At 39.7% G+C, this 61,213-nt stretch overlaps 1 protein-coding gene across 1 annotated transcript; it reads right to left on the bottom strand.

The window, feature by feature from the left end:
- Nucleotides 1–515: 515 nt before the first annotated feature.
- Nucleotides 516–57,788, bottom strand: LOC108879298 (transmembrane protein 132C). Its single transcript, XM_018670537.2, has 7 exons — nucleotides 57,656–57,788; nucleotides 34,959–35,148; nucleotides 18,633–18,776; nucleotides 12,560–12,768; nucleotides 8,846–9,155; nucleotides 3,283–3,474; nucleotides 516–2,753 (listed from the first exon to the last, which is right to left on the bottom strand). Exons 2-7 carry the CDS (start codon nucleotides 35,088–35,090, stop codon nucleotides 1,671–1,673), a joined length of 2,070 nt encoding a protein of 689 aa, XP_018526053.2. The 5' UTR covers nucleotides 35,091–35,148; nucleotides 57,656–57,788; the 3' UTR covers nucleotides 516–1,670.
- Nucleotides 57,789–61,213: the final 3,425 nt, after the last annotated feature.

Here is a 61,213-nt window from a genome sequence, read left to right as displayed (position 1 = left end):
ATCTTGACCTATCTATCTAATTATAATCACAATGAAAAGTACAGCAACGTAATATTAATAATACCAATACCCATCATTATGGAAATAATAATGAAATTATGCTTTTCTACATGACCGTTGTCCCTAATGTAGATAAATCTCACACATTAGGTCAGAGAAACTACAGGAATATATCAGTGGTTTAGAGTGGTGGACTGATCGGTGCATGATAACTTATCTCTTGTGTTTCAGCTGGCAGCTGCACCCACTGTCAACAACAACAGGCACTTCATTTTGATATTTAATAAAGCCACTGTCTGTGTGCTCACATAAACCAGTCAGATGAGCAGAACTAGACCGACTGAAGGAAGAACACAACAGACAGATCAATGAATCACACAGTGGCATGATGGAGAAGAGTCACCTTCACTTTTAATTAGTCCAGCAGCCAATTTTAAAACAGAGATATAAAAGGATGGGCTTGACTAATACTGACATATGACAAAAGTAGTGAAGAGATATCAGATTGATTCATTTCAAAGTTTGTGATCATTCGTTGTGAGATCCAAAATGTCATATACAGTAGAAATGAGGTGTGTTTGCTGATCTCTACCTAATTCAGGCCATATTAGCTGTAAACTGGGCTGATTTTTATGGAATATTATAAATGAAGGGATTGAGTCATACATTATTTATGTGATTGTCTATTGATACTCTTGATGGTGATCAGTATTTTACTTTTAACTTGTTTTGATTTAATCATAATATCAGGACATTTGGATTTAAACATAAAAAGTCTAGTTTTTCAAGTATGCAACAGAATCAAAGGGGGTTGCATAAATAATAAAATTTACCTAAGAAGGGAAAATATCGGGCTAACAAATGTTTTCAAACCAATATCGAAACCAACTCAAAACTCAGCTCCACAATGCAGTAATACTAAACTGACATGTCTCCAGAGGTACTGATATTAGTTATCTACACACTTTCATTTCAGGTACCAGATCAGACACACATGCCTCCTCTTTAATAACATCATGCATGGATCTGGTTTCTGGAGACAAAAAAACAAACAAAACAGAACTAAAAACAAAACTAGAACATAACCCAACAGCACTTTTACAAAATGTTACTATACATATAATACCTCAAAATCAAACTCCACTTTTATATACAATACAGAATTTCATTTAACTCTTCTCTCCTAGAATCTATAATTGCTGACAGGTGGTACAGGGCATACAGCAACTCTAAAAATAAAAGCAACAAAGCGCAAAAAATACAACAAATACAACATTAAAACATGATGATTTTTAAAAAAGAAAATGTAAAACAAAGTACATGGCGCATAGAAAAGGAAACTGAAGACAAAGAACAAACATTTAATTTAAGCAACAACTATCAAGTTCACATTTCCCCCTTTTTATAACTATGCTATGGTGTCGTGGCAAATCATGTCATGTGGTAGTCCATTTCTTGACCCTTTCTGAGTACTGTCATAGTAACAACAGAGGCTGAACGCACTACCCTGTTGTTATGGTGAGGTACAGTTTTAACAGCAGCCCCAGTCTGTTTTCTGCACCCCTTATCCTTTTCCTCTTTCCTTTCCTCCCTCCAGCCCTCAATCCCTCCTTTTTCTGAAGGCATTCAGGTGAGTTTTTCTTTAGTTCACTGAAAACACTCAGTACCCCCTATGCAATGTTCTTAATTGCATTCTCATTCAGCTTTTCCATGTAGTTCCTAAGATCCTTTGAGTCTCCAAGCTCAATGTCCGGACATACCCATTTTATCTCACTGGTCTGCACTAGTGCTAATGGGCTGAGCACAGGACATCCATTACTGGACTTGACATTGGAAAAGGTGGTGAACTTCACTCTCTTTCTCTTGGTGGTGGGTGAGTTAAGCGACTCATTCCTGTGATCCCTCCCACCTGAGCTACATCCTCCCACACCAGCATTACCGCGCTGGATGCCTCCATTTAATAGTTGACTACCTTCCTCTAGGGTGCCGCCCAGCTCATCCTGCTGCTGTTGCTGCAGACATAGTCCCTCCTCTTGGCCCAGCCAAACCCAATCGTGGGCGTGGGGCATCGCCTCCGGGGCCTCCAGGGACAGCTGCTTGCTACGGTACTTGTATGCGTAAGAGATGCAGTTAATGAGAAAAACCAGGATGGCCAGGCAGAAGACTCCCAGCAGGGCATACATACCAATCTCCAGGTCAGTCAAGCCTCGGCGAGATGGCAGCAAGTCCTCATCAGTGCTGCGGCTCCGAGGCAGCTCAGCCTGGTCTGGATATTCAGAGAACACGCTTGGGACTCTCGCACCACTTTCTGCTGATAGACGGCCCCCATTAGGCCTCGCTGGAACATGGCCCCTTATGGTAGTGGCTCCACGGTTGATTAACCCAGTTTCCATGTCAGAGATAGATCCACCGTAATATGGAGGATCAGGCCGCGTTCGTCGATCTCCTGGTTGTCTGTATTGCTCCTCCGACTGACCAAACCTTACTTGTATGTTTGCCATTCCAGTGGCTAAAACAGTACGCCGTTTGCCCTTCTGGCACACTTCTGATGGACTCATTTCAACACGCACAAGCAAACCCTGTCCTTCACCCTGGGCAACAATGATGGGCCACTTCCATGCTGCACTGTGCTGCACTGCCACCACTTGTTCATCCAATGAGGTGGCTGCCAGAGTAAAATGGGCAGGGTTGTAGTTGTCTAGAGGAGTCATGGATCCATCACTGAATTGGAGCCAGGCACTGATGAGGGACTCCTTAAAAAAGAAAACAACAGGCACAGAGACAAATAGAACTTGTTACAACAGCAGTAAGCAAGTGTGCAAATAACCCTGAAAATAACTCAGAAAACAGTAATCTGCACAATTCCTATTAATGCATAAAGATGACTGGAAATAGAGGAACATGGTGAAAGTAAAAGTGAACTTTAATTACAGTAGAAAGGCTCATTGAAACAATTGGATAGAGTGGATTTGAAACTATTCTCCTGAAAGCCAAATATTCTTTCTCTCCAAGGGAAGAGACCGTAGCCTTCCTCCATTTGAAATTATAATTGCAGGAATAACAGAGCTGCTCAGTGGTTGGATATGCAAATCAAAGAGATGGCTTCACTATATCAAGAGTGAATTAATTATGAAAGAAAAATTACTGTGAATATCATAGACTCTTTAATAACCCTGATCCAACCCTGAACTTATAATCCAAATACAATGCACAATGCAGTGCCAGTACAGTAGAGACCAGACTTTCTCTGCTGCAAGATATTTTGACGTCTTGGACTCATACCTGTTTGAGCGATTCACTGACTTCCTGTGTGGTTGCAGTGGCGACGATGGCCCTGTTACTCCCTGGGCTGAGCTGCAGGGACAGCGAGAGCCCAGATACCATCTGGACCCCAAGCTCTGTCACACTCACTTTATCATCTAGTACCCTGATGCTCCTCTCAGCCAGGACCAATGACGTCAGAGGGGACAGCACCTGCAACACACACAAACACTTGCTACTGATGGTAGTATATTAAGATCCAAGATGACATTGTTACTGTGAATTAAGAGGAAGAGCCAATTTGCTTGTGGCCATTGTTGTTGACAATGGTGTCAGTGTAGATGATAAAATGTCTGCACTCTGTTTGTCAAGAAATGCCTTTTTGCTTCCTTCTCTGAATTTTATGATAGTACACACAAACATATTCTCAGAGTACACTGCCTCAATTCAAATATTGGCCTATATTGAGGTTTGGTTAGGTTTAGAGACCATTATTTAGGTTGAAATAAGTATTTCATTAAGATTTGAAAAACATTAACATAAGGCTTTAATAAGAATTAATACCTTGGTTGTACCAGGATCTTTGTCGTCGTGGTTACAATGATTACCCACATGGTCAAGGTCGGGAAAAGATTGTTGTCATAGTTAAAAGGAATGAAAGTTGATTCGTCCATCCACTTCGATCTGTTCTGTGGACCTGACTTCCTCCTTTGCTACCAATGACCTGTACTATTTAGGGTACTGGATCAATAAAATGTATATAAATGTACAGAAAAACTACTTTTTCTGTATTTTAAGTTCTTATAATTGGTAATTGAGCTTACATGCCAAGAACTGCAATAAAAAAGCACTGTGTGTGTATTATCTGAACAGGCATACTAATACATAAAGACGCTCTAAAACTGACATGCAAACATATAACCTCCACCCTACTAACACATTCTCCACCTCCCTGAGTTGCCAGAGGTGTAAGCATGTAAATTGTTGTGATATTGTTATGAGACGAGAATCCCTCCCATCCGCTCCAATTAAGGCTCCAGTCTCTCCTCCAGCCGCCCCCACATGGCTGCATTTACCAACCATAATGAACTGTCAGCAATGATCACTGCCTCATTTGTAGAGACCCTTTTCCCTGTTTTTTTCCCTTTGGTTTACCTCTTCTCATTTTCCCTTTTGGTTCCCCCCAACTGTAAAACTGATACCCTTGAATATTAAACAAAGCTAGATTCAGTATAGTCTCAAAAAATGGAAAGTGCGGTTTAACCTTATCTCTCAAAGGTTAAAAACAGGCTGTGATTGTGCAGCTGAGATTTTCATGCTAACAAGTAGGTATGCATACTTCTTTTTGCACAGATGAAAGGAAAGCAAAATATCAGTAGCACAAAATGTTGTTTATCTGAAAATTAGACATGCTCCATTGGCTACTGGCTTGATTTGAAAATGAAATATGGACAAACTGACTGGTTAAAATGTAATTATGTCCAGCTGCATAGCTTAAGTCAGCACTTTCACCTCAGGCAGAAAAAGATTATTCTAAAACCAGCATCATAACATAACTCCAGCTTTGGGTGTTTCAATTCATATAATTATAGGTGAATATTGTTAGGTGAGACTTAGGTGAGACATAGCTACATACTTTTCTTACTGGGAACCTTTACATTCTTATACTGAAATATAAGCAAGTAAAGGGATGGCTGAGTGCACAGTTGAAGAAGTAAAGTATCTCCTTCTCATAGCAGAAGCTGCCGAACTTCCAGCCATGAAAAGAATGTACTGTCTTTCACCTTTAAACCTGCCAGGAAGCACAATCTATAAACCCCTACAAAACTCTCCACAAGATGTCAGGAACATTTTTTGCATTCCTCAAATAGATCAGCACTCCCTTCAACCTAACCTCGACTACATACTAACAAATGTTCAGACTTCCTACTGTTCTTGTCTCAAAGATGTCAAGGCTCCTTTCTTTGATTCTGTGGAAGTAGTCAGGTCCCATCTCCTCCCCTTTATCAGAGTCCTTTGTCCAATTTTCACAAAGTCGTATCTCCCCTCCACCCCATTGGAGAGATTGCAGGTCCTGCCTTCGGCCCAAATACATACCTAGTTGTGAGATTCCCCCTCCGGACTTCCAGACATATCAAATCCCTTCCTCACACCAGTTCCAGAGTTTACAGGTTGCTTCATTCCACCCCCAGAGATCAATTACAGACCCCCTCCACGCTTTCCCTTTCCTAATCAAAGCTGTCAGAGTCTTGTCTTATATGATTTCTATCCAAATCTCCAAGGGGTTCCACTCCCTGACCCCACAAAATCCTATTTGCACCTGGATCTAGTCTTGTGCAACCAACTATATTACAGGAAATTTTGCCAGATTTGCCCAGACCACGTCTCTCGGACTCATCATACTGACACTTTTGCAAAGGTTAATAGCAAAATTTGTTTTGCATGCAAGTAGTCTATCCATAACATGTCAGATAGACGGCACTTAAAATGATCCATTCCTTTCTCCTGATACACCATTGGCCTTTTGAAATCCTTGACTTCCATTTAAATGTCAAATCCAAGTCCTTAATTGTAATTTGAGTTTAAGCTTTAAGAAATCTAAGCATATATTCGTTCTGTGTTTCTTGGATGTTTGACAGTGATTGAGGAGAAAAGACAGAGATGGGGAAGGAGAAGCCCTCAGATTCACATAATCATTTTCTTAATGTCCATATTTGCTTATTATGTGTCTTCTGGGTTTGGCTCTGACAGCACAGACCATGAAAGCAGTGCTGTTCGGCAGTCAGCTCTCATCTTAGACTGTGGAGCCCCTCAACCAGCATATGAACACACAATAGGTGAGCAGTAGACTGTTGAAATCGGTCTACACATTCAACTGTTCTACCATTCAACATTCAAAAAGATAAAATGGTATTTTTAACACTAGTGGTTTATCTAGAATGGTCCTAAATCAATGGGGACCACTGGTTGCTAGAAAGACAGGAAGATACTACATTCAACAGTCTACTCAATTGTAAAATATCTGTGTTTTAGAAGGCTAAAACATAGTAATACCAGCTTGGCCTTATAAAACCAGAAGAAATGTGGGAAAGAGTGTAGAGGAATGGTCTGGCCGGCCGGGAGTCAAACCAGGGACTCGCTGCTAAGGGCATTTAAACCCATGTGGTATGCGCTCTAATCTCTCAGCTATCAGGTCACCTCAGTTCTGTTTTTTGTCTTACATAATGTTTAGATAAAAAAAAAACTCTAGAAGTTTTTGTGTAAGACACAATATTAAAAAAATGTCAAACAAATGTTCTTCTTAGACATGATTTGTGCTTTGCTAATTATCATAGCAAGAACCTGCAAGGCCACTGTGTACCTGCATTGATGTTGCCATATTTTTAATAGAATGGCTGACATGCTTAGAAGGACGCAATCAAAGGAGGAATGTATCTTTTCTTCACATCAACTGTGAATTAAATACAAGGGAAATAAAGGTCACAGGAAATGGTGATATTGAAATGCACTGTGTTGTTTTTAGTAAAATTAGGAAAAGCCAAAACACATAACCCTAGTGGTCCATCTATTTCACTAAGTGTTTACTTGATTTCTCTGGATTAAGCCCAAAAGCTTTGTCCTAAACCAGGAGCATGTTTTCATTCAGAATGATTTAACCTTTCCACGGACTACCTGAGCAGCATACCAAAGGCTAGACTGAAAACATAACTGACGCTTTGAGTGCAAATTGTTGATTAAATATTAGAAACATTCAAGTTCAAATTAAGACTGCATTCAGTTTTGCAATTAACCTTTATGTCCAGTTACATAATTTGCATTTCAAGAGAGAGACACTCTCTTATTATAGGTAGCAGCAATTATAATTTGTTAAGTGAGATCTAGATCAAACTGTACTATACCAATAGATAGAAACCAAAAGCATATTTGAAATGATTTCTTAATAATATACCTTATTTCTCATGGGTTAAAATCCCATCTATTTTTATTGCAGTTGTTGTTAGTAACTGCAGTAATTATACTTGGATAACAGTGTCAACAATTGGAAACCACTTGTGTTTGAAATTGGACCTAAAATTGATCTCAATCAAACAAATGTCTCAGTCTCCTTAACACAATTGTCAGTACTCTTGAGTCTATTTAATTGATTATGTTTAAAATCACAGAGGTGGTGGAGAGAGCAAATGCAGGAATTCATTTAGAGGGTAAGATAAAGAGTGAAAAAGGTTTTTGCGGATTTCCCACAATATCTATCTATATATATCTATATCTATATCTATCTATCTATCTATCTATATATATATCTATATCTATATCTATATCTATCTATCTATCTGCACACATTTTCAGTTTCCCTTTTTTCCATTTCATCAATATCAAGCATACCACGAAGTGATCAAGCATATTTCTGTCACTTTTCCTTCCGTTTAAACCATGTCCTGATGAACAGGAGTCCAGGACTGTATTACACACATAATCACTCCTGCAGTGCACACAGCTTTTCAATTGATAAATAAAAAGTGAGAGATTATGATTCCAGTCCACTGCTTCAACAGTGTGCTGTTTTGTGTTGTACTATCTTGTAAATGCCAGATTGATGTTGATTTACTGTGTGAGCCGGCACTCGTGCCGTCTTGAACAAGGACCTGGGTGTTGTATTAGATAAATAGTATTATAAGTGTGTGTGTGAGAGGGAGAGAGAAAGAGAGAGACAGAGAGAGAGACCGACCGCAGAGGTGTGCAAGCTTTTATTAGACGTGCCATGAAGGCATGTTTCTCTGTCAGCTCATGATAGGCTTAAGTGTTTGTGCCATGCTAAAATCAGTGTCGTTTTTGTAACTCCTTCTTCCCCACTGTCAAACCTGTTCTCACCTTCTCCTCATTCTCTTTATACTTAGCTTCCTTCCAACATCTTTCTTTGTATTTCTCAAGTTTAACTGTCAAAACATGCAAACTACTGAAGCTGCATTAATTCTTTTGTCTGGCCACCTGGGAGAAAAAGAACTCACCAACAACCAGGAAACCACAGACTCTAACATATTATTGCTTTATGAAGTTGTTATGGCTTATGTGAAATGCCTTTTTTATGCATCCGGCAGACACAGAGCAACATTAGTGTTCATTAAGAGTGTATTCACTCTCCATTTATACATCTGTCTCCACAAAACCCTGTGAAAAATATTGTTTTTTTTAATGTCCATTATCTTTGTCTGTCTGCTGTTTAGTGCTGGACAGGTAGTGCACATGGGGATTTATCTGACTATTTTTTGCTGTAAACAGATGCTTGTTGCTACAGGAAACATGACTGATGAGCATGGAATTTGTGAGCTTTAAGACTTGACTTGACTCAAAAGATGCCAAAAACAAGCCAATCAGAGCTTTGTAGGCAGTTTTAAGTTGACTTACAGAAAGAATAACTTGTATAACAGCATATTTCTTTGATTAACATGATGAATGTTCAGGAATTATAATAGCTACTGCAGCTTTTGTGTTGGCTGAAAATTATGCCAACAGATAGTCACTTCTGATTGGTGAAATGAAATGAAATGAAATGAAATGGCATTGCAAAATACACACACTTAACAACCTGTAGTTTGGTTGTTCCAGCGCTCAGTCCTATCAGGACTTGGCCCTCCAGCAGCTGGGCAACCTTTGGGTCCTCCACCCTCAGAAAATCCTTGACCAGCTGTGTCACTTCCACCTGCCAGTCACTGCCCAGGAGGAAGTTCTGCTGGCCCAGCCCGTCCTCTTCTGTGGCCCCTCTGACTTCCCCGGTATCTGCAACAAAGTGTGTGAGGACTCGCAGGGTGGTGCTCTGATACTGGGCCACGCAAGCATTCTCTGTCCTCTCTTCTGCCGGCTCATCACCATCCTTGTCATCCGTGACCCTCTCATACCTAAAGGAGTAGGATGAGAGGGCCAGATGAGCAATGGGAATAAAGCACAGATCAGTTATTTAGAACAGTGAGGAGGTAGCACATCAGTTTGTCTCTAAGGTTAAAAAGTACTGAAAGCCCTTTGTGTTTAGAGAAGTGCTCATGAGAAAAAGATACTTTGAAGGTTAACACCAGTATAATTCTACTTTTTACCTATCACAATTCAATGTTTTCCTATCACTATTAATGCCAAAAAACTCCCTGATGTATTTACTGCAGTCAAAGCCTCTGCTGCCTGTTGTGCTGCAGGTTTGCCCGACCTCCTGAAAGTCATAGGCTCCCAGTGTTTTCAAAAATCCATTAAAACAGCTTGCAGAGACAAAGTGCTGCCTTGCTTGCTTTCTCATTTTCTTTAAAAGGGCAGCTGATATTTTGCTGTATGTCTGCCATTTATCTGGCCCACGGCAAACAGTTTGCAGATATAGCCATCTCTGAGGACACATTTTGTAGCAAATGAATGTTTGCAAACCCAGCAGTGGAATATTGTGTCACATTTGTCCTATTGTTTTCCTCCTATTTAAGTCCAGTTTATATAGCCCTTTATCACATTAACAGACCCACATTAGACTGGAGAAGGCAGGAAAGGAAGGATGGGGAAAACAATGTGAAAAATTAGAGGACTACAAGGACTACAGAGGAGGACTGATGGGTGACACTGCACATGGCATGACACTAACAGCGATATACAGTGCACAGTTAATATGATGATCAAGCACCTAGATGTTCGGTGCAAGTGTTACTGTACTTTAACAAGTTATAAACTTTGGATACCCTAGGTCTATTGATTCTCCTCTGCTCTACTGTATTGTATTTTCTAAGCAGTTTGTCAGTTTTGTTACTTCATGATTAACTGGAATTTACTACATCCCCCAAAAGTTGTAGGATCCAATTCTTTCAAAAAATACATTAAAACTGCTTGTAGACACAAACTGCGCCCTTGGCTACTATAATACATCATATTAAACAACAACATGTTGTACTTTTTGGTCTCTGGGCTGAGCTGTGGGAGCTACAATGATGGGTAAAATGTGGCCTTGGGACATAGATCTGCTCCAAAGACTCGACCATTTTGACGATAGAGAAACATTGCTAAGGCTGTTAGGCATGTACATTACTCTTATCCATCCACTCTTCATCGTCCATCACTCTTTATCACTGGTTGGGTCCATTTTGTTGTTCTGCGCGTTGTCATTGTCATTGTCATCTCTCACTCTCACACACACTGCATGTCAGGCTCTCTTTCTCTCTAGTTCTCACATCAATTTCCAATTTGACTTTCCTGCAATCTATTTTTCTACTTTCTCACTCAGCTTTTCTCTCTCTCTCTCTCTCTCTCTCTCTCTCTCTCACCTTTATTCTCTTACTCTTTCAAGTGCTGCCTGCATCTCTCTCTCTCTCTCTCTCTCTCTCTCTCTCTCTCTTTCTCTCTCTATACCAGTCAGGTGGCTGGGGGGGGGGGGGGGGGGGTATGACAGTGACAGTTTCCATTAGGTTTAATGAGGCATGGCCGGTCAGGCAGAAAAACGGGCTGACAGGTTAACATGCTGTGGCCCAATGGCTTGGCTTAGTTCCTAACCTCCCTTCACCATCCCCTCCCCTTCCCTTATTCCACATCAGTGAAGGGACAGCAGTCTGAACCAAGGTGACATTTGTGGCTGGCAACAGAGACACGAGGTCAGGTAATGTTTGTAGCAGTGAGTGACAGGTCATCCAAGGTGTCGGGGTATAATAATGAGGTGGCTTGTGTGCTTATGTGAATGAGCGCATGCATAGCTGGAGCATGCACACATTGATAAACCTGCCAAGAAAACATTGTCTGTTTAACTTTCTCTCTTTGCTTTTGTTTTCCTACAAATATGCAGATAAACATCACATATCATACATTCATCAGGCAGTGATGTGCTTGTCAGACATGACTAATGTAATCGGGCATGGATAGCAGGGGGTATTTGTGTTAGAGTGCCACCCTGTGGGTTATATGCCAATGGGAAATGACACTGCAGTGACTTTGTGGCAGGAAAGTAGTTTGACAAAATACTGGTAACACTTTACTTTAAGATGTAAATGTTAAATAAGAGGACTTAATGAATAGTTTAGAACACACTATAATGTAACTGAAGTTGCAGATGTTCTGTTGTTAATGTGTTTGTTTCTTTATAGTGTATAACATATTTAACAACAGGAAGATTAAATGCAAGTGAAGGGCCGGTGTGTTGGCGTTGTATATGTTGGCTGATAAAAAATGCAAAACAAGGTTTGAGGTCACATAGAGACAGTGTCACCATTACAGTGCTTGTCCACCAGACACCATTGAAAAGTTTAATTTTTAACTGTAAAATATCTTGCTTAATATTTATCTTGGTTACAATAAAAAAGAAAAAAAATCAGGTTCAAAAATGACTAGTGCTTATAAATAGCTTAAAAATCTTAAAATCTAATTTAGCAGCACAGAAGTATACCGTTATTTGAGTTCATATCGTGCCTTGATGCTCTCATTAATTCATCCAAACAAATTACAAACAACAAAGAGGACGTATACATCGACTGCCACATCATATAATCACTGTGCTCATTCCACAGAGTGTGATATCCTGGCTCTGATGAAGTGGGTACTGTCTGGGGCACAAATAACAATTTAATTCCTTTTTACACTACAAACACACTAGTGTTTCAGCGCTTCATGTCTTCACCATAGTTACTGTCCGTATGATCACAGCAAATAATAATGATTATTGAATGTAAATTAGTGAGTCTGCTTCACTGATCATCCATTTTAATTTGATTACAGTTGTTTCTGTTCTAATCAGTTGTATTCATATCAGAGGAAAAATCACTAATTTAAATATTTTTATTAGAACAGTCTTGTACACCTCAAGATGTGCTACACAGATGACTGTGTACAGTCTCACTTTTCAGCCTCAGGAATTCTGTCCATGCTCTGTAATGCTCAAAATTATTACTAATTTCTCATTCGGTATAAGTATCTTTTGGGAGACCAGTCCAATGAATTATTAGATGCTCATTATACCACCTCTGCAGCTGCCCTTGCATTTTGTGCCTCATATGTCTGCACCAACAAGCCAAACTATTGTAACCTCCATTTATTTTACCAAGACAAGACTGTGATTCAGATTCTCATGTGGGGATTGTTAAAAACCTCTCAGTTTAATGTCCTAAATTAAGAAATCTGGATTTGTCCTGGGACTATTTTAAAATAGCCAACTTGTGGTGTGATATATGGGTACACGGTGGGTGAGAAGCAAGGGTCGCGTATGTTTTGTCGGAAAGACTCTAACGGCTGCCTCAATGCTGCTGCAGTGTTTGCATTATTCAGAAGCAGGCGTCACGTTAACAACAGGTCCTACCTCCTGTTCCCCGTACTAACAGGGACTCTCCAGCCCTTAATCTGGCTGAGCTCGGGGTCGGCCACATCGATGAGCAAGGGCAGGCGGGGCATCCAGACGCTCATCTCCAGTTGGGCGCTTAGGAAACTGTAGGTAAAGTTGAGGAACACTCGACTTTTTCCTCTTGTCTCCTTTCCATTGACATACACGTAATCACATCGCTCTGATACCTGAAGAGAAAAGGGGAGAAATAAGAGAGATGACAGGATGAGAGACAGACCCAAAGACACAAAGGAGGAAGAAACAGAATCAGTTTCAAACTGAATACTTGGACTAAAGATGAGAAAGTTTTCAAATTCTGCTTGAGAAGTCCAATAAATGTAATGTTTTGAAAATGTATCATGGTTGTAGAAGTAAATTTTTGTCATTTTAACTGCTTTGGGGAAGATTATCCTCTCTTCCTTTGTCCAGCTGAAGTTTCTCAGTCAGCAGCTTCCTCTGAGATGCGGGGAGGGTGGAAAGATCTGGCATTGCTTCAATGAAACCTCAAGTCTCAGGTCTGCTCAGTTGCTTTATGTGTGTGTTTATGCAGATGCATCTTTAATGCGAGCGCATGCGGGATGATATGTGTCCAAGTGACGTGACTTTAGTCCAACTTAACAGATGGAGCCGGGAAAAGACACAAACCTGCTTCGTCCAAATAGGGAACAAAACACTCAATGCTCAAACTGAATTACGATTGGCTGGATAAGGTACAACCCCAATCAGTTGCCAAGGTTTCTCAGATGCATCTCCAACACACAGAAATGATATAGCAGGGACATCAGAAGTGTCTGTCATTATCTTCAAAGCACCGGAGTCTCCTCATCAAACGTTTTTTTCCCTCATGACGAATACATCTATTTAACAATCTGTCATCCAATTTTGTTTGTAATCACTCGCATTTCAATTCATTTCAATCTCAAATACCATCATAAGCTTGACTGGCACAACTGATAATTTCACCACATGTCATCAGTACTGACAATTGCTTCTTTATAACAAACCAGTCACAAGAAGACTGTCATCTGTCTCCACTTCTTTGCGTAAAGCTTGGCAGCTTTACTCTCGAATGATGTCAGACCAGCCCTCCTCGCTCTCTGAGACAAAACTGACAGCTTGGTGTCTGTCAGTTCTTTCCTCCTCCTCCTCCCTTTTCGTTTCTTCCACTTTCTCTTTCTCTCTGCCACTCTTTCATCCTCACCTCAATCTACTACAGTATTACTGTACCTCCTATGTTTTAACGTCTTCCCATAATGAGAACAGGGTCAGCTCAGCAAAGAGGATGAAAGTTTAATACTTTCACTGGATTTTCCCTCAGATGATCAGTGTCATAAATTAAATTAAGGTTCAGTTTGATTGGCTCAACAGTCACAAGTGAATATGGGAGTCCTATGGTGGCTTTTAATGAATATGTGGTTGCTATGAACATCATCAAATTAAGGTTTGCTTGGTTAAAAACTGCTAATATGAAAGTGTGCACAAGGTCACGATGGAAATCAGCTGAATAGTCAATTAGTTTACTATCAAAGAATAAATCATGATCATCATTTTGATAATTAGGTTATCACTGAAATGAAATTATAAGTCTTGTAAAGAAAAAAATCACATATTTCTGCTTCTCAAAATGTGAGGACTTGTTGCTTTTCTCTGTTTTATATCACTGAAAATTAAGCATCTTTGAGTTTTGGATGAATCATCTGACAAAACAAGACATCATCTTGAGCTTTGAGATTTGAGAAGTATTTTTTTCTATTTTCTAGCACTTTTTAGACAAAGCAAATCATTAATAATAAATAAAAAAAAATCAACAAGATAATGAGCAATGAAAATAATTGTCAGTTGCAGCCCTAGATGTAACATGTCTTCATATAAAACTGACCACGCACTAGAAGGGAGAGAAATAAAATAATACTCATGCCAGAATACTTTCAGTGCTTATAATAGCTTCTCTGAGCCAAAAATTCCTTGCAGTTATTAAGTTTTCAAAAGTGTGAAGCTGCCTAACTGGAGAGCGATCTATTTTTAAGTCTAGAGTGGAGTGCCTTTAGGGAAATCCAAACTGTGACTTCACTTATGTAACTTAGTAGTCTACTTACAGAATATTGACAGTCAGTGGACAGAGGAGCACTGCGCTGCTAGGTGTTCATGTGAACTTATTCAATTATAAGAACAGATTGTTGCTTCATTTGCAGAATTAGAGTTGTCTGCCCCTCGTTGATGCTGAACAGTTAACGTGTGTGGTGTGAGTTGATGATAATGGATTATGCACAGTATGTAAATGAGTCTATTTGTTAGGTGTGTGTGCACGCTGAAAAATGAACACACTCACATACACGACATGCACTAATGTGCAGGGTTTCTAAAGGCAACCATCCAGAAAGTGAGCTGAAAGAATCCACTTCACTCCTCATTGAGTCTCTTAAGCCTCACCTCTATTTTTGACCCTTTTTGCTGCGATCATTCTCCCTCCTCCTCCTCTCTCTCACCCCAATGCTGAAGTCAATTTATTTCAAACCATCTCCACCTTTCAATCTGTAGTTTTGTTCCACTTTGTTTCTACACTCCAGAGCCATCTTTATCTTTCCTTATGAAAGGTATTGGAGATGATAACCATAAAGATTTAACTGAGATCTCTGGAAGGTGACATCCTCTGCGCTGCATGAAAAATTTAGCACTTGACTGATCTCTGCAGCTTCCGTTATCACCATGAATTTGTCATGAAACCGCACACAAATCAATGTCACTTCACCATGGAAACAATCCATTGTGTTGCTAATCATGCACGCTTGGAATTTATCCAAAGTGACATGCACAAACACAGATAGGGACACCACAGAATCCAATTGTGGCACACATGGATGAGTTTATGATTGAAATGATAGCTGACTAAAACTGATTGAATGCCCAACTCCAGAGAGATTGTAGTGTTTGGCACTCACATTGTACTGGGCCATTTTCTAAAGGTTATTTAGGTTTAGGTTATTTTTTGTTTCACTTAAAAATATTTATTTTAATATCCAGCTGAAATTCAGGGCGGTGAGCATAAGTGATATTTTTTCTTACATTATTCTTACTTACAGCAACAAGTATGTGCAATTTCTATCATTCTACATTTGGCTCAATGGTTTATTGGAATACACCCTAGGGGGTCTACATCATGGAGATGAGAGGAATAACATCAAGTACAACTCATTTTAAAACAGGGGATCAAAACACTTGCCTGTTTTGATTCTGTTTATTGAGCTTCATGTTACTATTTCTCTCAATTTGTACAAAAATCAATGTGTCTCTTAGAAATAAAGATAATTGTAATCCCTAGCTTTCAATGTAGTTTTCAGATTTAATAGATATAATAACATTCCCCCGCTGTCCACTCTGTTCTTTTTTATTTTAATATTTGTTTTGCTCAGACATAAAACATAGATGTGAGTTGGAAGGCAGACAAAAGCAGCAAGGGTCGTCTGAGTTGTGCTAATTCCTGCCCCCACTTCTTGGGGTACCATATTGCTTATGACCCTGACATCAGGTAGAGTAGGTGACTTGCATTTAAAGTTAGAATACTAACAGTGGCTGCTTTAACCAAGCTTATTAGCATGGATCAGAGGAAAACACAGGTGTGTGTGGTGGACATGTTACAACAAACTGGGCAGTCTGTTTTGATTGGATCTGACTAATATTACAGATGTAAAGCATTTGCAATTGTTGTCTCTGTGTTTAAGGATGGTGGCCAAGTATCAGCCTTTTCATTAACGGATATGATCAAAGTCTTCGTCATTTCAGTTAATTTGCACCACATTTTGAGTGTTTGATCTTCCAATAGCATAGCTCTTGATTGCTCTTGGAAACCTTTATTTAACCAGGAAGTCTGAGATACATTATTGCTTTAGAGAGACCTGTAACCAGATTGTTTTCTCAGTTCATCAATTTATTTGTTTGGTGTTAATTTGTCAGGAAGCAGAGAATAGAGACAAGGATGTCTTTAAAATATTCAAATATTCTCATTCGAGAAGCTGGAACAAGTGAATGGTTGGAATTTTTACTGAACTGACTTGAATGATTAAGCCATGATCAAAATTGCTTGATTGGCTAATTAGTCAGCCAATTGTTTGAGCTCTGCAATCATAAAGACTTCTAGTAAGTTTTGATAATGGATTGTCGGTATACAGTCTGGCATGGAGCAAGGATACAGTAGTGCAAAAGAAGGATTTAACCCTCAAAGTTTCAGTGAAATAATGAGAAGAGATGGAGATATCGTCCCAATCAAACAATGTTTTATTTTGAGTTTCCTTTGAAAATAGGGTGGAGAGAGGAGGGGTACCGCTTACTGTTCCCAAACCAGACGGGTGGGCAGGGGAGTATGCTACCGAGGTCAGCGTCACAATGTGTGGTTACTACTTCAGTGGATAATTAAACCCTTGGAGAGATCTGCCTCTTCTCTCTGATGTGCATGTATGGTACACAGAAACCCACAAAACCAGCTCCTGAATATAACACAGGCACACTTGCAACACTGTTCTTTTTCTTCTCATACTCACAGTTAAGAACAAACAATTAATTTTTTTCTCATTTCTCTCACATTTTTTTTCTTGCCTCTCCTTTTGCATAATACGATGGGGACATGTTGAAGGACAGATATTAAATCTAATGTTTCCACGGTAAAAAGCTTGGTCTTCAGTATCACATACCATCTTTACTTACTGGATTATACTTTTATGTTTTGCTTTTTACCCCCCAAACCATTCACTAAGATTTTGGATTAATTACCTAAGCTTCCTGAAAGCCAATGAGAATCAACTTACAGAGATTTGAAACCTGCTTGAGATAGGAAATCAATAATGGTCAGCATTTTTTGTCAGCTTTATGGTTTGTCAAAGTTCTGATATTGGCAAGTGGTAATGAACTCGCACACAGCGGCTGAAGAGAAAACTCTTCTTGTTACAGTCATACAGTGGATACAGCGAAACGACAACATCTTTAATGAAAGAAATTCTGTATTTCATACTACATTCTTCATAACATACTGTGTAGTATATGCAATGCAGTGCCATTATTTAAAAATGAATCTGTAGGTGTGCACCAGTTTTCTACACCCTTACTTCTACACCAAGAAGTAAGAATGAACAGCAACTCTTCTGAGCTGCTGTCTTCTTGAATTTTGGCTCCTAATATCAGATGAAGAAATACTGATGTCAGGTTATAAGATGATTAAAAAAACAAGCACAGACTAGACGAGTTTTTCTTTTTCAGCTACTGTCCTAACATTTTCTTTATATTCTGCTCCCTCTCTCTGGAAATTCAGCTCATATTTTCAGTCATTCACACAGTAAATTAAAATCACAATTTATCTAGGTTGTAATATGTTCACCTGAGACGCCCTGAGATTTTTCTTTCTTTCTTTGACAAAACTGGCACTCACTGTCCAGCGGGCTTGCCAAATCAGCTGTTATTTAATCAAAATTAGAATCAGAAAAACTTGACTCATTAACACACATTAAGGGAATAAGAAGTGATAAGTAAAAGAGTTTACAAATGTGCAAAAATTAACATGCACCTAGTCACTGAAAATCATGACTTTTAGTCAGTGTAACAAGAAAGCTGTTTCTATTAATGTATTTTCATGTGCAAAAGTGCATATAAAGGTCTGGATAATAGGCCACAAGAGTACAACCACCTAAACAGTTTAAAGCACAAAAGCAGGGGAAAATATTCTCTTCCAGCTGTATGTTTAGTGAAGACAGCATTTCCCCAGATGACTACTAATTGTTGCTGATTTTTTTTAAGAGTTTCTGAAGTATTGATCTGTGACCTGAAGAAAACCTTTCAATTTATGGCATACTATTTACTCAAAAAAAGCCAATTGTGCTGGAGGAAATTCAGGTCCTGCATCCTAGACTAATATGCACAAACCACTTCTACATCACAACTACCCTTTGTTCACTCTGCTCACCCACCCACATACCACTACAAAGCTAACCATGAAGCAGAAGGCAGCAAAGATAAATTGGAAAAGGTAAAATAAAAAGCAGCTGCTCAAAACATATGCCCCACTAACCTTGATAACCTGTTCATCTGTTGACTTGCACTCGACTGACTCTGTCACATCAGAGACCGCTCCGTCTGTTCCTACGGTGACCACCTTAACTGGCACAGCGACCGTACGTCCGGTGAGGACAGCAGTGTTCAGGATCTCGGTGTCCTGCAAAGGGAAACAAAAAAAAAAAAAAAACACAGCTCAGTATTCATGTAACAATGACGTGACTGTTGGGACTAACAAATAGAGCCTAACTGATTCTGAAATTTTCAGGTCAATTATATTTCAGCCAATATTCTTTTTTTTTAAACATAACAACATTAGATACACAATCATTTCTGTTAAGGATCCCTTAAATTTGATCATTAAACGATTTTGACTAAGACACACACTGAGTGGAGCATTTTACATTTTACAAAATCACTTGTTGTTTCTGATGGACAAATTATGTTAAAAAGACGATCTCCAAATAACCTTAAACATATCTTATTTTTGTATTGTTGTTAATTGGCAATCATACTGAATTTGCCAGTACTGATAAATCTGCAGTAAGCCAAAACCCTGAATGATTTATTGGTATGCTTCTACTAAGAACTAACGGACAGGAGCATTTTCATTTTAATGAAAAGAATTAAAGTAATGCTCCAACTTGATGGGAAATATGCTTGTTTGCTGTCTTGGTAGGACTAAGATGAGGACATTAATATCAATTTCATGTTGGTACATTCAGATTTCTTTGGGATTTAGGAATTCTTGCTTAGTACAGTCAGTTCCTGGAACCAAGGGCAAACAGCTAGCCTTCACCAAAAAGGAAAACTGTGCAACAGCTCCAAAGGTCTCAGTCTCAGTAATTTTCAGTATCTGCAACATTTAAATTAGACAGCCGAGAGTTGATAGTACACAGCATTTAATGGAACTGTTTCACTCTGCTGTCTATCTCTGTGATAAAGTACACACATCCCCAGAGCTAACCCTGTTCTTAACACAGATTAAACTGATAATGATGTTTTCATCTAAAGAAAGCAAAAAAGCATATTGTTTTTAGATGTTTGACTTTATCTGAATGCTAATTAAAAAAAACCTGAACATCACCACACAACCAGTAAGTTAGAGTTAATTGCCATCAGCTGTTTCATTCAGGCCCCATCAGTGGCTCATTCATCAGCTGCTTGGCTATCAGCTGACTAGTAATATCCGGACCATATTCATACAGGTGTAGCCAGCAGCTTTCATAACACTTCTTGCTATAACACTAGTGATACTTTTATGCCAACTCCATTTGCTGCTGCCACTCTCTTTACCTTCTAGCGGCCTTATGTACTATATGACCTATGTCATAATGATCATGTATGTTTTTTTTTTTTTTTAGGGATGAGTTTAATTCCCCCAGATTAGTACGCACACCACAAGCCTTGTTGCTTGTCACATTATTTGACAGTTCACCCAGAGAGCAGCCCATTTTCACGTTATTTAACTATATAACATTTTCTTCATTTCCTTGGCATGCCTTAGAGAGATATTACATAGAGATATTAAGCATAATGATGAATTTAAAGTGCTAAGACACTTATATTTGTATGTGTTCTTCCAAACATGGGTAAAATAATTATTTACTTAAGGTGGCACTTCAAAGAGCTTTACGTAAACAAGAAAAAAGGACTATAATAAAAGAAACACAGATGGGCTGCGGGTACATTGCAAATGACCTGAATGAATCACTCAAAGTGCACTCTATTAGCAAATAAAACAAAACAACATAAACAGGGGTGGAGAGCAACAAATTAGAAAAAAAGAGGCCAATGTTTATACACAAGCTCTCAAAAGTTTTTCAAAGTAGCACTGACTCAGCTGAGGGGGAGGCTGTTTTATAATGTTAGACCTGAACAGTTACAGAACGATCCCCCATTTGTCTGCAGATCTGAGAAGTGTTGGTCCAGTATATGAAGTTTAATATAGAAAGAATACTGTATGTTTACACTATATATGTGTAGTAATCAATGTAAAAACACAGTCCTTTCCATGTTTGTTATTGGTCAGAAGCCTTGCTGCTGATATCTAGTCTAGATACTAGAAAAGTGGATCCAATCTTATTTCTCTCTCACATCCCCTGCAACTGATGACTATATTTGCCATCTGAGGCCCATCACATCATGTGTCCCTCTGAAACATGTTCAGGCAGCCCCAGCGTAAGGATGGGAAGCCATAAGCTGTAATATTTACTGCCGCTTGGATCACATAAAGCACATGGGTGTTTGTGTTTGTGTGCACTTACTTTAGAATGTCTCAATCTGACACTCTGCTAAGAGCCAAGGCTACAAATAATAATTATTTACATTTGTCAATATGTTGTTGTATTACTTTATTAAGCAGAAGAATTAGAAAAATGTCTGTCACAAGCTTATAGTTATTGGAAGTTTCTCACTTCATATTTAGCTGTAGGCTGTAATTTTCCTCTTGTCTAATATCTTGGTGATTGTCGACCCCTTGACCGCCTCGCATATTAGTCATGGACTGCTTTGCTTTACAAAGACGTGTTTAGCATCTAACGTCATGTAGCTTAATCCATTCCCTCTTTATTTCTGTCACAGTGTGGCTCTGCTCTGATCACATCATTGACATATATACTGTTAACATTCGGTTTTGTTGTGAATTCTTTTTTTTTTACTGTTGTATTACATTTTTATGAATGAAACTTTCCCACAGTTTATTTATTTTTTATTTTATCTTTTAGTTTTTGGGGGGTTTTTCACCTTTTTATTTAGACAGGATAGTGGAGATGAGACAGGAAACGGGAGAGAGAGCAGGGGAATGACACGCAGTAAGGGTCCGGCCGAACCAGAAGTCGATCCGGGGACCAGCTGCTTAGGGCACTTAAGCCCATGTGGTACGCGCCCCAACTTTCCCACAGTTTAAGTGGAACAGGTAATCTCATGTGGCAGTTTTGAGAGATGTTGCTTATGACAACTCACAAATCTCCTACGTTACCCACAATGCAGCCCCACCTTCAACAGTTTGGTGGGGACTTCAGGTGTGTTATGCTAGTAACAGCTAATATTAGCCTGGAGCCACAAGTCAGACCAAGACCTGTAAACAGACTTTGATGTGCTGTAGAGTGAGTGAATAGTTAACAGTGAAGTAGGATCACACTATAGTCATTTTAGTCTCTCTATAGCTACAAGTATTTCCCAGAACTCATTTGAAGTGAAGGGGAAGAAAAAAAAACCAAAAAAAAAAAAAAACCGCTGACAATAATACTTTATGTCCAATTGCAGGCGTTCAAGAGATATCACAAGATTCATTTGAGAGTGGAATGTCTTTAAGTGGAGAAGGAAGATAATGAGATCAATTAAGACAATGTCTGGTAATCCTTGAGCTCTCTCAGGGTTTTGGTTATACAGAGGATTTGTTATAACAGTTGATCCTGTTCATCACAGCGTGGTTTCAATAAAATATTACTAAGAGGCCTAAACCTTTGAAAGGCAAAGGAAAACTAGTCTCCAGATAGCTCTTTGTTCATCAAAACTGGTGCCACTGTTTGCTTTGTTTCTTCACCCTTGTATTACTTTTGAGAGAAATAAGAACTATCGCTAAAAGCTGAAATGCAGATAGAAGAATTCAAAGCCTATTAATAATAGGTATTCTCATCTCTTGTTTCTTTCTCCCTTGCACATCATGTTTTTCTTCTTTCTGATAGCTCTCTCTCGACATATGTGGGAATTTATTTCACTCAGATAGTCTACACTTAGATTCAGTTTGAAGAACAGGAAAAAAGAGGGTCGTTTTTTTTCCCTTTACCCCTCACTACTGAAGGTGGCAATTTTTAGTACAGAGCGCATTGCTGTCTCATTTTCTTCACAGAAAAACCCCACATCCAAAATAATGGCAACAGGCTGATGTTACTGTGAAACCCCGGATAAAATAAAAGCAATAGTGTTAAAGTTAAAGCTTTTCAACTATATGGGCAGGTGGGCCATGAGCTATCATTTACTTATTAAATACACCAAACTTTTTTAACCACCACCTTTTTAAATCATGAAAAGACTATGAAAAGAGTGAAATGGAATAGGACCTTCCCTCACATACTCAAAGCAAAACCTCAGAGAGAAGACTCAAAGAATCCAGGGAGTCATGCTCTAACACAGGCAGCGTTATTAACTGTCCACCATGGCTGTTATTATGGCATGTATTCAGCTTCTTTTAAAATAAACAATGCCACCCAATCTTAGCTTTTCACTAAGGTTTCCAGGGAAATGCTATTTCACCTTGAACATCTGCTTATTAAACTAGCTCGGTGAAATGCTTGCAGGTGATCCTGTGACAGGTGATACCTGTCGGTGTTTATCACGGATTTCTCTCGTAGCATCTGTGAATTTGTTTGGCATGCTGCAAAGTTAGGAGGAGGCAGGGGAGAAATGAGGTATACTTGTGCTCTGGCAAAAGTGAGCCATTTAGTGCTACTCTGCACATAGCTGAGGCAAAATCATCAGGCCCTAACAACATCTCTGGTTTCTTAATAATATTGTATGAGCTTGTGGGTGTATGCTTGATGTGTTTCAGTTAATGTGTATGTTGGGAAAATGGAAAAAAAAATCAAGGCAAATGCAAAGTAAATACTGTCTCTGCTTCTCTCAACTTGAATTTGAGAGTGACTCACATTTCTCACATACTATATTCAAACAATATTTATGCACATTACATTCCATAAAGCCAACACTCACCATCTGAGACCTTTACATTCTCTCATCCCCATTCTGTGGTGAACAATGAACACCTTAGCTCATAATTATAAGACAAAATGTACAGTCTCTGGTGACACAGATAAACACCTATAAAAAAGGTGTTCTGTGTATGTTCTGTATTTCTGCGTGTGATGGGAAGTGTCTGTTTTCACTTAATGAGCCATTAACTCTGGAACTACATTATGAAAGGAGAGGTCTTAATGAGCTCTGACAACATTTATTATTATTTATTATTTGTGCCACAAAGCATTGAATATTGTGTGAGCTCAGATATAATACGCACAATCACAAACACACAATCTCTCGGCTGAAATTAAGTGAAAATAAAGGAGAAGGCTGGAGTGACGCATGAGGTACAAAAGGCTGTATCTTTTTCCATGAAATCCCCCTACCTCTCACAAGGCATCGCCTGGTTGCCTAATGCCCTCCTGGGCTGATGAAGGGTGGAAATGCATATCTTGTTCATGGAACCAATTTGTACACCACACCAGATAAACACTTGTGCTTCCAAATAGTTGAATTATTATCCAATACAGACACACACACACTGCCTATACACCACCCCACACATATATGTACACATGCAGACATATTAACTTTGACACTGACACAAACACACCCTTGCTGCTCAAAGCTTCAAAAAAAAAAAAAAAGAAAGAAAAAAAAAGGCACGGCTACCTTCTCACGCAGCAGCTTATCTTAACAACCTCTCATTGCAGTGCAGAGAGCAGAGCAAGAAAAGAGAAGAAAGACGGCGAGAGAAAGAAGAATCGATAAAAGGCCATTACGCTTCTGTGCAGCCGGGATACAAGGGTGGAGTGTGTGGGGGCTGATATGGTTGTGGATGAATGATGTGTAAGGTAGCAGACAACCTACAGAAAACACTGCTGAAAGAATAGTTACTGTATGTGAGTGTCTGTAGCTCAAGGACAAAATCTGCTGTTGGTATACAACTCTGAGCAATATATATCCTGAGATCTGGTGACTGGGTGGCCATGGATGATGTTTGAAAGCACGTTTTGATTTGCATGGGGTGGCATTGTGAGCCTGAAAATAAACTTCCACCAGGCAGCTACCCATCCCATTCTGAATCCACTCTTTTATACTATTATGATGAAGCATGGTGGGTTGAAGGCGTCCTTGGCCTCGATTCATCCGTTTAAAAACACAAACAAAATGGCAACAATAATCGCAAGTGACTCATCTGGCAGGATCATTTTTTTTCAGTGTTGCTGTCAGCTAGTTTTAGTGTTAGTGCTAGTCCTCAAAGTTCCAATCATCACTTAACTGAAATAAATACATAAATAAATGTTGCTTCTATAGCATCTGTTTAATTTTGCAAAACCTATTTTCATACTGCTTTGTTCTGTACTTTAGGACTATAAACCTTCATTGAGCCTGTTATCCTCTGTAACTGTCTGTCTGGGACGCTTTATTCAGCTGTTACTCACCAATCAGTGTGGTAGACCATTTAACAATTTGATTCAATGAATTTCTGTTTTTTAGAGATAGACCTCCAAATCATGACACACACAAAGATTAAATCGATCCAATAAAAGCATGATAGAATAAGGTCATCATGGTTTTGTCAGTGTGGAAATAGGACAACGAAACAAACACTGGTGCCCCTTCTTGCACACAGCTTCACAATTTGCTGCTAAGTTCAGTTTTGAGTCAATAATTGTCCGAAGATATTTGTAAGATTGTTCCATAGATTGTTCCACTGTCTGACCCTCAATGGATGTGACTTCATGCATGAGGACATGTCTTCGAAAATCAATTATCATGTCTTCTGTCTCATCTCAGATATGGTTAATTGAGGGTAGGGTCTGACAAAGTCGTTGGAGAATGAGCCATGGCTGGTGTCATTATCCTAGAGTAACAGAGTCATCTGCATACTTAAAGATGATCCTATTTTCACACCTGCTTTGACACATATTTGTGCAGAGGCTTAATAACAGGGGCGAAAGCACACATCCTTATGGGGAGACAGTTGAGGAGCAAGGGTCAGAATTTCAACCCAAAAGATTGTTACTCAAGTCAAATTGTTCTAAAAGCCTTGCTGGTTAAACATGGGGTTGAATTGTGTTAAAAGAAGAGGAAAAATGAACAAATAGAGGCCAAGCATGAGATCCATTTCCCTCCAAGTGAGTGAAGGAAGGTGACTGTGGCATCCTGCTATGTTGGGCTTATAAGCAAACAGCATGGGATCAGCTAAGCTTTCTGACCTTACCAGTTTTCATTCAAATTGATGTGAGAGCAACCGGCCAAATGGCCAATCAAACTCTCGAAGAGTAATATGACTCAATTACTTTATCCCATTCATGTGTGCGAGAAGCCAACAGCGAGTCAGCTGGCTTGGTCAGTGGAAGTCTTGGATGCACATGCACTCAGTCGGTTCAATCAGAGAAGGACTCTAGCACACGTGCTCTGTGGGCCCAAAAGTATGGAAGCGCTAGGAAGCTTATGGAAACATGGCAAGCGCTTTTGGGATCGTGCGCCAAGTGAGCAGCTTTCATAGGGAAGAATGGGGTGTCATCTTTGAATACATCCTTAGTGTGGGGAGTGAAATCAGAGGTGTGTTGAGCTTGAGCCCACATATTTGTATATTAGAATTTCCCCTATAAAAAGTGAGTCAAATGTAGTGAATGCACAGTAATCCCCCCTGTTATATTACAGCACAAATGCCTTTGTATTGGTCTGTATGCCACTATTTATGATATATCAGGTTCAGTTGCAGTCTGACTCATAATCATTCATTTCCTCGTGAGCTCTTTTGACAGCAGAGAGGATGAGGTGTAGTAAAGTGCTGTATGACCTGCTGTCAATCAGCGGAATTGGATTTCCCCACGTGGGTGTATGTGTGTGTATATGTCATGATACAAAATGACATCACCAGAACTGTCTGATCGGTGAGCTACCTGTCAGTCCAAATGGCTTGTTAATAGGTTACAGCTCTTTTTACTTTAGTGGGGAATTAACACAATCCAGTGTGAACATGAGCTGCACACAACAAATAAAGGGCAGCCATGTAGCTTTTTTCCTGAACCAACAGAACTACACCTGGACAAGAGCCACACGAGAAGGCCCTAGCCGGCTGGTAGATTTAAACCCGTGCTACACTGCCAACCACTGCACCACCATGCCGCCCTCTTTTTGTCAACAATAGTCTACAAATGTGCTCTAGCATGCAGCCATCACCTTTAATTGTGGCAAAATGAAATGTGGTGTGTTAGAGGAGTGACAGTAAGGGAGACTAATGGCTGATGATATATACTTACTCAATGGGAAAGGAGGAAGGGGAGGAGACATCTGAGATATGTTTAGCTTAAATCAGGGCCCTCAATGCTGCTTAACACTGGCCAGCAATTTATTATTCATTGACTGAACAGATGCATCTGACCCACAGTGGACCGCAGCTCAACTATTCATAAAATTGTCCAGGACTGACGGTAAGCTCACAAGTCCTGTGCTGTGTTGGCCTGTAGCACTGAGAAGGATTTATATTGCCCTGCAGCACTCTCAGCTATTCAGTTCATATCAATTATCAATAAAAAAAAATCTATTCCCTCCAGCACCTATGCAGTCTCACCCTTCCACTCGCAAACATCCGAACATCTCACAGAGTATAGTGAGAGATAAAATGAAAGCAAGGGCAGGGGGAATCAACACCTTCAAGGATTTTATTTATTTATTTATTTATTTTTTTTTCCTCACTTTTTCGGAACTAGTGATACAACAGCAGGGGAGAGCGGTGTTCATAGAATGTAATCTTTTTATGGTTATGGCTCGGGAAAAAGGCACCTGAGCCGAGTTATTTTGCACTGCGATGTGCAAGTCAGAGAAAAGCCAGGACAAGGTGCTGATAACTACAATGACGTGTGGATGTGATAGAGGGGCCCAAAGATGGAAAATTACTTACTCCCCCACCCCCCACCCCCAACTGAGAAAGATGTCAGTCTTTTCAGGTGTAGCTGTTGAAACTTTTTTAATTACCAGCTCAGAGAGGAGGCTCTGAGAGGTGAGCAAAGATGAATCAGACTCACCAACAGACATAACTTATTTACAGACTACTTCACCAAGATCATTTTGTCCCACCTACATTCATACTCAATTTTAAAAGTGCTTGAGTGCTTGTTAGTTGCATCTGAAGTTTTTTTGTGAGGATGAAATAAGCCGAATAATCAACTCCTGTGTCTCTACTGATTTAACACAATTGGCAAAGCAGCCACAATTGCAGTTTTCTGCTATGACCAGGAGTAAGAAATACCACTATTGATTATTAAATCAGGACCTGCGGTGATTTATACTCTCCTCATTAATTGGATATTGATTTATTACATAACCTATTAGCCTGACAATCTGTTAGATTTTCCTATCCTGTACTGTGAGCTCTAAATACTTTTAGTGAGATTAAATATTAAGCCCCTGTTGTTTTTTGCTCCTCGTACTTTCTCACTCTTTAACATGAGGAGAGGAAATGCAGTGAAAGTCAGGAGAGGTAAACTGGCCATCCCTGATAAAATCCTGCTCGTGTTCTGAGGAGCCCTCTCCTGATTCTGGAGGCCATTTGATTAGAATAAGCCAAAAAGCTTCACTGTACTGGAACCTGGCCCTAGCTGGCCAATGTAAATATTCTCAAGCCAGACTGACAGAATGGGGGAAAGGGTGAGCGAAGGCAAGCCAGTGAGAAATAAACAAACACACAACAACAAATTACAGAATGGGCAGGCTTATTTCAAAGTAAAGCCTGACTGACACTCATAGAAGCTGCATCCTGGGTCCTGAGAGAGAGATGTTAGGTGGCAGGGGTGGCAATTTGTGTGTGTGTGTGTCTGCTAATCAGAGGACGCATGCAGTACGTGTGGTATTCATCCAGGGAGTGTTGCTCTTTCTCTGCAACACCGCCTCATACTCACATTTACAAATGTTCACGCCCGGGAGATGCCATGACTCCTACTCCGGCCACAGAGCAACTGCAGTGGAGCAAATGGCGGTTATCTAAATTGCTCGAAGGAAGCTTGGCCACAGTGTGTGAGCGGGAGGGGCAAGCTTCTCGCCACTAATGTATGCAGGCTAGAGTCCAACTGATACATTGGATTGTGGTTTTTCACAGATATATACACATTTTCTCTAACTGTGTAGACAATCACTGGACTTGTCTGCTGACATGTTCCTTACTTTGTGATGTACATATAACATTGTATGTTTAGATAATATAAGACATAGTCAACCAACCAAAGCAGGGCCTGAGCAGAGATTTCCTGGCTTCTGACACACATTAAAGCAGTTATAAGCTATATATTTTTTACAAATAGCAATGAATAAATGATTATATTTAATGTGAAAAGAGTCACTTGTAGTGATAAACTCACAAAGAACTATTACCTGACTCTGCACTTCCTCCCAGCACTAAGGAGCTTTATAGCTTCTTTCAGCTGTGTTAGCTTTTCGACCCACAAGTGGACTGTTTTTGGTTCACAGCCAAAATCAGCAACTATCTGGTGAACATTTAGCAGCAAAGGAGTCAGATATTTCTTTCAGAAGTTAACGGAGACCAAAAACAAAGCTAAAAGGAGATAGAATATAGGATTTGGCATTTAAGTAATAAGATTAATCAAGAAAATAATCGGCATTTAATCGGTAATGAAATATCATTCATTATAGCCCTAATATCAGTATCAATGGATGCATAAGTTGGTTGATAAGTAATAAGACATTGCAGTGCAGAAATGTCAAATATATGTTATTATGGAACTAATTAAGAAACTATTTAACATTATACAGTTTTTTCAATCAGCCCTTACCAAAACATTTTATTTGCCTATGCTAAACAAAGAGACCTCACAACTCCATCATCAGTCAGGCTGTGAGCAAAAAGTGTTGTTGGGTTGAACAGAATTTTTCTGCTCTCTCTGTCTGTCTCTCTGTCTCGCTCTCAGACTTGGAGAATACAATGATCAAGGCAGGGGGTTGAGAAACAAACCTGGTGCATAAGTCTGAATCCACCAGGGATAAGAAAGAAAAGGAGAGTTAATGTTGTCAAAATGCACAGGCGAAAGATAGAGCAGTGAATTAGAGGCCCATATATACACAGGAGGACTTAATTAAGCTATAAGGGTCATTATGGCTGCATGCAGATGGCTAATGCTGCCTTGAGGACACTTAGCATGCCAGTGGATAACCTCGCTGCACAGCCTGTTAGGGCTCTGCCTGGCCATTTCCAAATACAGTTTCTGACAGTGTGACAGTGTGACTGATGGCAGCCTGCTAGAATACCACTGACTGGTCTTGATGCTGCGATAGCGCTGCGTGTAAATTACAGATATGAGGGCTGCTTTCTTTTTATCTGTTTCTCTTGACTGCAGAGGACACAACTTCTTATTAATTCTGTTTGTCCTTGTTGCCTCAGTCTGTCACTATCTGTCCAAAGCTGGTGTGGAGTCAGTGTGGAGAGAGCAACATTTGGCCAAACCATAATTAATCTAGACAAAGGCGCTCACTCGTGACAAAACAAAAAAGAAGAAAAAAAAAAAAAGCTAATGTTGAGCTTCTTGGTAATGGCCCTGATTGTAATGTTGTGGGACTGTGAGCACAAAGCTAATGTCATTGAGTTTGAAATGCAGTGAGTTTCAGAGGCCATGAATAAAATGCTAATGATAGCATTTGGGATATACTGTAAAGAGCTATGGCAGCCCATACTGGCTGTCTTGTCTAATGAGTGAACAGAGAGCCACAGCGCGGCGAGAGAGAGATCAAAAATTCATGCGAGGATGCGGTAAAAGTAACACGCTCTCGGTTGGCATGTTCTCTGCATGTACTGTCTTTCAAGCTTGTTAATGAAACACTTTCACTGTCTTTCTTCCTGTCTACCTTGTTAGTTCAAGGTTGCACTTTGTATGATTCAGAATGGCAGATTTCTTTCTCTGCTTCTCCCCTTACAATTCGAATAAGCAATATCATGTTAGGCATGCAATGTATAGGGCTGTCTTTGTGACACTGGAGCTGGCAGTCACCACATGAGTTCAGTGAGTTCATAATATCTAGGTAAGTATCTTGTGCAGAAAGCAGAAAAGAAAGTAACGGAGGCAGTGCCTCTGCAAGAAAAGACATTCTTCATTCAACTTTCTCTTCTCTCTCTTCTCTCCTTCAGTTTCCACTTCAGATCATTGGAGGGTTTTCAGGCAATTTAATCAATTGATTTAAAACATTTAAACCAAGTATTTTTATAAACGGAGGCACAGAACCTCTGGGTGTAACAGTTTCTAAAAGATAGTACAAAACATCTGCAGACACCATTGAATCTGTCATTGAATCCTCAAAACATAATCTTCAAATCAAGTGAAAATTCAGCCTGTTTCCAATACAAATACTTGTAACAATACTTGTTCTTCAGAATTTTCCAATATAATATAAAGTGTAATTTCCTGATACTAGCGCAGCAACCTCTCTTACTCTGTGCTATTGAAAGATAATGATATATTAAATATTCCTGAAACAAGGGAAATTGCTTTGAGAACAAGTGTAATTATCTTATACCAATGCTGGTATTCTTCTCTCATTTTCAGAAAAATTAAAGTTTAAACTGAATGTTAAATTACTTGTTAAGATAAATGTTTTCTACAGCATATTGAGCACTCAGCCAGCATTTTAAAATATCCAGTCTGTCTGGTCACGAAAGACACAATATTGTGAATCGTTGATTGGACTACAATACAAATTGCTTGGTTTAATATTCTGGAAAAGGACCTGTTCTGAAATTATGAGCTCACTCCACGGCTGCAGGTTGAATATCCACTGCTGAGCTTTCTTGCTTTTATGCAGTGATTGCACTCGCTACAGGAACGTGGATGAGTGAGTTCTAAGATAACCCTGCACCCAGATAACCCTAACAACTTATTTGGCGGGTTGTTCTAAAACTGTCCAAACCAAACAAATTATCTGTCTGAAGCTATCTTCTTCCGGATTTGGTTTTGGTACTTCTTTAGACTTTTTAAGATCTTTTTGACCTCAGCCTTTCTCCATCGGTGCGGTTAACATGCAGTATTTGTCACAGTTTCAGTCAGTTATCCTTGAAGACACTTTACAGCAGCTGTCAAATCAAGATAGCCATTTAGAAAAAAAAACCCAAGTTCCTGTATTTCATGTTTGGCAGGCAGAGTGTGCACATGTGTGTCTTTCTCTGTAGCAGTGTAGGCCAGAAGTGATCACAGAGAGATGAGAGTTTCATTGAACAGCAGTGTCTGGCATTCCATACACAGACAGGCACTGCTGAGTGCCAGAAATGATTGGTGTCTACCTACAAGTTCTGCTGCAAAGGCAAAGATTAATGTCAACTTCTAAAATATAGTTTAATTAAACTATTTGTTGACTCTGACTTATTTTCCATTAAATTATTGCTTGACTCTGAAATTGCATTATGCACTGTCAGAGCATGTGTACTCTTCAGAGGTGCAGTGCACTTTATGAATAATAAAATAATATACTATAAATGTCAATGAACTGAATATGAAAACATGGAGGAACAGAGGAATGTACCACAACAAAGATGATCAGACATTTACTGTACTGTGGCATTTGTAAAAACCTTGCTGTTGATGTTTGCTGCAGTGAAAATGTCACTGACAGTCATTGACAGGTGACATGAATAGAAACATGCTATTTACTCAAGTTAGAAACCCTGTAAAATGTGGAGAGCATCTCCAACCACAGCAAATGCTTTCTTATCTTCCGCCAGACAAATGGATTCAATAACAATAGACATTTCTCATTCTTTACAATGCTATTTAATTGTCAGCTTGTACAAAGGGTAGAGTTTACCTTAGTTTTTACAATTTTCAGTTACTGTAACCTTACAAATTTTGCTTGGCCAAAAGTACCATGATATGTTAAGATTTCTTAACTTGCTCATGTTTATAGAGCAGAATCCTGCACACAAAACACTTATCCTGTAGCAGCTCCTTTTTCATTCTAGATAAAACTTCAATGTGTTTCATGTCGTGCTGCACCTTGTACACCTGCACAAAACTTTTCGTGTGTCTCAGCTGTCATATAGAAAAACTGCAGATGGAAAACATTTTTCTTAGTTGATGTCTTGACTTGGAACAGACCCTCTGTTGTAATTATTGAGCTGCACCCTATTTGTGTTTTTAAATCTAGTCTAAAGGCCTATTTATTTCCCCTATCATTTGGTCAGGTTTATTCACCATTAGAAAGGTGACTCAGTCCCCTCTCATATTAGGGGTTAATAAGCACCATTTCACAGCTGCTTGTCTGAGTGGGAGTAAGCAAATCTGTTTGTCTGCAGTGTGTTTTGGAACTTTCTTTGTAGCTTTTCTTTTTTCAGGGTTTATGTTCTTTTAAGTTCAGTATTAAATTTTTTGGCAAATTTTAGCATACTTAAAAGTTCAGACACTCACCTCAACAAAGGCCTGACTTTCAGCAGTTAAGTTGGTGATTAAATGTTCAAATCAATGTTCAAATTAGTGTCAGGCCAAAGAACATTGTTTCCTGTTGTCAAGGAATCTGGTCTCAAGACATATTTGATAGACTAGGTGATTGTTTTATCCACAACACTTAGTTTGTCCACTTCTGAAATAAAAATGTCATTTCCACAGAGACAAAGAGAGCTGTTCACTTTTAAAAAGACATTAAAAGTTGAGAAATGTAGTCAAAGTCTCAAGGCTCCTCTACCAGCCAGAAACCATAAATCAACACTGAACTGCTGCCTCACCAAATTGCCATAATAAAAGTTTATGAAGTGCTTGAAGGCATTTGATTTTTACGTGGCCATTATCAGCGAGGAAAATTAAAACTATTCTTATCTCTTTGCAGCATACTGAATGGTTTTCCTTTTATTTTGGAAAAACAATTATACAACAATTTATCATGTTTACATAGTAATTATTATAATACAATTAGCTATCTGAAGCCACTTGCCAATTCATCCATGTTTGGACTGTCTAAATCCAAACTCAATTAACTTCTCAGTCGGCAAGCTGAGGGCTGACTGAAAACTTAGAAGTGACAGATTACGGATGGTTTGAAAAGGATGAGCTTTGAGTTAAAAAATATTTGGGCCTGACTTTTTAAAGGACCCGCTGCATTGTAATAATCATAATCATATTGTCTTCTATCACCATTAGCGCAGAGGCTAAACGCTTTGATGTATTTTGCACAGTCCAATCCATGCCACACTCAATTTGTCTTACTGCATAGACAAAAACAAACCTTGGATGTACACAATAAAAATTGTCTCATAACAGAAGCGTTATACAGTATTTGCACTCCAACAAGTGGAAGAACAAATCATTCTAGCAAATATGATATAATGAGGTGGGTACCTAGCTTCTATTTTGTTGAGCTGTTCAGCTCATTCTGTCAAAATCTGAGGTTTACTTCATTTTACTTCATTTTTTCCAGTTAGGTGGTATGAGGACAGTGACACATTTATGTTGTGTTGGCTCTGTACTCCATTACACTGGATTTGAACTGAAACAATGACTCTCGCAGCTTTTATCCTAGGGTATTTATATCCACATCACTTGAACAGTGTAGGATTTATGGATTTTTTTATACATTGTTCCCCATTATTTGGGAGGTGGGGTGGGGGCAGTTTTACAAAGTGAGTTCTGGAGTCTATGATGGTTAGACATCAGAAGACATTCATATCTTCTCTCGTGAGGCTTTGTGTTTTTTTTTTTGCTATCAGTTTTGTTTTCAGCAAGTGAAAAAACATGCTCACTTGCATTTAGGTCAGCTGACTGACTCAGCCAGTTGAGAGCATTCTGCTGTCTGGATGTAAAAAAACACCATTGGCTGCCTTGTCTTTATGTTCAGGATCACTGTCCTAAAATTGGGGTATTTTGTATAAAAAGGGCTAAATGTGTCCTGCACTGTTCCCAAGTGAGGGTGGAACAGCCTCATCCTCTTGCACTCAAAAGCCATAGTAATGTTACATTCAACCAAGAATACAGAACACCAGACACTTTCTGGCTGCACTGTGTGATCTTTGATGTCTTAGCGGTTCCACTCATTTCCTAGTGACCAAGACACGACCCAAATTATGTTCAGTCTTATCGGCTTAGTGGGGGTCCCATTTTATGGCTGTGGGTCTCAACACAAGTGGGTCTGAGCAGACTCTCTATCTGCTCTGATCATGTGGTGTGTCGTTGTCATCACGGAAGAAAAACAAGATGGAGAGTGTGCACTGTGAAGTGCGGGAAAAATGACGTATTGTAATGTGACTCTTGGGTTTTTTCAGTGTTCGTTGACTCTCTGGGTCAGTTTAGATGGATTGGGTCAAGTTATCATTAGTTCTGCACTTGGGTGTCTTTCGAATCAGGTCCCTTTTTATAGTTTGTGAATACATGCACTGCTGCTACAGTTTATGTATTCTTCTGTACGTTAATCTAGAATATTAAGAATGTGGATGCTTTGTCAGACCTGTCTGATATTTTCAAAATAACACACACCCACAGGCGCATCAGAACCAAGCATTAAGACAGACTTAACAGGGCTACCACAAGCCACCACAACACTTCCAGACGCACAAATGTCCGCATGCACACACGCTTCCAATTCCACAGCTCAACCACCCACTCCTCACCATGGCCAGTGGCACGATGCCTCCCAAGTCCTGCGGCGCCAGGCGGATGAGGGTCTGCACCTCACTGGTCAGGGTGCGGGTGAGCGGATATTCCACCTGCCACGTCACCTCCCTCCCCCCCTGAGTCACCATCAGCCCGTTCACCTCCAGGTCTACCTGCAGCACTCGCTGATAGCCCGCCGCCTCCACCCTGCAAAGAGAGGGGGGAGAAAATGTGTGTCAGGAGTGGATTTAGATAAAAGAGAAGGGTATAGAGAATGATAGAGAGCAATCAGAAAGGCACAGGTGAGAGGATAACAAGAGGGAATAAGGTGGGAGTGCTAAGGGATGAGAAAGTAGCAGAGAAATAGATGAGGTAAAGGAAAGCAAAACTAAAAATGGAATAATATAGGAAAGGACAAAAATGGAAGAAGATGAAAACAGTGAGAGTATGAATGAAGGGTAAGAAACATGAGGAAGAGATGAAAAACGAAGAGAGAAGGTGGAAAGGGAATAGTAGGAACAGAGGAAGAATTGGGTTAAAGAAGGTGGAGAGAAGGAGATGGAGGGAAAACAGATGGAAAATTGGTCTTTACTGTCTATTAACAGGGGTGTTTGGTATTGGTGAGGAAAACGGACTGAAAAACAGACTGAGAAATTAATTGCATGTTTTAATCAGGTGTAAAGAAAACATGTAAGACAAAACCTAATAGGAAGTGAATGGTTTTGCAGTATTACATGCAGATGTTCTATAGGGATATGCTGTTTTTTGGTCAAATTTAAGCAACGCATCCCTCATCTCTGAATCTGATATGGAACTAATCGCAGCACTATTGAAATTCATTCTCACATCCATGCAGAACCACGATGTTGGCAAAAAAAGCAATTTATTTTTCCTCTTGCAATATGGAGCCTCTCTAGCAGAGATTGCCAGGGCCAAGCAAATAATTTTCTCTCAGCTGATGGAGATGCAAACAAAGCAGAAAAACAATGAATGCAAAATAAAATCCTCCAAACTTATTTGATTTGCTGAGTGCTAGGTTTGATCAAGCTGCTGCCTCTCATCTCAGGTATTCTTTGTCACAGTCAAAACTCAATGCAACACCTCTTTCCTCCCCCAACAACCAGACACACATATGCACGCTGTCTTGAAAAATGCAATTTGCACTTGGGGATCTAGAAATGCCTCACAGAGCTAAACATTAATATGGTGGGGAAAACACAAGTTAAAGGCAGTTTCAGAAAATAATCAAAGAGGCATTAGATGTATAGCATAAAGTTCTTTTTAAAGTATACCATCCTTTTTATAATTCCGTCTTGAGCGGTATGCTTGTTTGTTGTTGTCACACAATTAAAACAAGGCTGGAGAGAGCCCAAATTGAGCATGAGGAGGGGGTAGTTGGGTGGAAGATCCAAGGTTTTCCTTGAACATATTTTGGCCAAGCCTGTATTTAAAACTCCCCCATCTCCCTCTTATGTGTTCACACTTCAGACACCAGCCTCACTTCAAAGTGCAGATTTAAGGATCCACTCTGGTAGAAAAGTGTAAGAAAGAACAGTTTTGGAAGCTGAAGAGCAGTGTGGATGAAAACAGCTCAAATAGCAGCTCTGGGTCAGACAGAAAATCTTTTCAGTTTCAGCGGCTAATGTTCTGAATTATACTAAATATGTTTCCAAATTACCAGTGAGAAGCTTTGGCTCCGGATGAGTATTGGTGTAGATGTGGCCACACAGTGAGCGCTGCTGCATCTGATGCAATTGTGTTCTTGAAAACGGGAATTATACAGGTATGCTCAGGCGTAGTACAGCACAGCTGGTGGTGGTTCTTTGTGATATTGGGCACAATGTTCACATTGTGGAAAATATTCCAGTGACTTTCTCACAATTTTTACCCAAGACACATAAATCTTTCCCATCAACACCTGAAAACAGTACCCAACAAATGTATATAATGTTTGCCGAAAATTACAATGCCCAGCCATTTTAAGGTGTTTACTTATACCATAGCTGTGAAGACAGCTGCCCAAGCCCGATTGGCAGTTACCATAGCAACCAAGGTCCAGCACAGACCGTCAGCGATAGGGCAAGACACAGCCTCCGCTGAACATCCCATAACCATAACACACCCCTCAGGGTCATGAATTACATGCATCTTCTCTGAGACGGAGGTGGGCGTACACAGCGTGATGTAGGAAAACATGATTCTTTGTTTTAGGATTTGATGTCCAATAGATTCCTCACACACGTATGGATATGATGTGGTTCCTTGACAGGTAGGGGTAGCGTGACACTTGTGATGTGTCAAGCTTCAGTAAAAGCTTCTGCTTAAGTCATCTAAGATCTTCTGAAAACTTCCTCCACCAACTCACAGGCTCTGGTCCTTTGTGGGAAGGGATTTGAGGACAGTAAGGAACTCATGCCAACCTTGTAATGTAATATTTTTTGGCCAAAGTTTTTCAGTGTAAAATCCAGACATAACATCCATCTTGCTATAAAAGATGTGCTGGAGAATAGAAATAGACTTTTCTCCTACTCTGTCATTACCCTGTCTCTCAAAGTCCAAAACCTGCTAAAGGATTCATAAAAATACTCAAAAGCCTTGACAAATATTTCTACAAAATCAGTTATGATGAAACAACCAAGAAAACACAAAATAACTGTTAAATTAGAAGCAATTATGTAACTGTATGCTTTCATCGCAGGGTGCAGTTTAGCACTTTCTTGGCTAATTTTTGCTCTTTGAAATCTACTTCCTTTTAATCAAAGTTAAACATCAAAAGAAAAACAGAGGAGATAAACTGCTGAGAGCAAACATCTCACACAACCAGTACCATAGATTGCAGTTATATATGGTTACCCATATTAACTGATTTGTTGGAAATCCCTTACTTTTTGGGCTTGTGGGCTGTGGACTGTGAGTATCAGTCACTCGCTGGAGCTCAAGTCCATCCATCACTTTCGTTTCCTTTTCAGTTTCTTTCTCAGGCAGAGATTTGCAGGGCTGCAGAGGCACAGTGGGACATCCTCGACTGCCTAACACCATGCTGGGCTCAGGGGTAGTGACTGCAGTGATTATGTGGTTTACGCTTATGGTGTACAATTATAGCCAAATCAATTATCTGCAGCAGACAGTCCTGCTTTACAAAGAAGCTGCAAAAAATCTGGGCTTTAGTGCTGAACACTACAAAACAGTTCCCTGTCTCTGCAAATTCAATCTGTCTTTTTCTGTGTTGTCTTTATTGTTGTGTCTTTTTCTTGTCTTTGCACTTACTCCCTCCATTCCTCCCTGCACCTGCAGTGTTATGTTGCTTCCAATAGAGGGTGGTGCACTCTCTCTCACCCTCAGCCCCTTCATCAGGACTGTGTTTGGGATGATAAATGTCCACAGCCCCACCGGTTGGAGAGGTCAGCCCGCTTCCTCCATGTCTCATTAGAGGCATAACTGCACTGTGTGCCCTTTTCTCAGCACAATTACCATACAATTCAATACACTCACTGGCAACTATCACTTCTCTCACCCTGAGTCATGGATAGGGGATGAGAGCAAGAGGGTATACGTGGAGACCAAGACAAAAAAACAAAACAACCCCCACCCCCCCACCCCACCCCAAAAAAAGAAAGAACAACAGAGCGGAAACGGGGTTAGGAGGGCTACAATAAAAAGTAAAACGTCTATTGGGATCACAGAACTCACTGTGCCACTACAAAAGCAACACAGTGACAATGCCCCAGTATCATAGCAGGTTTGTTGTGGTGAAACGAGGTGGAAAATCGGTCATGTCATTTTGAGGAAGCTTTTGAGGTATCTCCATTTGTCAGCCCTATTGTTGGGTGTGAAAGGCACAAACAGAACAAGGTAAAAAAGAATACACTCAGAGGAAAATGCGTGCACGCTTTCAATTCTGTAAGATACATTTCAAACACACCCTTGTAGTAACAAAGGGGTTCTGAGTGGGAAGAAGAGGCATAACAGAAAGAAAAGAAAAAAAAATTGACAAGAATGAAATTTCTTTTATTCGAAAACAGGAAAATAAAAGTGGAGCTAAGGAACACAAAAGACTTGTTAAGCATGCAGCCATGTTTTCTTCTTTTCACTCTTAACACCTCTGTGGATATCTGCTCTGCTCTGAAAAAAAGTAGTGAGAAAAGTCTGCTGTCTCTTTCGGAGACCCGAGGGGGTTCCTTTCATGCACAGCAGTGATTTGGTTAGCACTGACAACAATGATACATCAAAGACCTGAATCTATTTCAACACAGTGAATCAACAGTGAGTCCAGCGATAGAAAGAGAGGGCCAGGGTGGGTGCTCTAAGATTAATACCTCAAACAGCTCCATTCAGGTAAAAGTTGATATATTTTTTTCTCCACTGTGGGAGCCAGAAGGCGATGGGATTTACTTCAAAATGTCCAACTTGTCTCAGCCAGTGTGAGGACATAAATAAACACGCTGGCCGTGGCTGCGCTTTTTGTGTGGTCAGAATATCTGTGTTGGATCTGCATGCTGGTGAGACTTTGTTTGTTTGATGTGCTGTGGATAAGATGTTTGTTTGTGGCCCTGCATGATTTTCTTTGTGTGTGTGTGTTGACTGTGGGTCAGAGAAAACACACTGAGGAGGACATCTGCGTGAAAGTGCATTCCAGGACGGATGTGTCAGGATGCATACAAGGGATTCCTGACTGAAGAAGTTTTTCATAGTTCATTGTTTATATAACTGGCACGTTGTTGCTGTTTATCTATCTGCTGCTGGAATCTTCGATGTAGTGTGTTTTATCTAAGGTCTTCTGCTGGCAAGCTTGATGCTTACAGAGTTGTTTCTGAGTGAAAAACAGAAAGATGCATGACTTTACAGCAAGATGGCTTTTTTCAGCTGAAACCAATGCCCATCACAGTTTGCTAGAGGCCAAGTGTAATGTCTTCAAATCTGTTGTTTTGTCCAAGAAGATTGAGATCTGTAGGTGTTTGGCATTTTGCCTTAAAAATGACTAATAGGATGCTCAGTTTTTTGTTGATCAATCGTTTCAGCACTACTTATTCTCCTTTATCAAGTAAAGTATTTGATGCATATCTGTTGGCAACAGGAAAATATTAACAGAAATTGTATAAGACGGTATGCACAGCTGCCTTGGCCATAATTGAATCCTGACATGTGGATCGGCAGTAATTCAGAAAAGTAGGTGTGACGATGGGCAGGATGAGCCTCTTGCTGGCCATCTGTTTTCACATAAAGATGTTAGGTAAATCTCCTTTGTCAGAAAGAAAGTGTAAAATCTTAATTAGCAATTATTTGCAGATTTAAATATGCAGAAGGAACCAGAGGTTGTGCACACTGTGGGTTACTTACTTTATTTAGCAACAATGCTTTGCTTGGTAGACTTGTATCTGGTAAAACTGCCAGAAATTTCAGGGAATTGCAGGAGATTAAGATCATACACACCTGCCATACAGACATGTTGGTGTGCAACAACCTCATTGAGGGCTCTACGATTTGGAATCTCAGGAAACTACTTGCTGTTTTCTGCTGGTTGTAGACTTTTATTCCAGACTTACTCAACAAAGGGCAACATTAAGGGAACTGTTTGACATTTTGGGAAATGGTTTTAATAGTGAGTCATCTTCTGGATTTCTTGGCAACCATCTAGGAGGGTGCAGCGACTTTTACGGGTTGCCTTGCAACTACACCATGACAAAATCAAGTCTCTTTACTCAGCTAAGTTAAATAATTCCTGGCTTTCGCTTCATATATACTGTCTTGAGAGTGGTGTTGATCCCCTAACCTCACTCTCAGCAAGAAAGCAAATAAGAATAACAACAATGTCGAACTATTCTATTGAATCTTTATTGTGCAGAGAAGCCGTGTGGATAAGATGTAATTACTGTTCTTTCTTGCTCTCTGAGTGTCCAGATGATTTGCTTCTGCAGCTGTTTTAATTATTTGTAGTTCACTTACTCTCCAGCTGTGTGGTAAAGTGTTTTTTGCATTTGTAGTCTCAGTGTCTCTCCAAACAGAAGTACATTTTGATTGTAATCGGCTCAAAGAACCCAAGGGAAATTGGATAATATCTCCAATGAATAAAACCTGGTGTCAACAGGATTTCCATCTGCTGCTTACTATGGTGGAGTTTCAAAGGTCACATTAAGAGTAGACTCTACTAGTTCAGCAGAAACTAACCTGAGTGTATGTGTAATGAGGTCATTTACCCTGGTGTAGTAGGGGGTCATTAGAATATTATGATTAATAAATTAGGATCTGGTGTAGCAGAAACCATATTCTGTGTGTGTGTGTGTGTGTGTGTGTGTGTGTGTGTGTGTGTGTGTGAGCATCTCGAGGGAGTCCCGGCTCCCCTCTAATGAGTTTCACTATCTCAGGTCTAATATCTGTCTCTTCTCTCCAATGATGCTAATGAGATCCTATTGAAACTAGCAGCCCCCAACACTTGTCCTCCTCTGCACCATCGAACGGCAGACCTGCAATGCAACAGAATGCGATACTCTGGAGAAGGTTGTTACACACAGATTATTCAGCCGGCAGACCCTGTGGGGGTTAGTAGGGCAGATGAACAAGAAAAGAGTGACAAAGAAAGAAAAGAGACAGGGCCACAGAATAAAACAAAGTACAAAAATAGCTCGGAATTATGTGAGCAATCACAATTTATTCATTGTGGAAATGACTAAAATTCTTCCCCAAAGACAGCTCACTGAGCCGCGTCACGTTTGTTAGTAATAAATGTACGGCTCGCATAAAACACTTGCACTATAATCCTAACCTTGTGCTGTCTGGGGGGTGGGGTGTGGGGTGGCTTTCCATCCAGTGATGCCTGTTTCATCTGTGTGGGATGGATGTGTTTATGGAGCGATAAACATTGACACATGACAGACAGATAATGAAAGAGATCATAAAATGAAACCATGTCAAGAGGGAGATGAAACGTAGAATAACCAATTTATGTATGCAGGAGATTTCCCCCAGGATCTATCAAACCCTCGACATCGGGCCTGTCCCTGTCTGTACAGATTAGTTTGCTTTCACAGTAGGCCTGCAGAGTGCAAAAGGGTTGGGGGGCAGAGGGTGAAAAAGCTGAAGGAGAAATATTGCTGTTCTCCCAAATTGCCTTTTTGGCCTGTCTCTTCTTCGATATTTTCTGAAATAACCCCCCTCTGTTTTGTTCTGTCGCTGTCTTCTCTTGCTCATTCCTCCCCTGACCTCTTGTTTTTTTTCCCCCTCCACTCCTCCTCTCCCTCTTCCCTGTCTCCTTCTGTCCCTCCTCTTCCTCTCCCCATCCCTCTCTCATTTCTTAACCCATCTTGCCCTTCTCAACTGCCTGCTGGTCTATTTCTTCCTTCTTTCTCTGTGGCATATTTTTTCCTATATTCCTCTCAAACGGTGTGTGAAATGAGAGGATTCGGGCTTCCTGCATGAAACAGATGTGGCTCCATGCATCAACCAATCAAAAGGCAGTGCGGGCCACTCTGTACCATATCGTAGCAAAAGCCAATCAGAGCCTTAAAAGCGGCCGAAGAAACACATCTCACATCTCCTGGAAAATTGGAGATATAAACATGGTGCAAAAACATCTTATACGAGTTGAGTCTAAGTCTGATCACGACCAGATAGGCGATGTCAAAGCAAACAAGATTAAAAAAAAAAAAAAAAAAAAAACATATGGCCAATGTCATCAGTTTGAATTTTATATCATTTAAATTCTGCTCTTCCACAACAGTTTTCTGAAAAATAAATGTGACAGTGGCAATTTTTTCCATCCACATTCTGCTTAGCACATAGCAGCAGGGTGCCTGAAAATGTATGTAAATTGATTTTACTGTCCAATCAAAATATAAAACTCAAACATGCAGACAACAACCTTACCTGTCAAACACTGACACATTAACACACAATCCTGTCTTGTAAAAATACATGACTAAATGTAACGCTGCCTGGAATTCTCTTTCTTTTCATAAACATAACTTTTTTTTATTGAATGTATATTGACAGTATATTCATATGTTTTTGCAATATCTGCCAGTGGTTCTGTGTCCTCAAAATGTATGAGGCATGGCAATATGGAAAGGTTTTATAGGAGACAGTTAATTTTTTACAGAATACATTGCTTTAAACTAATATATCCCTTCACTGATTTGCTGTTAAGGTATGCAAACATTTGAAAAAAAAAACCCACTATTATTATAAATTGCAAGTAGTGATTACCATGGCTAGTTTGTGTCAGAGAAAAATGCTTTTATCTTCTGAAACAGGAATAAATGCAGCCTTTTAAAACCCTTTGTAAAAAGTTTACCTCTGAGTCACCTCCACTATAGTAAGAGATTAAAGAACATGTGTGTGAAGTCTTGGCAAAATTAGATTTTAAGAAATGTTTTTCCTCCAGTCTATCTGGATATGTAATTTCTCAAATGAGTGAATTCCGTGACAGACGAGGTGGTCGGACACCACACAGTGTCCACTCACGAGCTGCCCTGTGCCACCCTGTGCTGCTATCACCTCTTAACTGTTGGAAACTAAACTGCTTTCAAGGATCAGCTGGCAGTTACAAGCTGCGCTTAAGACAGTGAATACAATACGACACAATCAGTCACTGTATAAACACCAATCTTCTATCCCCTTATTGATTTCTGGGAGCTGTAGGAGTGTTAGTAAAATTCTCCAGAGGGCTATGGTGCTCATCCTCTTATCCCGGACAATAAGATCAACTCAGTGTGACTGGCTAATCTCCCCTTGGAGTTTAAACTCTCCACCAGAAATGACACTTCTTCTTCTCCTTGTTACTCACACATATACACATAGATGACAAGGGATTAGATTAAGTTGTCCTTTCCATTATTTGCCTCTCAATTGCTGCCTGCTACTGTTAAATCTCATGATGTGCACGATTTTAGGCTTTGTGTGTTGTGGCCTGAGAAGTATCTATTTGATCACACTTGATGGGTTTTCTTTTATACTTCTATCTTTTCATCTCCCTCTTTTTGTTTTTTGCTTTTGGCTTGCCGCTCCCTTCCCCTCATTCAGCCCCTTCTCTTTTTTTGTCATTGTCTTTCTTGTTTTTAGTCAGTCTGTTTCTCAATGTGCCATAAGGCTGTAGGAACAGAAGAAATTTGCCATGTAATCACTGCTGCCCTCCCCATTTCACTTGCCTTTTCTCTTCAGCTCTTAAAGGAATGTCAGCAGATATACAGCATATTGTTGTTAGATCTATACAGTGAAGGCCAAACAGAGCATTTCAGTGACCGAAAATATCATTTTATCCCTGCTCATACCTCTGATGTTCTTGACTTTTAGCGAGACAATGCAGTGTACAGCACTAATCTATAGAATCTGAGCCGAACGCTTATTTTGAACAGGTGTACAACTCCAAGTATTTATAAGTTATCAGAATTTCTGGGTTTTGAAAGCATTTTGGATCATTTTAAATTTGAAACTACAGTATTTGCTTTCATAAAAGGGTCTTGCCACTTCACATTTATTCTGCATTAGCAATTCAGGATTTTTCCAAGAAATTCCTTAGGGGGGTGTAATGGTGAAAAAAAAATCACTGATTGAGGGGCAGGCCAAATGTGGCAAATACAGCCTGACACGTGGCAAAAACCATGGCTGAATATTAGAACCAATGAGATGCAGATCCTCTTGTGGCCTCTAGACGTGGGCGTCAAAGTGTGACCTTGACTATGTTAAAGTTCTAGTGAAATCTTGGCAGCAGTTTGGAAAATTATTGCTTAAACTTGTGCTTTTTTTGGGAGCCTGTTTGCATTCATTGATAGGTTTCTCAGCTTATTACACTCTGAGGTTTTGGTCTCAGCCCTAATAAGGTTCCAACCCAAATTATGAATTTCTGCCTTTAAACTGGCTGTGAAAAGTCAGATCCCAGAACATGCCTCCAGAAACACACACACTGTCCCCATATTTTCCTACAGTCTGTGTAGTATCAACATGTGTTCAAAGCAGGGAGGTGGGGGTTTAGAACAAAGCAGTATGACAGCACAATGATGAGTATTAATTGCTCATTCAGAATTATATAATCTAATAAGCCCTCTGGCTATCATGTAGATGAAGTGGCTGTGGGGACTTATGATCTGAGAAAGTATCAAAGCATACTTACTATGAAGTTTTATGATGCATGGATACAGGCTGATTTGTACTCACAGTAACCCTGCCTAATAAGAATCTGAGAAGAGGTTCATTTTAAAAAATGCCATTGAATTTCTTGATCTTTACTATTATTAATATAATTTTTTCATCTATTAATATATTTTTTTCATATTTCCCGTATCCTGAAAAAGAACATTTCTTCTCTGCTCATCTACCCTAGATTAAAGGGTAAAAACAAAAATCAATAATGCATTCATACGTTATTGCATTTAGCTTCACTGATGCAAATTAACCGCATAATCAACCTTTCCTTTTTTTCTATTTCTGTTGCCTGAAGCATATTCTTTTCTGTTGCTGTGCTGTCCTTGCCACAAGAAGTACCTTGTTCAATTTTGGACATACAAGGACAGAAAAAATTACATTTAGGTCTTTTTCTGTGAAAACTAGTAAAATCTGATCCTGAGACACCATAGGAGAGTTAAAGAGAGATCTTTGTATATGACAATTCAGTAAATGGTATTGAAGGATTAACTTGGTTTGCTATGTTCATATTACAAAGGGTAATGTCAAGTGTACTGTGTCCCTCCGATTTTTCAGCCGCTCTCTCCTGTTTGTCCACCTCTTCTTTGCCACTCAAGTTCTAATGAAAACTCTATTACTCTTTCATTCAGGTCATGGGCTGTCACTCGTGTTGTAGGTTACTTTATGATGCTAATGAGTCATCGTTACACTGTGTTTTTATCTCACACTGTTTTACTTATTTAACCATCACCAAAGTAAACCAATATGACAGCAGCTCTCATTTTCCTTAATGATCTTTTGTGTTTGTGATCCTTTGTGTTGTCCTTTGTTTTTTTTTTTTTTTTGCTGCCATTGTGTATAACCACAGTGGCTAACTAAACCCTTTAGTGCATTTTTTCTAGTTAGAATGTAAGAGAGTGGAAATCTTATTTCCAGGATTTTTTCATGCATCATCTATGCGATGCATGTTGTCTTATCCCTCACAGAATTATGTTACCTTGAACCAGTCTAGTTTCATCAGCGACACCTGCATGGTCTCTGTCCATGCATCTCCCTCTATAAAAAACAGGCAACAAATCCACATGCAAGTGCACGCCTAGCACAAACCTGAACAAACAAACAAACAAACAAACCGCTCCCTGGTCCAGTTTATTAAATTGGTGTAGCTGGACAGGGTTAATAAAAATGCCAAGCCTAGCGTGACCCCTTGCTGACCTGGACCCTTGCTTCTGCTCCCTTGTCTCATTAATCTGTCAAGTAAACAGAACCCTCTTCTCCTCACCCATGGGATGAGAGAAGGATTTGATGAGAGAGGGAGAGATACACAGGCCCTTATTTTGCCATCCCTTACTTTTCTCTCTATCTGGTGTTAAATACAACAGTTGAGCAAACAACTTTCTAAGATGCTAGCCTTGTGATTTGTCTCCACTTTTCACCCAGCACAGGCACACTTTCACACAGACACACATACACCCAGCAGTCCTACTGAATCCTAAATGATAATTTAGAGACTCTGGTGAATATATTTATACCAAATTCCATTTGCACCTGTTTGTTATATGAAAAATATGCACTAATTACTGCTTTTTGTTTCTTTTTCCCAGTTAAGTTAGGATCCAAAACCTCACTCTAACCTCACTCTATACAGTGTGTGTAAGTTGTTGATGCATGCCTGTGTGGAAATCCCTTAACATCAGTACCTCTTGCAGTGCCTGAAGTATAAAGTACACCTCAAAGAGCGCTCTAAAGCATTAACAGGGGCCAAGGATTCAGTGGATGATTTATTAGAAGATGAAGTGGATCAGAGGGTCTGAGCCCAGGGTCCCAAGGCCAATAGGCCTGCCTTATCAAACACCACCAGGCTCCATGGCCAATCTCCAGCTTGTCTGTGGGCAACTCCCCACCAGTGCTCGCTTTGGTTGCTGATAAAAGTCAGATTAACTACAGAGCTTTGTTAGGAGGAGAGGAGACTTTACTTTACTTTTAGTTCAAAAGTGATGATCTGCTCAAATCCTAATTAAATACTCAAAGAAACACGAAAAGCTCAAATTAAAAAAAACAAAAACAAAATAGTGTCTGAATCACACAGGGAGAGTTTGGACTGCCCCAACACACACAAATATGGCTGATTGTGGGTTTCTGTTTAAGTCATTACTTGACAACATCGGAAGATCACTTGTAAATGTGACCCCCAAACACAACAGGAAAAAAAAAAACAAAACAAAAAACAACAGGCTGACATAATAGATAACAGAGGAAATTAACCTCCTGTCAGTTTCCAGCTGATTTCATGCATCAGCGTCTTTGGCTGCATTACCTGGATTAGCCACAGAGCCAAGGCTAGATTCACCATCCCAGAGGGCTCAATCAATGATGTTTTACTTCACACAGGCAGATATACTAGTTCAGTGATAACACACAGGTCAAGGATATGATAGAATCCACAGTAAATATCTAATTCATGTCATGTTGTTAGGGGAGAAGGTTAGATGGAGGAAAATGCAAAGTGTATCTCTGAGTAAGAGGATATGGTATAAATCATCCCCCTGAGATTAAATTAATTATATTTCACTTGTAGCATCATGTCCATTTTGATCTCCATTAATGATGACAGGTTTGAGGGAATAAAAAAGGCTTGTTTTTTCATTTTTTGATCATGTTAGACTCCGGGGGTTGTTTCCTTTACAGAGCCTTTATGATTGAATAAAGCACAAGAGGGCTCAGCAACACATACAACTCATATGCCACTCATGCAAATTAAATTACCGAAGATCAATATTGCAGATCCATCTAACGATCACATAGTTGCCCATCTTGGACTAGCTGTAGAAATCTTTTTTAATATAAAGGAGGCAGTGAGAAGAGAGTGTTTCACCAATGCATTAGTGGCCCTATGGGTAAACACAGGAAAATAAGATGTCCAGATGATTGCTTAAAAGAATTACAGAATGTATTCAAATATTTTTCATACCAAATTGTATGCTACCTGTACCTGTGATAAGCCAACAGAAAACAGCAGTTCACAAACATACAAATTAGACCACCTGGGAGGGTAATTGCTTCATCTCCCCTATCCATCATCTGTAACATTGTACTTTCAAAAGACCATTTGCACATTCAAGGACAGTCAGGAAAATACACTCAACCCCCCCACCCCACCCCCCACCCACAAACACACACACCCCTACAAACATGACTGCGCCTTATCTCTTTCTTATACTGCATTTTTACATCTCTTTCTCCCACATACATCATCTAAATCTCTTCATTTTGCCTGCTATATAGTGCATTGTTTTGAACCAGAGTTAAATAAACTGGTTCCAGCATGAACTAATCAAAACTGCCACACTCCTCAAGGCCCAAACTGGTGGTAGGCTGTTCCGTAATTTCGCTCTTAATCAAATACACATAAATGGGTTCATATATGCTCACACACAGATAACCTCAACAGCCAGGTCATTAACATCCATGCATCTCACTGACTCATGGAGAGTTCTTACATTGGAATCAGATTGCACTGAAGGGACCTTTGATTTAACTCAGGTTGTAAATGCACTCCCCACTGGCCCTGCTTGGTCTGGCCATTGATTGTATGTGTTCACTCCCTGTGTGAGTGGAGCCCAGTGCAATCAGAGAGAGCAGCACATGGCCCTCTGACCTCTCTCTGTCAATTGAAGAGGACTGAATATCGAACTTCTTTCTCATTCAATTTTCACTCATCATTGTTCTGTCAATTATTCCAACTCCTAACGACTCTTGGGCATGGAGTAAAGCTGCCTTATAGACACATATTCACTAACCCAAACAATACACATTTACATGGACTCACAGCTTATGGTGTGCAGTTAAATGTCACCACTGAATGAACAAACCATCCTTTATGCAAATCAGCTTTTGTATATGTATTTATGCCCAAACAGTAGCTCTGCAGGCTAATTTTACATACACAAATTCTCAAATTACATGCCCAGCTAACATATGGAATCTAATCATTATATCCACAGCAAGATGACACCATTGCTCATAATAACAAATGCATATGTGAGTGACAAATTTCTACTATTTTCTAATGATGGGATTTCCATATGAGAAGCCACATAATAACTGTCTTGCATTTCATATGAAGGGTGGAGAAAGTGAGAGAACCTGTCACTGAGATGGAGCAAAGGAGTGATGAGAGCAGGAAAAGATTGCACCCCCTACAAGGCTTCAGGCTATTATTACCATATCACGAGAACAATCAATCAAATTGGGTTAAAATGTACATGCTGTTTCAGGGCCACTTAGACATATATAATAAGATCATGAAAGCAGCACAGCTTCCGTATAAGACCCAAAGTAGGCTGTTCGAACTCCTGGGGCCCCAGGTAACCTATGTGTGATTGAACACAGCATGCAATACAGGGACCAACATCTCTACATGTATTTGTTGTTCAGGTTCAAGCTGGCTGCAAACCTCCAGGTGGTTGAATAGATTGAAGAGGTTGCTCTTTAGTTTCCCTTTTAGCCTTACTCGAGGGTGTTATCGTTGAAATTATTATCACCACGTTAATACAAATCTTTTATGATATAAATATATATTTCAATATGGAAAATTATGCAAAATATGTATGAGTAGATAAGCAGCTGCAACAAGAGTGGCATTGTTTGTGTACTTGTCTTTATTTGTGTGAACATCAAGGATTGCAAAGTCTATCTGCTGGAGCCAGTGACTCCTTCAACCTGACCAATAGGTCGCTTGTCCCTACCCTCTAATATGGCCCATAGGAATGTCTCCTGAAAAAGCGCCCCATGGTGGCAGGTGGAACCTCTGTCAACATAATTACAATGGTGAACTACTAAGCTAGTGGAATGGTCACCGTTTGGATAGGGTCAGGCACAAAAACTTTTTGCTCAGGTTTAGGGAAAGTTCATGATTTGGGTTAAATTAAGGTTAAATGACCTTTGTCATCGTGGTTACAATTAAAAAAAAAACATATGTTAAGATTGTGGAATAGACATGGATAAAGGAAACATCAGAATGTATCAGGTATCTTTAAAGAAAACAGAACCTCAGTTGTAGGGTCAGAATACATACAATTACATAGCATTTCTATTTTTTCTTATACTACCCTTATTATAAAAAACATTTTATTTGCTTCATTATTTATTTAATCAATCCCAGCTTGCTAAGAATCATTGATTTGGACAGCAGAAATTAATATAATGGTAACACGATGAGATCCTATCATCACTATGTTTCAGCAGTTTAAAGTTGATAAACGATATATCCTTGAATTATAGCACAGCCCTAAGGAACACAGATATTTACACACCTCGGCAGGTAATCTCACATAACAATAAAAAAAGGATATATAGTGTAGTGGAAGGAAATCTTGCATGGCGATATAACAATGCTTAGTAGAGGCAATCTTATCTAGCTGAAATCTTTATGGACTATTTATATGGGAATTGTGGCTTTCTTCTTTCCCCAGCACACTGCAGAGTATGCTAATCATTTCAGTCTAAAACAAGCTCGGGGTTTCCATTCCCCTCATTGATGCTTGCTTCCTCTGTTTCACAGAAAGACCCTCAGAGGCTCATGTCACCTCCCTCAGCAGATGGCTGGGGCAAACACAGAATGACAAGCCTCGATTTCACTGATGCTTAAAACATGATTTCACCAACTGTTGGAAAACAATTTGAATCTTTAACCTATTTTCACACCGCGGCTTGCACGCTGAGCAGACTTTCCTCATCAAAGGCTCAGCAGAACTCTGAGACTCTTCATGCAATCTTCTTTTTTTCTTTCAAATTCTAACCCTTAAATAAATCTCACTACAGCCGCAATCAGTGGAAACATGATGAAACACGTAGTGGAAAGCATACATTGTTGGCTCAAATTTAATTCCATTTATCTTGTGTTGTCACTCAGATGAAACTCTGGTGTTGTTTTTAAATAGCAGCCCAAAGAACTTTGCTTTACAGGCTTGCATCATTGTGTAGGTGTTGTTAGTCTGTCTTGTCAGTCTTGTAGAGTAAGCCTGACTCCCACTCTGTCACAGCGGGAGTCCTCTCTACCAACAGCAGACAAATTGAATGTGGTGGCATGTTTCATGATCCCATAGACTTTGAAGGTGAAAAGATGCTGGAGGGTTCTATTTGTTCACTTGTTTGTTTGTTTGGGTGCGTGTGTGTGAGTTTGTCAGACAGCACACATGCTTATTGTGCACACACAGACGGGACTCGGCTAATATTTACAGTGAGAAAAACACATTTGAGTGTATAGCCTCTTTCAGATATGCATGTAATTATATAAATATGAAGGCAATTTTACATGTCACATCTGAATAAGCATGTGGGTCACTTTTTCTGTCAAAGTCAAAGCAATAGTAGGTTGGATTTAAAAACATGTTTGTTACACAACATGGCAGAAGTCTTAATTGAATGCTGTCATGTTAACGGAGAGGCTACCATAGCACAAGTCTTGTTTGGAATGAGAGTGTCATTTAAGAAAATAAAATAATTTTACTAAACCAAATTTAAGGTGCTGAGGAGATTTTTTTTATTTTTTTACCTTGTAGTGTGGGACCATCATCACACCATCAGTTTTCCCCTCACTAAACTTTCATCCATTCCAGCAGCTTACAGTCTGATTATACAGCAAAAATCCAGCATGCAATCCAAGGAGAATGTAAATGTGAGTCATAACTTAACGCCTTGTAATTATTTTTACTATGCTTGGCTGCGCTCATAATTCGGAATATAGAATTCTGCTCCCTATCTAATACATGATGAAATTGTTGAGAAAGTGGGGAATTCACCCGAGAAGCATGGGTAAGAGCTCCTTGCAGTCAAAAAGGTCATTAATTAAGACTTTATATTAGAGCTGAAACAATCATGTTTATAATAAAAGAAAAACACCCAAATCTCTTAGAGTTGTCCCGGAAATGAGATTTTTTTCTTACGGATGATAAAGTAAAGTGACTTAGGTTTTCGATCTGCAAATATGTGTTACAGCTTTATCAACAGACAGCCCCGTCATGACTGAATAGATCCAAAACCCACAAGATATAATTTTAAGAAACAGATAAAACCACTAATGCTCAAGACTGAAAAAAGGCTTATGATTGTCAAAAGCTTTACTGCTCTTGGAGTCAGCACGTCTCTCTATGCCTGTGTTAATTTGAGAGAGTGAGCAGATTGAGAAATGTTGGCCGTTAAATTCAGTTTACTTTAATTAGTTGTTAGACGCTGTGCCTCACCTCCTGCAATCACAAATCGAACTCCCATCGCAACTTGGACAAGCTACTGATTGACACTCCGAGCGCAGGGCCACAGAACTGCCACTGCAGTAACAAAACCTTCATTTGATTCCTTTTCTCAACTCTTCCCCTCAATCAAACAAGAACTCCAAATTGTGTTAGCTTTCATTAAAAAGAAATAAAGGAGCCAGAAGCAGCTTGAGTACCTTGCACGCATGGGTGATGACTGTCATCCTATAGGAACAACCTCATTTACATGGACGACCCATCCACTGCACTCACATCAACATGTGCAGACACAGAGTGAATGCGTATGTCATTCCCAAGTGTGTATGCATTCCCATGCTTAATTAAGCCAACAGCTGATGGGGATTTTGAGTTCAGTCACACTTGCAGCAAAAAGAATAAGCTTGATGTTAAGGTAATGCAATCTCTCTATCCATGGTAACTGTGAGCTGTGAGGACACCGAAACAGAGGGCTGGCTGGTGAAGGACAGCTCTTAGCATTCAAGTGTCCTAATACATCTTCATAACAGAGCAGGCAGTATTGTCTTGATGACCGTTGTGCCACTTTGATCTTGCATCAGTCAGCTTTATTACAGCCTGGAGACTTGCACAGCCATGTACATAGTAACCTATCTGTTGCTAAATCTGCTCTACATGGACTTGTGATAGGAGGGGCAAAAAACACCAACTAGATTATGTGTTGTCTTTTGTATGTTCAGTTGAGTGTGTTCAGTTTATTGTTCACAAGAGAAGACATGCCATCACTTGAGAGGGGCAGCGGTATGTCATGATAGCTTAGTTTTGCCAGATAGCCTTAATTTGGATGCACTTGAGTTATTTTCCGCATATCTATTTTAGAAAATGAGGGAAGAAGTGTGCAGCTGTATGAGCAGCTATGTTGTTGTGATATTTTAAGTACAGTCAAGTACACCTCGCTGTAGGCTTACCTTATCTCATTCACCCACTCTACATTCCTTGCTGTCTGAATTTGTCAGAAATATTGTACCTTCTGTGGTTTGCATAAAGAAACTGTTGTGTGGCCATAGAGCTATAGCTGCTTGAGAGGGAGAGAAAATGTTTAATTGACTGAACAGTATGATTTGTATGTATGTATTTGTTTTCAGTGACAAATTAGCTTTAAACATGTAAGAGTCAACCAATTTAGCCATACAGTTTCTCCAAATAGAGCGATGTAAAGAAAGAAATACAAGGTCATCAGAAAAAAAAGGCTCTTTAGTTTAGGGCAAAGGCTGCTTGTTGCAATGAACCTTCAACAATTTGGTATGAAAGCAAAATCGAACCATTAAGAGACTAGTTGCATAAAAAACAGCAATCTGCTGATGTACAGTGTTTGTTTTATTGTCTGGATAGAGGAAAATCAAAATTGAATGTAAATGCAAAAGAACACCACAGCCTTCTTCTAAAGCTGTGACAGCAGCATGCGCTTCTTGACTTTTTATATGAACTTTTCTTTTTATTTCAAACACTAATTATCTGCACCCCCAGCACGTATGAGTAGTTCACATACTGTCAAAAGGACAGTCAAATCAACTTTGTTATCATCTAAGAGTTGATTTAACCTTTTTTCCTCTTTGTACTCTTACCATTTGACTCTCTTTTCACACCTCAATTCTCCGCTACCTCAGTTTCTTCCAAGTACAGCAGATCAGAGTAGTGGCTGCTAAAGTGACTGAACAAGGATTGTGAGGCAGGCACCCACATTGTACTCACTTCTGGGACACGGCTACATGTTCTTTTGACTCCCACTAGGCGGTCAAAAAAGATGTAGCCATAATTCTGTGCTATTTTTGGATAGATTTTTGTGTGTGCAGTTTCGTCAAATCAATCACTATACCAAGATACTCCAGTCACTCTAAGTCTGCATGTTCATAGTGGATAACTCACCTCCCCTGATTGGCTGCTGGGAGTTTAGTCTTTAAACCTGTCTGAGTTCATCTCTCACCTGGTGGTTACACCACTGGCTGTAATGTCGCACTTCCTACCACAAGCCAGAGGAGACGCATCCTTCACCTGCTGTTTATCTCTCAGGTCCTGGCAGTAATGCTGTTTTAATGGATGGCACAGTGAGCTTCAGTTGGCATTAGGAGACATTTAAAGTTTTAGGGCACCTGTCTTTCCAAATTTCTTGGCTTCCATCTCCACATATTTCTATCACCCCCATTCAAATTCTGACTAATGAAGATCTTTTAGCACTTAACCTGACTGATGGGATATCAACCCACGGGATAGCAGTTAAATAAAATGACTCCCAGAGTATGGATCTAATACTGGTGAGTAGGAGAAAGTGTGTCAAAAAGGAAATCCTTGAAGGTACCAGGGAGATAAAAGATTAAAGTAATTTAGGAAATTACTTTCAAGGCCTTCAGATGAAATTCAACACATCTACCTCCATTGTAGCCTCATAGTAAGTGTAACTTACTTACTACTACATTATTCATTCTGTTGTACATAATCTGGAAAATATCTGCAATCCACAGAGCCCACCAGCTGAACCATTCAAAGAGCCATATACAATGTGCCTAGGTACCTCTCTCAACTCTATGTTTTGGTTTCATAAATGAAGCACCTGCAAAGGCTATTCCCGTCCTAAAAGTAATTCAAAAAACAATTTCACTGGGCAAGTAAGAGCCCAGAAAGTTCATCATGTTCCGGTTTGGAAATGAAAAGCAAAAAAACAGTCCAAGAATCCTAAAAGCACGGAGGTTCACAGTAGGTGTTGTATTATCATTTCAATACTCCAAGGTAGTCTTTTGTTGAACACCAAATTGCAGAACATAATACCAGATTCGACATGTATGACCTTGATGTGAGTGGTCCTGTATAATTCAAAGTCTTCTCTCCTCAGCGGGGCTGTGAAAGAGAAGCATGTAAATGATAGATGACATTGTCATTCATCACTGTCGTCACCTTGACACCCAGGAGGAAATAACAGCCCAGCCAAGGCGTGTCACTTCCTGTGTGTAACTACTTTGTCTTTGCCTGAAACCGTTTAGCTGCTGAGCTGAATGTCAAATACTGTACATTCACACACACACACACACACACACACACAGTTATTATTTATTAGTGGACATACTGTCACATCAGCAGCAATCACCCACACATGAGCCTCTGATTATCTGATTATTATTATTATAATCAAATTATACATAATGACTTTAAGAGCATTTCTCTTCCCTAAGTTGTGCTTATAGGATCACTCAATGGATTTGACATATTTTAGTGCTGACGGAATCTATGATGTTCATGTAATCAATACTTGCTCTGCTTTGTGTTCAATAAAATATATTACTTATAGTTAGATAGGAATGGTAAAATACTTAATCATAAGTTTACACAGAGCGGTGGAGAAGAGAAAAGATCATCCTGACCTGCAGATTTCTAAAGCAAATTTGTTATCTTTCAAGGTTGGCTAGTGAGAGAATAGAGACAAGTACACTGTTGTACCATTGTGCAGGCAGAAGTTTTCTCAGGATACAGACGAGCAGCTCAGATAATTAGGTGTTTTTATAGCAATAGCTATAGTGGTGATTCGGCCATATTTTAGAATTTGACCAATCAGACAAATGTGTGAGTAACTGTTGATCAGTCAGTAATGCTGCAACCCTCTAGGAGGAGCATGGAGTGGCCGAATTGTTAGGGTGCTTACCATATGGGTCCCTTTGCTTCCCCTGCATTTAGCCTTCATTTCCTGTCTCTCTTTACTCTCTCTATCCAGTAAAGGCTGAAAAAAGCCCCCAAAAATAATTTGAAAAAAGAACATGTCAGAGAAGAGATTCACCCTTTGTATGTCAGATTTGTACTCCCTGTTATTCAAAGAATAATTCAGTGAGAATGATTCCATATTAAATTTCCTGTCCTCTTGTATCTTTGATTTAATTCCTATGAACCCAGAAGTGAAAGTTCAAAAATCTGTCAAAGAAGCACAAAAGAAAGAAGAAAATCCACAACATTAGCCTATAAACTACTATACATGTTAGGTATACTCTGTGACTCACATTACCGCCAACCATTTTAAAAGCATACTGCACCACAGATGAAATGGTTTTCCTGCCTTTCAAGCTTTCAAATTCATTTCTGGTTTGAAAAACAACTTACTTGAGATATTTAATGTTATATAGTAATCAACTTTTGCATGCATTAGTGGAGTTACAGGATACAATTCTTTTCAGAATCCTGTTGGCATATTCAAAGACTGAGTGTCAACACAGTTTTGAGTGTCAGCTATTGAACAGCTCCCTCTTTGCTGTAACAGAACAATCGGATTCATTCAACGCATCACCAGTTTTGGGGAAAAAGGTTCCGAACTGCATTTCCACATGATGATAAAACCCCTTCGGGATATAAACTGTGATGGATCACCCATCTCAGGGAAGTGTCAAGTCTCTAGTGGTTGATTTTCCTAGTGCACTGAAATTAAGTGAAATTAATGGTTGTGTAGAAGGTGGGGAATCACTCTTAAAAAACCTGTAGTTGATTGGATGAAACATGCATAGCCACCAGTAAGGAAATTTACTGAGACCTGAAAGCTTGCCATGTGGGAGAACACATATTGACTGGCTGCTCCTCTCCTAAAATAAACAGTGCTGATATTTTAGGCTCTTCTTCAGGCTTTTGTTGATCAACTGCCTGGTTGGTAGGTAACTGAAAAGTACTCTAATGAGTTAATTTTAATGAAGAGCGACTTATAATGATTGGAAAGTGATTACAGTTTGGAAAAGTCACTTTGATTCCATCTTATTTCACATTAAAACTACAACAGCTGGGCATTGTGTGGGCATTGTAGTTTCTTATTCAAATGAATGAACAGTGCATTTGTTGAGGACTCTCTTCAGAAGTGCGTTTGCCCTACTGAGTGTTTCCAGCAGCAGGAAGGTGTATGTGGCGTAAGCTCATGTTCAGTGTAATGAAACACCAGGTCATTTAGAGCACCAGTGTGACTCCATGATGTGTTTTAGGACAGTGGAGGTCTACAGCACAGAGAAATAAGCTATATCAGGCTTTGTTGACAGTAAGAAATAAATTGAATATTACCAGACTTCTCTTTTTTTAGTTCAAGCAAAAAGGCAACACTGTTCCATGAACAATATATTTTGTTGACTATAGTTGGGACTAGCTGAAGACCTACATGCATGGCAGTGCCAAGGAGTGAATGGGTCAGGTGCTGAGTCATGTCCTCTTTCATCCTTACTCTTTGCAATCACACTCTACCGACAGCTGTCCAAGAAATGAACAAGTGCGTCGTCGCTTTCTGGTTGTTCAGCAGGGCATCTGGCTCATATTTCATTCACATTTTGAGTCGTTCAGCAGAAGGAGGGAGTCAGACGTACCTTTGACTAAAACTGTTCTCCTTCCTCCGACAGTGGAGGGTGACAACTCTGTGACCCTCACTTCTGACATCCTGGCTCACTGTCCACGCCACCGGGTTACTGGCTCTGGCTCCAAGGAATGCCACGCCGTCTTTCAGTTTGACCCTGAAATACACACAGACACAGAAGCACAAGTTGTAAGAAAAACATGAAATTAGATAAGCCTGGAACTTTTACCAGAACAGCTCGCAAATTTAGTTTTACAGTTTCTCTGACACACACGCACATGTTAAAGGAGAGAAATGAAGTGAGGCACTGCTTTAATTGTGCCTCATCACAGGCACAAAACAAACACCTCACATTCACACATGCATTCATAGAGAAAAATGAGATTGGACGATAGCAACAGACTAGATTAAAAACATGCTTTACTGGTATAAAAGTACTAAACTGAAGCAAAAAGGAGGAAAAAAGCATGCAGTTGGCTGCCAAGACTTGAAAATCTGGTTGACAAATGAATTGTTTTCTACTGGATCCATTTTGGATGGCAGATATATAATGATTAAGAAGAAGATGAAAATGTTTTTAAACCTTGTTTCCATGTTTTGCTTGGAGTGATTATTGCTCCAGGAAAGTGAATCTGGCGGGCACAAGCCAAATTATTTCATGAGGAGTGATGAAACCTAGTGTCAGGACAACAGATGGCATGTTTGGTGAACTGAAATAATCACAAGTCAGGGGGCGTGAGTTCAAATTAACCCCTGCGAAGGTTTATCACTATGAAGTAGAGTAGTAGTAGTAGTAGTAGTAGAGTAGCCTTACATAGCAAGTCTTGTTGTACATTCTATAATATCCCAACAGTGAGAGCAACAGAAAAGTCAGCAAGTGCAATTTCAGACACTTTTTGGTCATGTTCCACCGCACCTGGGGTTTTAATCTCTGCTGCCTCCGTGCCACCTCTGCCCTAACCCCACCCTTTTTTGTCCCTCTATCACTTCCATTACTCATGGTCACAGTCTGTGGGAGGCTATACAGGTGCCGAAGAACCATGACCTCCCTCCTCTTCCAGTAAACTGGCACACTGTGGCTGTCCTCCTTTTCTGTCAGATGAAATTACCATGAAGTGCATGAGCTGCTTCCAGTGCTTCCTTTGCCAACATGACAAATTGCTCTTGTTCAAACCACTGGTATGAATGAGGCAGAGTATTTTATGCGGAAACAAAACGGAAGGGAGATGGCAAGATCTAAAGTAAAACACCGACAGTGCAAAAAGAAAAAAAAAAAGGTGAGGAGAAACATCTCTGTTCAGTAAAACATGAACGTTGGGTAATTTCTCCCCACATCAAAATAATTGAAGACTGTCCTCGTTCTGGAACTGCAAAAGACTTGTAAGGGATGAAGGAAAAAAAAAAAGCATTAACAGGGTGATAATGACATGACAAACCATGCAGCAGTCCTTAGAAGACCACAGTCATTACAACTTCCGTGTTCAACTGGGTTTTTCTTTGATCTTATCCAGGCCGCAGGGGCGGTAATAACTGGCCTCATGTTGGTCGCTGCTCCTGACGAGCGAAGATAAAGGCTGCTGGTGTGGAAGACACAGACAATAACTAGGAGGAGACGCCTGATTGCCGTCTGCCCTCCTGTTTCCCTGTCGTCACCTCAGCCACGGCACAGTAATTACTACATACTCGCAAGCAGATTCAGCACTGACAGTGGACTATGGGGGGAGGGTGGGGACACGATAATCAACCAATATGGAATAAACTCGGGTAATGTGCTGTATCAATCAAACATCAAATTCAAGTTTGAGAGTAGTAAGGTAGTAAATACTTTGAGACCCATGATGAAGATGCATTAGTTTTCACTTTAATCACCAGCTGATTGCTTCAGTCATTTTACAAGTCAAAATAACTGATACTTTTTAACCATTGAGAAGATTTTGTTGCTTATTCTGTTTCTATTTTTTGCAAACCGTTCTTTTTTCTTTCTTTCTTTCCAATCTAACTACGCTCTCCTGTTTTACATTTGTCTAATCCTTCTCTCTCTCCCTGTTCCTTCCTCCTGCATCAAACTCACTCAATTTCTCTCACACTCCTGGGCAACTTGACGTACAAACTCCAGCACGTGCTACTGTATAACCGACGAACAAATTAACAAATGGCATGTTGTAAATGAGATTGGTTTGGCTAATATCCATTTCTGGCGAGGGAGGACGAGTGGGGGAGGGGAGCAATAAAGGAAAGCAATTTGAAGGGACCCCCCCTCACCCTACCCGCCCGCCTTTCACATGCATCAGCACATGAAGCTGCCTCATTAATTCCATGAAACCCTGCATCAGTGGGATGAGTATTTACAGATGAGACGAGGCTCTCCCTGATTGATGCTCAGAAATGACACGCCAGGATGGCCATTGCCCAAATAACATGTCAACACACCTTGCACTCTGGCATGCCTCTGAAATAGCAGAGCGCATTAATATTAATGCACTTTACACAGCAGGAAATGAAATGGACTGCAAACAATTCTGAATAACTTTAAGACTGTGTGAGACTGGGTAGTTCGTGCAAATAACAACATTGTAGATGCTTTATTGCGTAGACTTAACTACCAGTCTATCAAGATAACAATAATAAAGTAACATTACATTACCATTAAAATAAAACCTAAATTCTACGCAATTAAAATATTGTGTCTTGAAATGAGATTTAAACAATACAAAGGGTCTACAGCCTTGCTAGCAAATATAGGTTTAGAGTTGTTTTTAATGATAAAAATGACCCAAACTTTGGTTATTTATTGAGAAATAAGTATTGTATTCTAGCAGTTTAATGCACCCAGACAAACACAAAATTGGCACAGGAGAGATTTATACTGTACTTGAAAACAAATGAGAAAAACAGCATGTTATAGGCAAAGGAGGTAGGGAGGAGGCAGCGTATCTTTTTCTGTAAGCAACCCAATTTTCAGTGGATCCTATAATGATAATGACTGGATAGCATTCATGAAAGGGGCAAAATTGCAGGAATGATTACATGCTGTCTTTCAAAAACATGTTTCTTACTTGATGCCTAAATGGGACTCTCTTGGTTCCCATGACAATAAGTGAAAGATGGTGGGGTAAAAAAACAAAACAAAACTCAGGAGGAGTAGAGATGGAAAAACCAAGAGGGTCATGTGTTTGTTTGGAGGTTGGAGAGGGGAGATGTCATGTTAAGGTCTTTGCAGTGAGTGCAGGGATGGAAGGATAGCTTGGTGTTAAAGCAGAGAGAGGTGGTGGTTTACAGAGACCAGCCTGGCAGATTAGGAAAGACAGGCGTTGTATCAGGGTGGATGAAAAAGGACAGAAGATGGGGGAAAAACAGGAGAGAAGAGGAGAGGGCTTTATTGGCTAAGAGGCTAAAATAACAGCTTGTAGTCAGCTCTGGCATTTGCTTTCTGTTCTGGTGTTATATTTCAAACAATAAGAGAAGGATATATGTCAATGCCATCCCCAGGAGGCCATTTGCAAGGTTATTTTCCCCTCCTAAACTTTAAATTAAAATAATGATAATAGAAAATGAGAAGAAACAGGAGGAA

This window comes from Lates calcarifer, linkage group LG9, assembly GCF_001640805.2.
Source record: "Lates calcarifer isolate ASB-BC8 linkage group LG9, TLL_Latcal_v3, whole genome shotgun sequence".
NCBI lineage: Eukaryota > Metazoa > Chordata > Actinopteri > Centropomidae > Lates > Lates calcarifer.
The sequence above is the reverse complement of the archived record's forward strand: the minus strand, read 5'-3'. Positions and strand labels throughout refer to the sequence as shown.

What these genes read in the sequence shown, in the direction of transcription:
- LOC108879298 (XM_018670537.2), bottom strand. Translation starts at nt 35,090, where the DNA reads ATGGTGACTCAGGGGGGGAGGGAGGTGACGTGGCAGGTGGAATATCCG. An exon ending in CAGATGAACAGGTTATCAAG is followed by an intron (nt 12,769 to 18,632) that starts GTTAGTGGGGCA and finishes TTTTCTCTTCAG; the next exon opens with GTATCAGAGCGATGTGATTA. An exon ending in TCAGTGAATCGCTCAAACAG is followed by an intron (nt 2,754 to 3,282) that starts GTATGAGTCCAA and finishes TTCTTTTTTAAG; the next exon opens with GAGTCCCTCATCAGTGCCTG.